At 44.4% G+C, this 72,089-nt stretch overlaps 1 protein-coding gene across 2 annotated transcripts; it reads right to left on the bottom strand.

The window, feature by feature from the left end:
- Positions 1-14,994: 14,994 nt before the first annotated feature.
- CCNF (cyclin F) lies at positions 14,995-57,980 on the bottom strand. Of its 2 annotated transcripts, none has more exons than XM_077449229.1 (17): positions 57,817-57,980; positions 44,428-44,582; positions 42,958-43,064; positions 42,475-42,542; positions 39,687-39,904; positions 36,762-36,815; positions 36,203-36,307; positions 35,988-36,065; positions 33,500-33,651; positions 31,625-31,789; positions 31,393-31,516; positions 25,050-25,230; positions 20,877-20,964; positions 20,600-20,699; positions 19,209-19,342; positions 18,921-19,093; positions 14,995-15,425 (listed from the first exon to the last, which is right to left on the bottom strand). In XM_077449229.1, exons 1-17 carry the CDS (start codon positions 57,827-57,829, stop codon positions 15,070-15,072), a joined length of 2,271 nt encoding a protein of 756 aa, XP_077305355.1. In that variant the 5' UTR covers positions 57,830-57,980; the 3' UTR covers positions 14,995-15,069. The 2 variants fall into 2 exon arrangements, with proteins under 2 accessions (XP_077305355.1, XP_077305356.1); XM_077449230.1 differs by having other exon boundaries at positions 19,209-19,339.
- Positions 57,981-72,089: the final 14,109 nt, after the last annotated feature.

Below are 72,089 nucleotides of genomic sequence, written 5' to 3'. Positions count from 1 at the left end.
CGTGTAGGTTTAGGAGATATTTCTTGGACCTACAGGTAAGCCTTAATCTAGGCTTACCCGTAGGTCAAAGTGTGTTGTAAGGGTTTACAACCACTTTAAGCCCTTGTACACACGATCGGAGATTCCGACGGAATGTGTGCGATCGGAGCGTTTTGTCGGATATTCCGTGTGTGGTCTGCATCGGACTGTTTCCGTCGGACCAACTTTTCCAACTTGCCGGAAATTTTTTCCGACAAAATGCTCCAATCGGACATACTCCGATCATGTGTAGAGAATTCCGATCGGACAAAGTGCCACGCATGCTCAGATCAAATTCCTACATCAAAGCTATTGGCTACTAGCCTGAATGTAGTCCCATCGTAACTAAATTATGTCATCACGTTCTGAAAGATCGGATTTTCCGACAACTTTGGGTTCGACGGATTTGGTTGTCGGAATCTCCGACCGTGTGTACAAGGGCTAAGGGTTAATGTACAGGGGTGGTGGTGTAAAAGGCTGCCTTTGCAGTCAAAGACCTTGCAGCTCAAGCACAGAGGAAGGCCAGGTTTGACAAGTGTTGTTTACAATGAAAAGCATCTCAAAAGGGCCTGTTGTATTCAAAGAAATTCAGTGCAAAGAAGGGCGAAAGTAGCTTCGGAAATGACATTGAAGGAAATGAGAAACTGCTGACTTGCATTTGTCAACCACAGGAAAACAATACCCATCTATGAATACAGAACATAGAATAATGTGTCATTGTACAATGTACAGTATATGCTACAAACATTATAGTGATCTAAAGTGCATCTATGGACAAAATGTAAAATCATATAATCATCTCCACAAGTATTTCAATTATTTCCAGCCTACTCCTATTCATCTAAAAGATCTTATAGTATAGTAAGTATATAAACTTACTCTGCGAAGATCCCCCCACTCATCTACTTCTTGGAATCCTGTACGATGTATTCCCTGTGCACTGTGAGTAGGCACTGCTGTGTCACACATTTCACAGAGCCTGCCTTCAGTGTCTTGTGATCTACAGAGGAGGAGGAGTTATAGGAGGCGGAGTCAGTACAGGAATCACTGCTTGCAGCAAGGTACCATGGGATCAGTGTTGCCAACCTACCAGATTGAAATTTACAAACACAAAACCCACAATTTACTGGCAGAGCCAAGTTTTTACTGGCATTTCCAAAAGTTTAAAAATTACAGGTTTCAATGCAAATTTCAGTATTCAGGCAACAGACAAGTACCATGTGCAATAAGCAATGTGATTTAAGTTAGTTATTAAGTAGAAAAACATATTTTTTATTTTCAGGATGCTGTCCTGATATAGACATCAAGTACCCCCTGTAGTTTGAAGTTCATAGAAAATCAGTGAGAAAATTGTCTGAGATTTCAGCTCAGTGCAGTCAAGAAGTTTGCTGGTGGGATCAGCAGGATTTTTTTTTTGTAAGCTGCACCATATTCAATCTAATTGTTGCATTTAGATATCCATTATAGGAGAAGGAAGTGATTGGTCCACAGATGACCCCCCCCCCCTTTATCAGCAATCAGATTGCAGTCCTCAGACATCCCCAATGACAGATCTGCCTGTCTATGTCTCCCTCTGCTATGGGGTATACATAAAATCTTCAGGATCCTATGTGCTCTCTGTATAGAAGACACAGCCAGATTATTATTATTATTATTATACAGGTTTTATATAGCGCCAACAGTTTGCTCAGCGCTTTACAACATGAGGGCAGACATTACATTTACATTACAATTTAGTACAAGAGGAATCAGAGGGCCCTGCTCGTTAGAGCTTACAATCTAAAAAGGCTCTGCTGGTATGTATAGTACCTGATCAGTCCATACAGGGGGGTCCCTGTCCTCTGATCAGTCCTTCCAGGGGCGTAACTATAGGGGGTGCAGCAGTCGCGACCGCAACTGGGCCCTGTGATGCAGGGGGCCCATGCAGCCCCCTCTACATATGGCCGGCAGCAGCATAGGCAGCTAGCACACACTATTACATACCCCCTCCATATCCCCCTGGGGACAGGGACCCCTTCTCACGTGGGGACAGGGACCCCCACCTCCCCTGGGGACAGGGACCCCTTCTCACCTGGGGGCAGTAACTTCATCTGCCCTGGAGAAAAGGACCTCATCTCTTCTGGGGACAGCAACCCAATCCTGCCTAGGGACAGTCCCCCAATGGGGCACCTAAAAATGTAAAAAAATGAATAAATAAAAACTACTGATACCAGTGGGGGAACTACAGGGCTCACAAAGGTCATACCTGTGACCACACCCTGGAGTTCCACCGCCGGACTCGGAGGGAAGGGCCCTGGCTGGGGTTCAGGGGGGCCCTTCGTGGTTTCTTGCATCGGGCCCTGAAGGTTCTAGTTACGCCACTGAGTCCTTCCTATAGGAGAGCCTTCTCCTAGTCTGCCCGACCACCCCCCATCCCTATCCGGGCATGAATGATAAAGATCCCCCGGGCCCCCGCACTACCATAATCGGTGAGCCCTGTATACACCCCCCGCACAGTGTGATTGGCCGATATACAGACAGACACACAGGGTGGTGTGTGGTCTCAGTCTGTCTGGGTTCCTACCTGTTCTGATGATGCAGATCAGATGTGTGGAGGCAGCGGTCTGGATACAGGTCCCTCGGGTGGACGGAGACATGAGAGCTGAGCACAGCCCTCCGGTAAAGCACCGGGAACAGAGCAAACTCCCGTCCTCCTACTGAGTACTGCCACACTTTTGGCTGCCCGCATCTTCTTGTCAAGCGTGGCAGGCTGAGGAAGGTGGTGGTAGACAGAGTCAGGAGACTCAGCGGCTCAAGATGATCGGATCTTCTCGCGGATTTCCGGAATTACGAATGCGCAATTCTGAGCCGATCGCAGCCATTTCACTGGCACTTTTCCCTTACTACGGGCTTTCACGGGTACCGGAAAAATGCCTTGTTTTTACGGGCTGCCCGTAAATCTACAGGCGGTTGGCAACACTGCATGGGATATGTAGTCCTTAGACATTTTAAGTAAACAGCAGAGGGGAAGCTGCAATGTATGAGAGCAAAGATTCCAGGAAGTTTTGGAAAAAGATGGCCAGCAGACAGGCAGAACTCACAACATGAAAAGAGATTTTTTTTAGCCACTTAAAGAGGAAGTAAACCTCTTTGATTCTCTGCAAAGGTAAAGCATAATGGACTACTATGCATCACATAGTAGTCCATTATATGTCACTTACCTGACACAGGAGCCAGCGAAGTCACCGCTGTCCCCTTGTGTACGGAGCCTCCATCTTCTTGGTGGGTCTTGCTGCTCCGGCGCTGTCATTCGACGGACCTGTGATGACGTCACTCCCGCGCATGCGCACGGGAGCTGCCACTCGTGGCATATTGCAGTTAACAGCGCCGTGCTCAGTGCACTTGGGCATCGCTGTCTACGGCGCATGCGCCGTAGACAGCGGTGCCTGTCTATTGGCAAATATCTCCTAAACCATGTAGGTTTAGGAGATATTTCTTGGACCTACAGGTAAGCCTTAATCTAGGCTTACCTGTAGGTCAAAGTGGTTTGTAAGGGTTTACAACCACTTTAAGACCCGGACCATTTTGCAGGCCAAAGACCAGAGGCCTTTTTGCGATTCGGCACTGCGTCACTTTAACTGACAATTGCATGGTCATGCGATGTGGCTCCCAAACAAAATTGACGTCCTTTTTTTCCCACAAATAGAGCTTTCTTTTGGTGGAACTTGATCACCCCTGCGGTTTTTATTTTTATAAACAAAAAAAAGCGACAATGAAAAAAATGCATTATTTTTTACATTTTGCTATAATAAATATCCCCCAAAAATATATAAAAAAACATTTTTTTTCCTCAATTTAGGCCGTTGCGTATTCTACATATTTTTGGTAAAAAAAAAAAATCACAATAAGCAGTTTCTCATTTCTTTCAATGGTGCGGTGGAGATTTAATTTCCGAAGCTGCAATTTGACCTTCTTTGCACTGTATTTCTTTGAATACAACAGGTCCTATTGAGATGCTTTTCATTGGTTTGCGCAAAAGTTATAGCGTTTACAAAATAGGGGATAGTTTTATGGCATTTTTTATTAATAATTTTTTTTTTTACTAGTAATGGCGGCGATCAGCGATTTTTATTGTGACTGCGACATTATGGCGGACACATCGGACATTTTTGACACATTTTTTGGGACCATTTTCACTTATACAGCACTCAGTGCTATACAAAATGCACTGATTCCTGTGTAAATGGTACTGGCAGTGAAGGGGTTAACCACTAGGGGGCAGTGTAGGGGTTAAGTGAGCCCTCTCTAATCACAGGGAGCAGAGATCAGTGACACTGTCACTAGGCAGAACGGGGAGATACTTGTTTACATTAGCATCTCCCCGTTCTTCCTCCCCATGGCCGTAGCCCTGCGGCGATCGAGTCAGCAGGACCGACTCACGGAGGTCCCGCCAGCAGCGCGCACGCTTGCTTCCTGTTGCTGAAAGTGAATGCAGATCTCCCTGATATGGTATTGTAAGTGTACTGTCTGCCCTCATGTTGTAAAGCGCTGCGCAAACTGTTGGCGCTATATAAATCCTATATAATAATATGGCACAGATAGCCAACAAAACCCTGAATTTGACCATTCCCCACTCTGTGTGGCTATACAAACACTTCAGGCTGGGTTCACACTTGTGCGATGCGAGAACCAGCGCGATTCCTGTGCGGGTTCCTGTATCGCACCTGAATCGCCGGCAGTTCACACTGACATCTGCAAACCGCTAAGGGTGTCCATGAAAAGTTAATGACACTCCCAGATCAGTTTGCATATCGCAGTCAAATGCAGGAACGGGATCACATAGGTGTGAACACCCATGTGATTCGAATTCCAGTGCGGACCAAAAAAAAGGGTCCTGCAACATTTGGTGCGAACGCGATGCAATTTCAGTCATACATGTTTGTATGGCTGAATTCGCATTGCACAGACATCGCATGGGATCTACAGAGTAGCGATGTCTGTGATCACACAAGTGTAAACCCAGCCTAAAAGAGGTAATAATGCAAATTTTTTTCCTCTTAGGCCTAAATATTGTGATCAAGGGGATCAGATTTGAAGGACTTTGTTTGGGTATACTAAAGGATAGTAGGGTTGCCACCTGTCCGGTTTTGACCCGGACAGTACGAATTCAGAATGCTGTGCCTGGGTTTCCCTCTGTTTGAGACTCGAACACCAGTGCCACTGACATGGGGCCCCAGCACACAGGGGGACCAAGACAGCAGGGGAATCAGAGCGGGAGGGGGGGGGGGGTAATTACAGAAGAGTCAAAACATAAGGGAGAGAGTGAGGGGACAGGCAGCTGCTGGTGTGATAGTTTTTAATAAATTAAAAGGTTTAACCACTTTAAGACCGGGCCTCTTTTTTAGATGTGGTGTTTACAAGTTAAAAACATTTTTTTTGGCTAGAAAATTACTTAGAACCTCCAAACAGTATACATTTTTTTCCTAACATACTAGACAATAAAATGGCGGGCGTTGCAATACTTTCTGTCACACTGTATTTGCGCAGTGGTATTACAAGCGCACTTTTTTTTTCATGTTTTGCGTTACAGAGGAATTCTAGGGCTAGAATTATTGCTTTCGCTCTACCGGTCACGGAGATACCTCACATGTGTGGTTTGAACACTGTTTTCATATGCGTTCACATACAGCGGGACGGGCGCATTTAAACTTTTTTTTCTTTTTTACCTTTTACTTTTTCTTTTTACACTGTTTAAAAAAAAATAGAAAAAGCATGACGGGTCCTCTTAAATATGAGATCTGGGGGTCAAAAAGACCTCAGATCTCATATTTACACTAAAATGCAATAAAAAAATAAAAAAATTGTAATTTCAAAAAATAAATTGGCCCTTTAAGAACTATGGGCGGAAGTGACGTTGGAGACAGGTTGCAGTGTCATGGAGATGGGTGGCCATCTTCCCCTCACTCGTCTCCATGTCAGCCCAGGGGACAGACGCGATCGCCTCCGCTGCTGACAGCTCTGGTTAGTGGAGGAGGGCCTCGGATCGTGGCGGGAGGAGGGATAAAATTGATCTTGCGGTGAATCTGCAGCAGTGACCACTTTTATCTTGTAGCCGAGCGAACACGGGGATACCGGGGTTATGGCAGCTAGCTGCTGCCATAACAACTATATCCGTCCGCAAAGTAGGGACGTACATCGGCATGCGGCGGTCGGCAAGTTGTTAAAAACAATCCGCTCACTCTCCATGTCAGAGCTGTAGGCATGTCAGTCTGTGAAGTACACTACACCATTCTCCCGATCCACGCTGCTGTTTCACTGAATCTTTGGAGGAAGCCGAGGATACAGAGCTGTCAGGGAAACTGCAGAGCCTGGGACGCTGTGACCAATCAGAGCGTTGTGGAGGTACCCCTTGTCGGCTGCCATGGGAGTATTGGGGGGTGGAGGATCTGTGCTAATAGGGGAAGAAGATTTGTAATAGGAGGGGATGGGGATAATGGCACCCCAGTCACAAAGTGAAACTTCTTTTGGGCGACAGGCATCCCATGATTCTGTTTGTGTGATTTTTCCGCGATTTGTCGGGTGCTCGCCATGCTCCACTAAAGTGTTTGGCTTTGGCTTGAAGAAAAGGTGATAACCCTACAGGATAGCCATTTCTTATAAATGATTGTGACAAGAATGTTTTGCTTTACTTCTGAGAAGCATATAGACTTATAGAGGGTACTTTCCAGGACTTTGCAATGATTTGCTTACTGGTAACAAAGATACATGTGATCAGTCTGTTTATTTTTTTTAGTGAGGATACTTCCTTTTTTAAAGATGATATAACAAGAAAAATGAAGATTTATCATCTTATAGGAAATGGCTACTAATGTTATTGTACCAAGGCAGAGCTGTGAATTATACCTTTTGCCTTGAATTATACTTTAACCGCTTCAGCCCTGCGTTTTTGCGATTCGGCACTGCAACGCTTTAACTGACAATTGCGCGGTCGTGCGACGTTGTACCAAAACAAAATTGGCATCCTTTTTTTTCCCCACAAATAGAGCGTTCTTTTGGTGGTATTTGATCACCTCTGGGTTTTTCTTTTTTGTGCTATAAACAAAAAAACGTCAATTTTGAAAAAAACACATTATTTTTTACTTTTTGCTATAATAGATATGCCTAAAAAATATATAAAAACTATTTTTTTTTCCTCAGTTTAGGCCAATTTGTATTCTCCTATATACTTTTGGTAAAAAAAAACGCAATAAGCGTATATTGAGTGGTTTGCACAAAAATTATAGCGTCTAGAAAATAGGGGATAGTTTTAATAAAAAATTTTTTTTTTTATTAGTAATGGCGGCAATCTGCGATTTTTATCGGGACTGCATTATGGCGGACACATCGGACACTTTTGACACTATTTTGGGAACATTGTCATTTATACAGCCATCAATGTTATAAAAATGCACTGATTACTGTCTAAATGACACTGGCAGTGAAGAGGTTAACCACTAGGGGGCGATGAAGGGGTTAAGTATGTCCTATGGGAGTGATTCTAACTGTGGGGGGGGGGGGGGTGGGCTTCAAGTCACATGACAGTAATCACTGCTCCTGATGACAGGGAGCAGTCATCTCTGTCATGACACAAGCCAGAATGGGGAAATGCCTTGTTGCCTTGTTTACATAGGCACTTCCCCATTCTGAGGCTCCGTGACGCGATCGCTGGGAGACCAGTGGTCACCGGCGGCACGTGCGCACCTGCTATTCCCGGCTCTTAAAGGGGACGTACAGGTATGCCCATTTGCTCACTGCTGCCATTGTGGCGACATATATAGGCATACAGCATTTCAGTGGCGTTGCTTGGCAAGTGCAGGGGATGCGGGCCACACCCGGGTGACACTCGCCAGAGGGGTGACACACGTGGGTAGTGGCACCACCAACACCAACTGCTGCATTGTGTACCGCGCCGTGGCTGTGTCCCTCAGTGGAGCGGAACTAAGCCGGCACCCCCACCGCTGTGTGTGTATGATTACTGCTGTTCTGAGGTCTGTAGGGGGGGGTGTCTGTACTGCTGGGGGTGTCTGCACTGGGGTCTGCACCGAGGGGGGTCTTCACTGGGGATGTCTGCACAGAGAGGTGTCTGCACTGGGGGCAGGTGTCTGCACTGGGGGTCTGCACGGAGGGGGGTATCTGCACTGGGGGGTGTCTGTACTGCTGGGGGGGTCTGCACAGAGGGGGGTGTCTGCACTGCTGGGGGGTCTGCACTGCGGGGGGGGTCTGCACTGCGGGGGGGGTCTTCACGAAGGGGGGTGTCTGCACAGAGGGCGGTGTCTGTACTGAGGGGGGGTCTGCACTGGGGGGTGTCTGTACTGTTGGGAGTCTACACTGGGGGTCTGCACTGAGGGGGGTGTCTGTACTGTTGGGGGTCTACACTGGGGGTCTGCACTGAGGGGGGGTGTCTGTACTGTTCGGGGTCTGCACTGAGGGGGGTCTGCACTGAGGGGGTGTCTGTACTGAGGGGGGTCTGCACTGATGTGGGGTATCTGTATTGTTGGGAGATCTGCACTGGGGGGTCTGCAGTGAGGGGGGGTGTCTGTTCTGTGAGGGGTCTGCACTGAGGGGGGGTGACTGTACTGAGGGGGGTCTGCACTGAGGGGGGGTGTCTGTAATGCTGGGGGGTCTGTACTGAGGTGGGGGTGTCTGTACTGAGGTGGGTGTCTCTGTACCGGTGGGGGGGTCTGCACCGAGGTGGGGGTGTCTGTACTGAAGGGGTGTCTGTACTGAGGGGGGAGGTTTATACTGAGGGAGGGGGGGTCTGTATTGAGGGAGGGGGATCTATACTGCGGGAGGGGGGTCTGTACTGAGGGGGGACTATAGTTGGTGGGGGGGTGACACTAACCCTAGTGACACCACTGCAGCGGTTGGCAAGTGGTTAACCACCTTCTTACTGGGCACTTTTACCCCCTTCCTGCCCAGTCTAATTTCCAGCTTTCAACACTGACATTTGCGCCATCATGCAATACTGTACCCACATGAAATTTTCATTATTTTTTTTCACACAAATAGAGCTTTCTTTTGGTGGTATTTAATCACCACTGGGTTTTTAATTTTTTTGCTAAACAAACAAAAAAAGACCACAAATGTAAAAAAATTACTTTTTTTCATATTTTGTTTAAAAATTTTGCAAACAGGTAATTTTTCTCCTTCACTGATGAGCACCGATGTGTGGCATGGAGAGGTGGCACTGATGGGCACTGATAGATGGCACTGGAGGGCACTGATTAGCAGCACTGGTTGGCACTTAGGGGTTATAGTGCGGACGTCAAGTGGTTAAAACAGGGGTGCAGGTTCTGTTGCCTAGGCACTCTTGTTCTGCCATCTAAAAGCTGTATACCTGCTCTGTGAGATCATCTAAGGCAGTGGTTCCCAACCTCAATCCTTAAGTACCCTGAAAAAGTTTTGATTTCAGGGTTTCCTTGATCTCTCACATATGCTTTAAATTGGGGTTGCACCAATACCGATACTAAGCATTTGCATGAGTACTTGTAATTGTGCAAATGCTCCGATACCTTCGGCCTGGGTTCACACAGGAGTGGTGCGGGAAACCGCATGCGATTTTTAACAGGAATCGCACTGCATTTCTGTTCAAATTGCATGCAATTTTTTGCATTGCAATTTGAGCCCATTCATTTTGTATGGGCTCAGATCACACCACAAAGTTATCAGTACTCGGTATCGAGTACTTGTGTGCAAGTATTGGTACTCGTACTCACTTGTAAAAAAACGGTAACGGTGCAACCCTACTTTAAAATCAATGTCAATGGTTTGGTATTTACGACAGCTGTTTTAACTAAGGAAATTCCCAAAACATGACCTGTACTCCACTTTAAAGCGGAGTTCCACCCAGTAATGGAACTGCCGCAGATCAGATTTCTCTCCCCTCCAGGTGCCACATTTAGGGATACCTGTCAAATCCAGGTATCTGCTCCCACTTCCGGGTAATGATTGGCGCAACCTTCTGCAGCGAACTACGCAGTGTCCACATATATGTGGGCGTGACCCATGTGGTTGCTTTAATTTTTTTTCTTTATTACTTTTTTTTTTTTTTTTTTTTTTACGCTTTCCCTTTAAAAATGTATTTTTCTGGTGACTTTTATTCCTATTACGAGGAATGTAAACACCCCTTGTGATAGAACTAAGCAGTAACAGGTCCTCTTTATGGAGAGATCTGGGGTCTGGGAACAAGAGCAGATCCGTTCCTCTGTAAATTTGACTGTGGATGGGCGGCAAGTGGTTGATACACTGACCTTTTCCTCTTCCAGCTTCTGGTAGCATGGCTCTCCTAGAAAGGACCCAGGCGAAGTGCACTGGGTATCACACCAGGGTTGCCAACCACCAGTAAATTTACTGACAGTTTGTAAACGTCTGTCATTTTTTTTTTTTTTTTACAACTGCCAGTAAATATCAGAGGCTGATAATTTCATGCTGTGTTGACTTTTTAAGTGTAAATCAAGCAAATGACTTTGTTATAGGTATTGCCAGTGTTTCCATACCAAGTTTATACTGTTCAAATGTTCACTGTGCTAGTTTTCAATAGGAGTTCTGTAATTTCTCAGGTTGCCAGTAAATGATGCTGTGGGAGGTTGGCAACCCTGTATCACACTGTTTGGGACCTGGCCCTACAGAGGCTGCATCTACTTAGGTGGCTCCTGCTCCCTTCGCAGCCACCTGCTTCCAGGCACTTTAATGCTATGGGATGGCAGGTCAGAAACCAGTAGATCGCGGCCACCATCCCAGAGCATGGGCATGCGCTTCCCTGGTTTGAGGTTGCAAGCCACAGGTTGCGCTTCCCTGGTTTGAGGTTGCAAGCCACAGGTTGAGCACCCCTGGCCTAGAGGGAGAACCACGGCCACCTCCATAGATAAAGTGGACAAGAGACGTAGCCCATCCAGGGATGGAAAGTATGTTATTTGCAGGATGATTAGGAAAATGAATGCAGCCACAGCACCAAGAACTACTAACCTATGATACGTGTTTTGGATACACTTTAAACTCAGTTAAAAACAAACAAACAAAAAAATACCCACAACACAACTGTGCTTGGCCACATCTCACAGTAAGGCCATGTAATCAGACTCTTAGAACGCTTGCTGCTTTATATTTGTATTGGATATATTTCAGTGCACATGATGTTTGCTCAGCTAGCCTCAGTGTTTTCTCTGATGGTAAATCAGAGGGGGGTGATGTTATTGGATAAATACTGAGACAAACAAGATCATTTGTTTTTGTGAAACGGGAACAGATAAATGTTAAGATTTTAACTCGATCTTCAGGAAAGATGAAGGCCGTTTATCTGAATTCCCGACCCGTGTTTTGACGCACAGATGTCAGCTGGAGATACGGAAGATTTTTTTAAAATATTCTCTTATTTTTGTTTTATGTTTTTGGGCTTTTTTGGGTTTGAGTCATCATCAAGACTGGATTCCAAGGAGTAGGTTGACATTTTTGTCATTTAAAATCCAAATGTTATTTCATAACCTAAGGCTCCATGCACACTGAAGCTGATAAACTGCAGTTTATTGGAGTTTGGGCGTTTTTTGTAAAAGCCCATAAACTCCACTCTATGTTAGCCTATGTGTCCATGCACACATGGACGTTTTTCAGCTTTAATGAGCAGTGGAGTTTATGGGCTTTTTTCTGAACGCCAGAAATTCGCGTTCAAAGTGCCGTTTTTCAGCGCCAAAAAACGACAAACGCTGATAAACACTCATAAACGCTTGTAAACGCTCATAAACGCTCGTTCATTAGTGTTCGGCATTCTATTTTTCAATGCATTGTGGGATTTTTGGAGTGTCCTCTGTGTATTTTTATAAAAAACGCCCATTAACGCTAACGCTGTAAAACGCTCATAAACGCTAGTATAAAACGCTGTTAAAAGCAGGTTTTTCAACCAGCGTTTTCTGCCAGCAATCTGGCGTCCAGAAATAGCTTTTTTGAGCTTCAGTGTGCATGGAGCCTTAAAGTTGGTAAGACATCTCGCTCTTCTGTAAGTTGTTAAAAAAAAACAGGTTTTGCAACGAGGATCACAGCTTTGGTTCGTAAACGGCTTGTGACAGACAATGCAGAATTGTACAAGTGAACTCTGGTTTTATTTAAAACCCAACTGTACTTTATTTTTATTCAAAGAGACCCTGTTGGCAGACGATTCACTTCAACTAAAATCTGCCCATAAGATTATATGTTTATTCTACATTTTATGCAGGTTATTTACCTGTAAAAGCCTCACTGGTGTAGACTTCTAAAAGCCATGAGACTGCTGCTAGACACCACCATATTGGGTACGATATCAGCATACTCCCTCCAGCCATCTGTAGGTCGCTTACCATGCCACAGTTCCTCCTACCTCCCATAGTGACCCAATCAGTGCCCTGTGAAAGCCCTCAGCCTCCAGTGTCCCCCCCAGTCGTCCATAGTGCCCCCAGCCCCCTTTAGAAACTTCATCCCCTACAAGGCCACCAAGTTAGTCCCCAAACCCACTCCACAACCCCTATCCCTCCACAGCGCCACCCAGCTTTTTAATACAGGTTTTGCATTCCCATACTTCGATTGCGTGCATTTAAATTTCATTTTTTACTGTTCGATCAGGGAAGGCTTTGAAAGAATTTACTGGGCCCTGGTCTCAAAAAGGTGAAAACCACTACTCTATAGTATTACCCTTTACTCCACCCCTACAAGCTAGATAAAAGGTTATGTAGGCAGGTGAAGGAAATAGTGAAGGAGCTGGGTCAACACAGAAAATAATGAGTCACTCCCAAAGAATTAAAAAGCTATGATGTGCAAGGAAAGAATTGATTCTTCCTAAAGTAGTGAAATTTAGCTGCGGGTAAGAATCAGAATTTTTTTTGTTGCCAAAAAAAAAAGAAAAATTGGATTTTTGTATTCTACATAAAATCCCTTTCTCCGAGTTCACTGAAGGAATCCATCTGTCATAAAGTATGATTGTGTTCTTCAATGAATAAATGCACCCGGCGGCAGAATAGTGACGCCCTGTGGCAGAATAGTGACGCCCTGCGCCTGGTGGCAGGGCAGTGTTCCCACGGATTCTGCCTTATGGAGAGTTTAACTATTTAATCATGTAGTATAATGGTTTTAAAAATGGAGAGCACTAGATCTCGCCATTCTGTTTTTATACATATGATGATCGTTGCACACTTGGAGAGCTTGTCAACCACTTAGAGGAAGTGTATGGAATTGAGGACTTCCGGTGTCAGCTTTACACCAGTCCCTTGTGATATCTCCAGAGGATAACTATTTATTTGACCCGTTGGTGAAACAGACGGTCAAATTGTGAGGTGAGCAGCCTAATACACAGGTGGAGGAGAGCACGAGCAGTTTATTTGGACCATCTTACACGAATGGTGGATTGTTTTGTCATCTGTTTTACCAATCTTTTTTTCATGGACTGAAATATTTAGTTCATGTCTTGATTGTATTGCACTCCTGGAATACATACGTCTGTCAAAAGCAGTTGGCATTACTAAGGCACTTATCAGATTGCTGCATATAACCCCCTACAAGTGGCCACCAAAATGTGGACTCCATGGCGTGCGTCACTGATAGCTGGGCTGCAGATCAGGAGGCTGGATGATATTGGATGTCGTTGAGATTGGACTCCAGACTCATGTTTTGCTAAATGAATGAGCCTCCAAGTGCTTTGTCGTGAGCGATTCTCCTCTGAAGCATTTTCACCATTTGCTGCTGAAGCTTCACTTTAGCCTATCGCCACAGGTGTTGAGATTAAAGTAGAAGTTCAGCAAAAAAAAAAAAACAAAAAAAAAAAACACTGTAAATCTACTGGCAGCCCCATTCCTAAGACTAACCTATCTAACCCTGTAAAGCAAAAATCGCTATACATGCCTTTCCAGCACCAGCTATGGTCTGGTCCCACGCTGTGCCGCCAGCGCCTGCATCCTCCGCCTGTCTCCTGCAAACAGCATTCGTCGCTCTAAGACCAGATCAGTTCGGCTGCAGAAAAGGTACGTACAGAGATTTTTTTTTCTTTACAGGGTTCAATAGCTAAATCCTCGTACACAGTGCGATTGTTGGCCAATCAAGCGTCTGATTTTTGTCAAAAGGGCGTGTGCCAGGATCTTGTCTTGCATACTAACGGTACACAGTTGTCGTGCAACAAACAAGAACATAGTGATATACGAGAAATTTCAGCTCTTGAGCACCACCCTTTGGGTCACTTCTGTTAATTTCATGTTTGGTGACCCCTGATTCCAAGTATGCTTGTTTGTACTTTCAACTTTAGTGTACTGACCCATATGAGAATCTGACGTCAAACCGTTGTCCCCCAAAAAATTTACTAGCCTGCCACCCAACATTTGTTGGCTGAAAGATGGACAATTGTCAAAAGGGGCGTACGAATGGTAAGATTTTAGGAAAACAGTCTGTCAACAATCCCCTGCCAACAATCGTACCGTACGAGGATTTAATCTTAGAATGTGGCTGCCAGTAGATTTAGAGTTCGTTTTTGGCTGAACTTCCACTTTAAGTGCTAGAGGAAGCGTGAAATGCGCCGGCCCGTTTATAAAACGCTTAAACCTATTCCTTCTTTTCCCACTGTTTGTGTGTTCTGTGTTTACAAGAAACAATAAAAGGTGGATCAAGGTGTGTAACCGTCCAAGGCATTTCTTCCATATCACCGTGTGCAATTGACAAGCTGGTTTGGCAGCCTTGTGTAGAGGTGGAGTAGTGTGTGAAATTGCATAGTGGTGTACAGCTACCTGAAGCAGTGTTTCCCCACACAAAGCGCTTACAGGTCATTCCTGACTTATTCATTTAGGAAAACATAAGGCCGGAGTTCTACCTTAAATATAAAAAAGAAACTACAGACAATTCTGGATTACTATATATCCCTACTGTAACCCAACTCAAGATATAACATTGGCCTGCAATTGTTCCTTACTCTAACACCCTGACCAGATGGTACAAATAAGACCGACAGGCAAGTTTCTTTTAAATGACAAAAATATATATATTTACATATATAACTTTCTCTGTACATTAACAAGGATAGGGGTTCCTTTACAAAGGATCTGCAACATTTTCGTCACTGTGCTGTGCTTGGTTTTTCCTCTTCACTTGCCTTCGGGAAGCTTTGAAATGAGTTGGACTAGGCTGGGGGAAAGGGATAGGGGTCAGCTTGTTGTGGGGCAGTCCTGGGGTCGGGGTGAAAGGAAGACCATTAGGAGAAGTAGTGGGACTGCTGACTGAGGAGTAGCCGGAACTGTTGTCTGTGCCGATTATCAAGGAATGAAATGAGAGTTCTGGTTTTGCAGGTAGCAGCGGAAGGTTTGTTGCATCTTCATCACTGGAGTCCTGGCAATGATGTTCTTCCGGGAGGATCAGGGAGAGGTCTAGGATGCCGCTGGGACAAGTGACTGTAATAACACAGATAAAACAGATTTGTAAAAAAATTGGCAGATATTTTGGCATTTAAAATTTTTTTTAAAATGACATGTCATCTAACTCAGGAAATGGCCGATTCCATCAGGGCCTAATACAGGTGTTTTACTTTACATAAGAGTTGATTTACTAAAACTGAGTGCAAAATCTGGTGCAGCTCTGCATAAAAAAAAAAAAAAAAAAAAATCTGATTCTAGGTTTTTATTTTTGTTAAATCTTAAAGCGGCAGTAAACCGCCAAAAAAAAATAAAAAAAAATAAAAAAAAACAAAAACCCTGCAAGATAATAGCATAATGTGCTAGTAAGCATCGCATAATAGCACATTATAAAAAAGACTTCCCTTGGAACGAAGCCCTCCAGTGGCGCGCTGTCACCACTGAAATGGCTTCCATCTTCATCTCGTCTTCCTTTCAGGTTTGCGGTCTGCGGCCAGTTGATTGGCCGAACCATGGATGATGCCACTCCCGAGCATGAGTGGCACAGCTTTCTTAATGAACAGCATGCCAGCTGCTACTATAGTAAATATCATTGCATGTTGAGATATTTACTGTACCTTCAGGGAAGCCTTATTTTAGGCTTTCCTCTAGGTACAAGTAAACAATAGGGCTTTACTACCACTTTAAAGAGGAAGTAAACCCTGATGAGTTTACTTCCTCTTTCATTCCCTGCAAAGGCAAAGCATAATGGGCTACTATGCATCACATAGTAGTCCATTATGTGTCACTTACCTGACACAGGAGCCAGCGATGTCACCGCTGTCCCCTGTAGTCCGGAGCCTCCATCTTCTCGGTGGGTCTTGCTGCTCCGCCGCTGTCATTCGGCGAAGCCGCGATGACATAACTCTTGCGCATGCGAGACGCCAATCGCGGCATATAGCCGCTGACCGCGGCACGCTCAGTGCGCCTGCGTGTCGCTGTGTACAGCGCATGCGCCGTAGACAGCGGTGCCTGTCTTTCGGCAAATATCTCCTAAACTGTGTAGGTTTAGGAAATATTTCTTGGACCTACAGGTAACCCTTAATCTAGGCTTACCTGTAGGTCAAAGTTGGTTGTAAGGGTTTACAACCACTTTAACGGAACAAGCTGAAGTTAGAAGCCGATTGGCTACCATGCACAGCTGCACCAGATTTCGAAGTCTCCAGTTTTAGTAAATCAACCCCATAGTCCCTATAACACCCAACTATTGTGCTTGCTCTTCCTGCAGTATAATTTCAGAGGAAGGACATTTTATCCCTATTTGTCTACAGACAGGGATCATGTCCCAGGTGTTCCAGTCACCTTGAGAAATTCAGGAAATGTTTAAAAGACACCTCAATTTTGCTAAGCAAACATTAGAAGTGCATTTATAGTTTATTTCTATTTTATGTAGTCTACATCCTGACCAGTATAATTAAAACAAAATATAAAATGACTGCATTAACATGCAAAAAGTGGGAGGGGGGGGGGGGGGGAGAATCGTTTAAAAGTAGAACATCATATTAACAACCGGTATTGCCAGCTCATCCTGAGACACACCTTCATTTTACTACAAAAAAATTGGTGGCGGAGATAAATGAGATGCCATGTTCAGCTCTTATGCAGCCTTGGACTGTTGACTCAATCTGTTTAGCATTCACTGCTTTCAACATCACGGCTTGACTAGAAGCCTGAACAACCAAGAGGCAGAAACAACTACTATAAAAAATGGGAGGCATGCTGATGTGAAACAGCTTACAGAAGAAACTAGGCTTTGTAAAAAAAAAAAAAAAAATGCGCATTTTTTTGCAGGTAAAAAAAATACGCATTTACCATTTCTTTTATTAGGAGTCTGTAAAGCAGGGGTCTCAAACTTGCGGCCCTCCAGCTGTTGCAAAACTACAAGTCCCATGAGGCATTGCAAAGCTGACCATTACAAGCATGACTCCCACAGGTAGAGGCATGATGGGACTTGTAGTTTGGCAACAGCTGGAGGGCCACCAATTTGAGACCCCTGCTGTAAAGCATTGCACCCACCATCAGCAGATCATGGGTGCAACCTCAGGCTCCTGCAGACTGTCAATGTAGCCCTCTTTTGCTCATACCTCCTACAGGCAGGCAGTTACTTAATGACATCAATAAACTACCTAGAACGCTCATCAGCGTCCTGGTAGTTCATTAAGAACTACAAGCCGTCAGACGCAATGGCTGACGGTAGTTGTAGCGCCTCCATTCACTGAACTCTGTGAATGAATGGTGTGACAGTTTGGTCAGAGCCCCTCGAGGCTGTCTTTTAAAAATTGTGACAGCTGCTTTCTGTTTTTACTTAGCCTTTTTGGTTTCCCCTTCTTAGTTTACCTGAAGGTAGCGGTGACGTAGCCCTGGCTGCACCAAGGCCCCCGGGAAGGTAATGCCACCACTGCCAGCAAGAAAATCTTGTATCTAAACTACGAGATCTTGCAGTATTGTTATATTTGGCACGAGCGACATGAAGCACATGATATGTGACATACAGAATAACAATAAATTTGCTGCCGAATATATATATATATATATATATATATATATATATATATATATATATATATATATATATATATATATATTCCTCTGGGATTTCATAGGAAGGTTTTTTATTTCAACAGATGCATGTAATGTCATATGGTGTATGTGTGCGATGAGGCACACAACGTCTTGGGCTTCATCTCATGCATGGGCAGTTTTGAAAGAATATTGGTGTAAAGTTTCAAAATGGCAGTGCTGGTGCTCAGGCAGCACAGAAGCAGAACAAAAATGCCTTAGAATGAAGAAAAGTCACATGGACATAAGCAAGCTTATTTAACCCCAATTACTTATTATTGGTGGTTTTATAGAGGGGGTCCTCTTTGAGCACACAATTATTTCTTTCCAACTGCAAAAAAACAAATTGGTGGTAGCTGGCCAAGTGTATCGTGTGATGTGTGTTCAAGTAAGTTAAAGGGCAATTTATGTGCGTTTGGGAAATATGCCCATGTTTCATGTTACACCCTAAATTTGTGTGTAGCATGAAACATGATCCTAACAGTGGACTAAGCCTTTAAACCTACTTTTAGGCATTATGCAGTGCAAAAAGACAACTAAGGCGGGCCATACAATTTTCCTTTAGATTTACCAAAATGATTTAATACAAAGTCAAACCTAAACACTTTCAATATGTATGCAATCAGTCAGGCCCTTCCACTACATAGTTGAAGGAAAATCTAAATGAAATTGAACAAGAAAATTGTATAATGTAGCCTTAGACTAATCGTAATTAGATGTCGCCAGTGTAGGTGATAAATATGGTGATCATCAGTATTACAGCTGATCCAACACCGAAAAGATCGAGAGGACAATACACAATGGATCAAAATGTGGGTAATGCAGTATAAAGAGATTTCAGAATTTGATACTCTCTCAAGACTGCAGGAGTCATTAGGACACCGGCCACACAAACCCTGCAGATAAATTTGTCTAAGTAACAAAGAAGGAACTTACCATCACCTTCTCGTTCTCCCTCGCTTTCCCGATCCCCTTCATAGCCAGAACAAGAAGAATCCAGACTCCAGTCTAAGAAGTCTCCAAGTAGTGTTTCCTCCTGATTGGATAGTTCTGCAGTGGGTGTGGTCACAAAGCTGTCCCGGTCTTCTTGCAGGCTATCCTCTCTACGTCTGTAAAAAGTAAAAGTCTAGTTAGCAAATACATATTCTAGGCATTTCTAGCCAGTATTTACCCACCCCATTAATAAATATGTGCATTGAGAATCCGTTCACCTTCAGTCCTTACCTTTTTGTCTTGTTTCCGGCAGGGGAACACAGAAAGGGATGGATATCAGGGAGGTTCAGTGTTGTTGTGGAGTTTTCCGAATCCTGGATGGAAATCCCGAGCAAAGCACACAACTGGCTGTAGTCCATCACCTGCTGACAACAGCAAATTACACTGTTAATTTAGCCAATATTCGCTGCCAAAAAGCAACCTGCAAGACCAGAGGGTTGATTCTGATCATTGTGTACTGTAAAGCTAATATGTGACAACAGGTCCCAGAAGACTATGGGACCATGCACAAGGCGCATCGCCGCTTGCCCATGTGCAGTGGGCACCAAGCTGTGAAGCTGCAAGCTGTCAGAGGTGGGTACCCAGAGGTAACATGCTGGCGCTGGAGAGAGATGACAAGAGGGGAGGATGGCTGGGGTGAGCCCATTGCTGGATCAGGGGACAGGTAAGCGGCTGTTTATTGAAAGTCAGTAGCTACAGTTTTTGTAGCTTCTGACTTTTAAATTTTTACACAGGAGACTGGAGCTCCTGTTTAAAGTGGATCTTTACCCTCAGGAGAGAGGAAGTGAAGTCGCTGTAGATCTGAGGGGAAGCTCTGCTGATTTTATCATCCAATCATGTACAAGCAAAAATGCTGTTTTTTATTTTCCTTCCATGTCCCCCTCGGATTTACAGCGGCTGCACCCCCAAATGCACTTGTAGTACAAAGTGGATTTGCCTTTAGTAAATGAACCCCTTTGTGTCCAAGAATCCCGGAGGACAGTAAAACGGTCAATTAGCACAAAGTCCTACCTTTCCTTTTGTATAATCCTGACAGTGCCTACATTACAGTATGTAACAGTTTATGAATTGAATGTTTACACTGAGCTCAGGCAGGAGATAGGATGGCCTTACAGCCTCAATTCTACTCAGTGTTTCTAGGGTAGTATGACAAACTGAAAATCTGATTGCTAAAGGCCCCTTACACATGGAAGCCTGCACTAAAACGGAATCCGCTTGCTCAGCGGGGGATTTCTCCGCTGATCAGGCAGATGACAGGTCAATGTCCGCTCCACTATGCAGAGCAGACACAGTCCTGCTCTCCTCTATGGGGCAATCGAATGGAAACGGTCCCACCTGTCCATTTCCATCATCTGATCCGCCAGACGGATGGGGAATAGGACCACCATCCGTCTGTTTTTGGCAGACAAGATTGGATCAGATGGCGGCGGATGTCAGCGAACATGTCTCCGCTGACATCCGCCGCACCATAGCAGAGCGTGGAGCGTCCGATCAGGTGAACCTGAAAAACTGAAAGGTGGACCCGATTGGAAAGACCTTGTAAAAGGGGCTACAAGCAGCAGAAACTGTTCAAGGGCTTTTGATCATTACACCTGTAATTTCTTATTAATCCTTGGTCTCACCTTTTCAGTGCTGATGTGACCATAGAGGTCATTCTGAAACCTCTGCTTCACCGCTGTGAGGGACACTTGCCTGTAGTCTTTAGGTGCATCATCATGGAAGCTATTGGAAATGAGAAACATTTCATTATCACTTGTAATCAGTCTCCGACATCACAAAACTATAGACAATTCTAGCAAACCAGAGATTAGTCACTAGACAGATCTGTTTACATGGGAAGGCAGCCAATGAGTGACTCATGTCTTAGTTATCTCAGCGTAGTTGATGTGCCACACTCACCATTTCTTGTGCAGGAGAAGAACGCAAGGGGTGAGATGTTCCAGCGTGAAGCCTGTGCTCTCTACCAGCTGGGCAGGCCATGGAAGTGCTGCAGGAGAGACAAAAGGGAGAACACTATTAGCAAAAACTAAGCCATGTCCTATCTTTAAAAAAAAATACTTTTTAATGCGTTTTAATCTGTAAAGATTAAATGTATTTCTTCATACATCAAGCAGACAGCATGTTGCACCCAATGTTATAGTCTATTTTTACCAATACAACTACATGAGCAGAGCTTTTACAAAAGACCAGCCCTGCCGATACAGTGTCTCACGTTGGCATTCTTGGTAAAAATGTTGTTATCCATTATCATAATTTATCTGACGAACACATCTCTTAAAGGCATATCCACTTGAGCTCTGGAAGGTTTTACCCCCTTCATGGACAGGCCATTTTCTGCTATTCGGGATTGCGCTATTAACCATTTGCCAACCAGCCGCCGTCATTATAATGCGGCAGGGCGGCTCGTTCCCGAAAATCGCCGTAAATGTACATCAACACCTTTAAGGGCAATAGCAGGAGCGCAGGCTGAACAGCAGGAGACCTGTGGGCATGAGAGCCATAATAGGGGTTCTGTGTATGTAAACAGACAGATCCCCGTTCTGACAGGGGAGGAGAGACAGATTTGCTGTTCCTAGTGATTAGGAACAGCGATATGTCTCCTCCAGTCAGTCCCAATCCCCCACAGGATTAAAAACACATGAGGGAACACAACCCCTTTATCGCCCCCTAGTGTTAACCCCTTCCTGGCCAGTGACATTTATACAGTAATAAGTGCATGTTTATAGCACCAATCGCTGTATAAATGTCAATGGCCCCAAAAGTGTCGATCTGTCCGCCGCAATGTCGCAGTCCTGCTTAAAATCGCAGATCACCATTACTAGTAAAATAAAAATAATCAAAAATGCCATAAATCTATCCCCTATTTTGTAGACGCTATAACTTGTGCAAACCAATCATAGTTACATAGTTAGTAAGGTTGAATAAAGAAACCAGTCCATCCCGTTCAACCTGAGTGAGTGTCTACAATTGTCCCTGTCCTTGTACATTGTGTCTCATTAAGATGCTCATCTATATTATCTATATAAAAAGGTACCCATATAGTGCGGTCAATTTACACAGCGCTCCACACATACATTGCACATTCACATTGGTCCCTACCCTCAAGGAACCCACAATCCAAGGTCCCCAACTCACATTCATCTACTAGGACCAATTTTGGACAGAAGCCAATTAACCTACCAGCATGTCTTTGGAGTGTGGGAGGAAACCGGAGTACCCAGAGGAAACCTGCGCAGGCACAGGGAGAACATGCAAACTACAGGCAGGTAGTGTCGTGGTTGGGATTCGAACCAGCGACCCCTTTTACTGCTACCTAATTTGTTTTTACCAAAAATATGTATAAGAATATATATGGGCCTAAACTGATGAAGATGATGAACTGATTTTACTTTTTTGGGATATTATAGCAAAAAGTAAAAAAATTGTTTTTTCTTCAAAATTTGTCATTCTTTTTTGTTTATAGAGCAAAAAATAAACCACAGAGGTGATCAAATACCAAAAGAAAGCTCTATTTGTGGGGAAAAAAAAAGGGGATGTCAATTTTGTTTGGGTACAGTGTTGCACGATCGCGCAATTGTCAGTTAAAGCAACGCAGTGCCGTATCGCAAAAAAAAAAAAAAAAAAATGCCCTGGTCATTAAGAGGGAAAATCTTCCAGTCTGTAAGTGCTTAACTAGTAACTGAGCAGTCATGCAACACTGTACCGAAACAGAATTTATATGAAATTTTGCATGAAAGTTACAGCGTCTACAAACAATAGGCTATATCAGTGATGGCGAACCTTGGCACCCCAGATGTTTTAGAACTACATTTCCCATGATGCTCATGCACTCTGCAGTGTAGATGAGTATCCTGGGAATTGTAGTTCCAAAACATCTGGAGTGCCAAGGTTCGCCATCACTGGGCTATATCATGGATTTTTTTTTTCTTTTAAAGTAGTAATGAAGGTGTTCGGCGATTTATAGTGGGACTGCGATAGTCAGTTTCCCCCAGCATCAGTTAATGTCAGATTGACCGCCCCAAGAACTGACACCACCAGTGACACCAATACAGTTTTAGGACTCATCCCCCACTCTTCTTGAAGAATTGGCACTTTTAAGGAGCAGGGGGCCTAGGGGGTACCCGATTTTGACAGGTACCCGCTCCCACTTAGGCGATCAGAAACGGAAGTTCTTCTCCCCCCCTGCAGTCTACTGGGACACTAACAGGTCCCAGAAGATGACTGCATCCACCATGTGCAATTCTACTCGCGCGTGCACAGTTGGCACCCGGCTGTGAAGCCATAAGCTGTCACAGCCGAGTGCCCATAGTTGAGATGCGGGCGCAGTTCAATGAAGACTGCGAGTGAAACCGACTGGGGTGAGCACTCTGCTGGATCGTGACACAGGTAAATGGCTGTTTTTTTTAAAGTCAGCAGCTAGTTTCTGTAGCTGCTGACTTATTTTTTTACCACAGGAGACTGGAACTCCTCTGTGTCTACAATGTTTACTGTTTTTACTGAGCAATGTGCCGGTTTTTACGGGAAAAACCAAACGGCATGTCACTGTTGTCTGTGGAGTGCTCTATGTTGGTTACTAACAAACACAGAGCTCTCTTCTGTCATTCGCTCAGTCTAATCAGCGGGTTTCGGCCATAAGCCGATTGGCTTATGCTGTGGCGAACATGCTGGCGAGCCTCCTACCCATACGTGTGATCCAGTGCAGCGGGGCCGCTCTGCCACAGTAAAGCGGCCTGGAAAGCAAATATAAAATTCCATTAAGGCCGGGTTCACACCGCTGCGATGCGGGAACGCCGCAAATCCGCGGCGTTTTCCCGCATCGCACACCTCCCGCCGGCAGTTCACACTGCCCTATGCGGACGGCTGGGAGTGTCAATGATATGTTAATGACACCCCCAGATCCATCCGCATATCGCAGTGCGATCTGCCGACTCGCACAGGAATCGGATCGCATGGTGTGAACCCCCATGCGATCCGATTCTGTTGCGGACCAAAAAAAGGGTCCCGTGCGAGTTTGCTGCGGGAGCGATGCAAATTCAGCCATACTATCTGTATGGCTGAACTCGCATCGCTACGGAGATCGAATGTGATTTGCGGTGCGAATCACATCCGGATCTCCCCCCGCAGCAGTGTGAACCCAGCCTTAAACAAATTCAGAAAATACAGCTAACACTAGGTGAAGACGTTGCGGGATCCCTGGGACAGGTAAGTGTCCTTATATTAAAAGTCAGTACAGTATTTGTAGCTGCTGACTTTTTTCTGAAGGAGCTCGGAGTCCCTCTTTAAAAAGGGGGAGAAAAATCCATTGTATCCATTTAAATTGTGTATTTAGTTCAGCTTTAAAATATTTAACATTCAGTCATATTAACAATTTTAATTTTGGCAGCAAATTTTGATTTAGTTTTAGTCTTAGGACTAAAATTACATTTTAGTTTTAGTCCCATTTTAGTATTCTGCAAGTGTTTTAGTCGACTAAATCTCCAAAACATTTTGGTCGACTAAAATGTCCTACGTTTTAGTTGACTAAAATCTCCAGTACATTTACTCTACAAAAAACTAATTTTAGTTGTCTAACATCTAATGGGTGTAATTAAATTGTAATGCATTAGTTAACATTTCTCTCCAATTTGCTGGAGTGAAGAATCTATTATTTATGGTATTGAGGTATGAACATGCACCAGTGTTCATTTTTAAATCAAATTTAAATTTAGTTTTAGTCTTTTGACTAAAATGCCATTTGTATTTTAGTCATCTCAATTGTTTTAGTTGACTAAAATAGTATTCATTTAGTCGACTAAAATGTTTTAGACATTTTAGTCGCCAAAATTAACACTGCATAAGAATATATATATATATATATATATATATATATATATATATATATATATATATATATATATATATATATATATATATATATATATATAAAAACTTTACAAAGCACTTTCAGTTTAAGCTTCCTAACTGAAACCCTAAGCAATTTGCATTATTTGGCTAGGCTCCATTACAAGCTGTAGGCTGTTAGCAATGTAAAAGCAGCATGGACACAGAGATCCAGTGACAGTGCAGACCCACCGTGTTTGTGCAGGATCCTGGCTAGCAGCAGGGCACCAGCAGCAAGCTGAGCTGGAGAGTAAACAGAGAGCTCTGTGTAGAGCAGGGAGAGCTCAGAGATGAAGCTGCAGAGATGCATTGTACTCCTGTCCACCGATACAATATGAAATAGAACATCCTTGTAGTCAATCACAGTGGGCACCTTAAAATACAAAAAAAGCAGATTTAGATTAATGGTTTGTTTTTTTAATCTGTAATATTTAGGCCGGGTTCACATTAGTGCGCTGTGGGACACTGCATGTGATTCACACCGCACTGCTGTGCAAATCACATGTGATGTGAATTCAGCCATACAGATTATATGACCAAAAAAAAAAAAAAAAAAAAACAGATTGATGTCCGAATTGACAGTTCGCACTGCGATATGCGAATCGATCTGGGGGTGTCATTAACTTTGTATTGCCACTCTCAGCGGTTTGCATAAGGCAGTGTAGTTCGCCTGCAAGTCGGGTGCAATGTGGGAACCAGCAGTGGATTCGCAGGGCTTCCCGCATTACACCAATGTAAACTGAGCCTTATGGATGTTATCCATATCATGTCACCGAAGAATTAAAAAAAAAAAAAAAAAAAAAAAAAATACAAAAAAACATTCTTCCAAGTGTTAGTAAACCCAGGACCCCGGCATTCACTTTATCTGGTCTCCCACAGTACACGGGAATGCTAATTATTTTAGTAAATATAAACTACTAAAGACCTTTTCTCATCAGCAGTATATAGCAGTCTCGTGACTTCTATCAGTGTCTGGTTAAAGCTTTTAGAGGGAGTTTTAATTCTCATCTGACTGTCCTATGAGGCTGAATGACACTTGACCCTCTGTAGAGACAGTGCTGAATGGCCCTGTGCTGATCACATGCCAAAAAAAACAAAAAACAAACACCTCTAGCAACACACACCAAACAGAGCATGTGCAGAGTGCCTCCCAGGGCTCTGTGCTATCAGCAGATGGATTGGGGACAGTAAAGGGGGGGAGGAACAGAGAAGACAGGATCAAACAGCCTTTATACATGATGCACAGGATTAACCCCGTAGGTTCCACAGTGAGTATAACAAGCATGCTTTACTGCACATACAGACCGATTTTACTGTTGTGGGTTTAGTAACACTCTAAAAGGCGATTTAATCGCAATATACAAATATTTAAATAGTGAGAAGACTGTTTAATACAAAGTCTCTTAAGAAGACACAGTTGCGCAATGAAACTGAGAAGCAGTTCAATCTTAAAATTGGGTAAGGGGTTCTTTACGGTCAGAGTGAAGTTAAAAAAAAAAAAAAAAAAAAAAAAAAATCAACTTTATTCAATTTATGTAATAATTTCTTGGACAATGATCACGCCAGGAACTGTATGAGATCACCATCAATGGCTTTGTTCCTTCAAAAACAGAAGTCATCCTCCCCACCTCTCATACAAGGGCCTTCTTATCAGCATAGAGCAGGGCAAAGATACTGATAATGATAATCCATAGTCTCTACCTTCTGTACACAAGACATTGTAATGATTTAGAGCATAATAAAAGCAGACAAGGGTCAGAATGTGCAATAAAAGGAGCAAACATTCATCGGTCAGCAGTAAAACTAATTTTAAACATTTCCTTTTATTTAACATATACTGGATAAAGCAATGGGAAGCAAACTAAAGTCACACTGGCCAATCAGAAATCACTCTTCACTAGAACGACTCTAAAATACTAAAATCTTCTGATGGAACACTGCCGCAATCAGCATTTCTCTGAACTGCCTGCAAAAGTATCTAAAGTATGGCCTGAGGTGGTGGAGAAATAGACTGGACCCTATAAGCCAGCCTTTCTCAACATAGAGGGACCCTTGAAATAACTTTCCAGTCTCAGGGAACCCCGGCTAAAAATGACTCTCTATAACTCATGATGCATTAGTGTGATGGCCAGTGGGGACAATACTCCTTACACTTGTGGTCATTGGGAAAAATCCCCCCCTTACAGATAGATAAAAAGATCAATGGTGAGAGTGGGAACGTATCTGACTGGAAGAAATTGCTAATTGCACAAGGAACCCCTAACAACCTCTGGAGGAACCCTAGGCTTCCATGGGACTCCAATATATGCAATCATAGATTTCATTAGATTAGATTTCATTTCAAAAAATTAAGTCAGCAGCTACAAATACTGCAGCCGCTGACTTTTAATAATCGGACACTTACCTGTCCCAGGTTCCAGCGATGTGGGGGAACAAAGCCCCCCCTCGTGCCCCGCTCGCGGTGCCGTCATTCTTACTGTGGGCACCCGGCTGTGGCTTCACGCAGGGCGCCGTGATACGCCGCACACTCATCTGGGACACGTGACAGGTCCCAGATAACTGTGCGGCGCGAGGGGGAGTGATGTCACCAGCCCGGGCAAGGAAGAAGGCAGACTACGAGGGACCCCCTAGCAACGGGTATTTAGAGGTGAGTAAAAAAAAATTATTTTTCCCCAATTGTTTTTTTAAGAATTTTAAACTATTTTTAAATTTTTTGGTGGCAGCACCACTTTAAGGGAAAATGGATTCTTCCATTCATTGCAAGGTAACAGGTTCACTTGTAGCCTCTGACACTCTACTACTAATACTAGCCTTTTCCACACTCCCTTAGCAGTCCAATCACCCACCATCGCCAAACGCAGTACCGATACTTCTAGGAAGACATAACACTCCTTACTTCCATGATGCAGCTCTGTGTGCCCAAGTGCCAGGTCCAACCATGAGCATTTTAGGATTTGGGGAACTTAAGCCAACCATATATGAATTGAGATTAGATCCATGTATGGGCAGGCTGATTGTACCCAAGTCGATTTATCAATCAACTTGGGCACAACCAGCCTGTTCGATTTTTTTTTACATTCGATTAAAAGCCTGAACTTTTTAGGCTGATCTTCTCTTATGGGTCACAGGAGTGTAATTCGTTTTGCACTCCTGTGACTCGCTTTCAGCGGAGAGCGGTCTGAAGTCCTCTCTCCGTTGATGTCACCAAGCTCAGTTGAGGCAGAGCATCATCCCGACTTAGGAAGTCTGGATCTGCCAGCTGCCTGGACTGATGGCGCTCCAATGAGCGTGGAGGAGCAGAGAAGGAGAAATGCTGAATGACAGTCAGCAGCTCTCCGCTCAGGGAGGTAGGAGAACAGAGCCATTGGCAGTGTTCATGGCTTGGTTCTCAGTGCAGAGATGGCGGGGGACAGATGCCGTTTCGGTCTGATGCTGCATCCACCTAGGCAAGCATAAATAGGCAAAGAAAAAAAAAAAAAAATAGGCATAATTCGCTTTTAAATCATGTTCTGGCGGCCAGGAAGGCTTCCTGCTAAAGGGGAAATTGTATATTTCATATTTCTTTATTACTGTTTGCTCACAATACCGAATTAATAATGCCAAACCTGTCTAAGGGGCCATACAGGACTAAGTCTGGTTATTTTAGCTGACTCATACCAAAGGAATGCCACTGTAAACAGACCAAGTCCCAACATGTTACTAAACACACAAGTGTAAAATCAGTCGGTATATGCAGTAAAGCATGCTTGTTATACTCGCTGTGGAACCTAAGGGGTTAAACTTCTGCATTGTGTAAAAAGGCTGTTTGATCCTGTATGCACAGATCCTCCTCTTCTTCCACTGACTCCAGATAAGACAGAGCCTTTGGAGTCAGGCTGCACATGCTCAGTTTGGTGGGTATTGCTAGAGATTTTTTTTTCCCTTGGGAGAATGCATGTGAACAGCACAGGGCCAATCAGCACTGTCCAGACAGAGGCTCAGATCCTGGATCCTGGTAGCACAGCTCAGTGCAGTATGAAAACTCAGTCTCATAGGACAGTCAAAATGAAAATGAAAACACCCTCTACAAGCGTAAACCAGGCACTGATAGAAGTCACAAGACCGCTATACACTGCTGATGAGAAAAGGTATTTAACGGTTTATATTTACTAAAATTAGGGATGCACCGAAATTTCGGCCGCCGAAACATATCGGCCGAAAATGCCCTTTTCGGCAATTTGCCGAAAGAGAAAAACGTCCGATAATGGAGCCGAAAATGGGGCGGGGCCTGGGTAGGGTGCCGCCCATCATGAAAAGATATATCGTGCTATAGTGCAGGAGAGCCGCCTCCACCACCTGTTTGATCACATCACAGCTTTCAGTTCAAAAGCTGTGTGTTCCCGGCCGCGCGCCGTCACGTGCAGCCCCTCCCCCTTGTCCGGGCACTTTGATAGACAGATCACCCACAGGATTGGACGGATGATCTGTCTATCAAAGTGCCCTGACAAGGGGGAGGGGCTATACGTGACGGCACGCGGCCGGGAACACACAGCTATTGAACTGAAAGCTGTGATGTTCTCGGCGCTGTGATCAAACAGGCGACTCTCCTCTTCTCTTCACAGGTTAGCTGCTATGAGGGGGACACTGGCTGCATTGTATCATGTGTGCAATTTCTGACCATCTCCTGTACCACCTCCCCAGTCTCTGACCATCTCCTGTACCACGTCCCCAGTCTCTGACCATCTCCTGTACCACGCCCCCAGTCTCTGACCATCTCCTGTACCACGCCCCCAGTCTCTGACCATCTCCTGTACCACGTCCCCAGTCTCTGACCATCTCCTGTACCACGTCCCCAGTCTCTGACCATCTCCTGTACCACGTCCCCAGTCTCTGACCATCTCCTGTGCCACGTCCCCAGTCTCTGACCATCTCCTGTGCCACGTCCCCAGTCTCTGACCATCTCCTGTGCCACGTCCCCAGTCTCTGACCATCTCCTGTACCACGTCCCCAGTCTCTGACCATCTCCTGTACCACGTCCCCAGTCTCTGACCATCTCCTGTACCACGTCCCCAGTCTCTGACCATCTCCTGTATAAAAACATTTTTTTTAAATATGTTTCGATATCGGTGCTGTTTCGGTATCGGTTTTCGGCCTAGTGTATTTTTCATTTTCGGTATCGGTTTTGGCACCAAAAAACCCATTCGGTGCACCCCTAACTAAAATAATTGCATTTCTGTGTACTGTGGGAGACCAGATATAGTGAATGCAGGGTCCTGGGCTTAGTAACACTTTAAAAGGTCATACTGCTCCAAGGGGGAAGGGTTGACCATTTCATTACATTGAAGTCCTCTATATAACACACACAAAGCTTGTTTACAGTAACAGTCTCACATCAGAGCTTGCAATCGTCTGATCACCTGTGTGCCACGCAGAGCAGATGGGACCCAACATCTGTAATTAAGTATTCTTGTTATATTTTCTAATATTACCTGTAGCCATCATTACTTTTATTAAATGTTATAACTTAAAAGCATTGTGTGATCTTTCTTTGCTCATATCGAATAAAATCCCAAAAATGTAAACTATCATGTGACGAAATACCCACGCCCCCCACAAGGTGAACACAATAGCACCGAGGGAGACATTCCCCATCAACACCGACTGTGTTAATGGGGGAACCCATGGTGGAAGGAAAGAAAATCAAGTCATCTATGGGCTGCTTTAGCCTAGTGTAAGCTCTGAACAGGCCGACTATCTTATTTATTTATTTTTATATAGATTTTTTCTGAAATGTATTTTAATAAAATGCTTTTGGAGTAAAAATCTATCTAAAGATAGTTTTATATTTAAGATACATTAATAATTTAGTTTATTCAGCATGAAATGGAGCTTAGTTATGTAGCATGAGGCTGTATATTCTGCACTATTTACATTTTTGGTAAACTCGTTCAATGAATCCAAGCTGAGATAACATGCACTGCATTGATGCATTCACACAATTTCACAGTAAGCATGAGATAAAAGTTCAGGAATATTCCTTTATCCCATTGTTTTGCAAATCTATGTACACTACAAACTGTATAATTCAATCAGTTCTGATATCGCTGTTTTACTATCCTGACAGCTTATTATTCTAAATAGGAAACCTTTATTTTGTTTGTAAATATTAATGAATGAGTGCTTACATTTAAAGAGAACCTGTCATTTCAGATACATAATGGCAGCGCCTGTCAGCGGGCATCCACTCACCTGCTGCTGCCACGTCCCTCACCTTGTTGTGTCACTGCCACACCACCAGCTGTCCCATTAAGTGAACGGGACTGTCGGTGAGTCAACAGCGGTCAGAGGACCGCTGTGGGACAGGGATGACAGTGGCTCTTTAAAAATGATGATTTATATCAAGCTTTTTTTTACTAGTGATTTAAATAAAATCCACCATGGAGCTTACACAGGGCTTTTTTTTAGCTGGCTCAGTTTTGTGAATGGGGAGAGTAGTAGAAACAGAGAATAAAAAAAAATAAAAAAAAATAAATAAAAACAGCGAGAGAGCACCTACCCTAATCTTCCCTTCCAGTGCAGAGATGATCTCTCCCATCATTCGTACCAGGTCCTCATATTTATAAGTGTTATCAGTCAGCCATACAGCTTCTCGGATGGTGAGGATCTCTTTACTAATGAATCTGTGAAATAATTGGAATATTGTTAGTACGGTTTCAGATAAGTTAGCTTACAATAGTAGAAGTATCTGTCCTCTAATTGGTAAAGCAGATAAGACGTCAAACACTCACCGCGTGCAGATCACCATACAGGCGATGCCCACTAGCTGAAGGCGGGCTCGGGGTACGCTACGCAGCTTCAAGTACCGATCTACCAACCCTACAGTCATATGTAGACACAGGCTAGAGAAATCTTTCATGGTTGCCACTTCTACCAGCCAGTCTATAAGAATATACCTGGAGAAAATAGAGCAGGCAGTTAAAACCAGATAATATATATATATATATATATATATATATATATATATATATTATATATATATATATATTATATATATATATATATATATATATATATATATATATATATATATATATATATATATATATATATATATATATATATATATATATATATACGAACAACCACATCTTTAATGAAAATAAGAACAAACATTTGGCTCAAGTCCAAAAACCCTGAAACTACGAGACTGATACAGTAAATGCCTAAAAGGTAAAGTATGTGGCAGCATGTATAAAGGGAACGTAGTGAAGGGACGGGCACAATCTGCAGTGTTCCAAGGAACAAGTACATTTCTTTATACTGTACATGTGCTCTCTTTACTTATCCAATCGTGAAAAAGCCAAGGCAGCACACATCTAAATGGATGCTAAAAAAAAATTCTACAATTTCATTTACTTTGCAGATAACACATTTTTGAGATGCCTTATGAATCAAGTAAACATTTTCATATGATAGTAGAAGTAAAAAGGGGAACGATTATATTTAACAAACTTAAAGTGGTTCTAAAGCCTAGAGTTTTTTTTTTTTTTTTTTTACCTTACAGCATTCTATACATTAAAAAGGTAAAAAACCTTCTGTGCTGCAAGACCCTGTATTGTAAGCCGGGCACCAAGGGCACAATCCCAACTTGGACCATTGTATAGAAGAGGAAAGTGCCAGCTGATGGGGGAGTAAGGTATTTATTTTAGGTACTTATACAGCGCTGTCAATTTACGCAGAGCTTTACATATACATTGTACATTCACATCAGTCCCTACCCTCAATGGGCTTACACTCTAAGGTCCCTAACTCACTTTCATACATACAAGGGGCAATTTAGACAGGATCAAATTAACCTATCAGCATGTCTTTGGAGTATGGGAGAAAACCGGAGTACCCGGAGGAAACCCACGCAGGCACAGGGAGAACATGCAAACTCCAGGAAGGTAGTGTTGTCGTTGGGATTTGAACCAGCAACCCTTCTTATTGCTAGGCGAAAGTGCTATCCACTACACCACTGCCCCAATGTTCCCCTAGACAAGCAGTCACCAACCAGTGGTCTGTGGACCAATGATGTTCCACGAGAAAATTTTGGTGGTCCCCAGGGGTTCTGCCACAAATCAACATTGTGGCGGATGTATACCCAATGTTGTTCCCAATGTGCCCTGACCATCAATACTGTCAGCGGGCATTGATACCCTTCCCCCTCTTCTGTAGTTCTGGCTCCTGTGAACTCAGGGGGAGGTGCCAGGAGTAGTGCAGAAGGGGGGGGGGGACTTCCAATGGCAGTGCTGATCATAGACTGTGGGAGGAAGCACGGAGCTCAAACACATGGCTGGATAAGGAGGCGAGATCCAATGAGGAGTCTGTAAGGCGGCAGTGTGATAGAGCGCCGTAGCATTGTGTGTATAAGGCAGCAGTCTGGGATTCAAAATTGTGAATTTAGTGGTCTGTGAGGTCTGAAAGGCTGGCAACCACTGCCCTAGACAAAAAGGCCAGCATTTAATCCTTGCAGTGTGGGGGGAAATCCCACTGCAAGGGTAGTTATTAAAATGTACCCGGAGTTCAGCATTAAAAAGAAACCACTTCGTGTTGATAAAATAAGAGCCAACCATTACGCAAAGAGTTTTATGTCACAGTGTAGTAGAAGTTTCAGCATTTACCGCATAGTGTCATTCATCCCCTTCTGCTTGGTGAAGATGCTGGCCTTGCTGATGGGAACAGAGGACTGGAAGACTTGCGAGACCAGTTCAGAAGCCGCCCTGTACTCCTGTCCCAGCTGATTCTTGTGCCCGCAGGACTTAGCCAGGGAAATCTAAATATGAAGAGAATGGTGGGATTTAGTGCAGTAATTCAGAAAATATCCCATATTAAGCAAGCATGCCTCTGAAAATTCCTCGTGCTTCTAACAAATCACAAAATATTTTATTTAAAGAACCCTTATTTGAGGAAACAATGTTCACATCAAAGAATCATAAGGCTGAAATAATCAAAAACATAAATAAAAGCTGAACAAAACTAAAGCGGAATTTCTCCCAAAATGGGATGTTCCGCTGCAAGTCCTCCTGGTATGGCAGGCACCCACGGACTGCCTAGGCCCGGGGTCTCTAAACTCTATAAACAAAAAAAGGGACAGTTTACTGTCCTTTAGACTTTATGAGGGCCGGACTGGTGGCATCTGGAGTTGAAAATGTCCCCGCATCAGTGGTGGTAAACAATACCCTCTTTGGTGTCAGACAAATTGTGTCCTATCGTTGGTGTCATTGGGAGGAATTGTGCCCAATCAATGGTGTCATTGGGCCCCCCATTGTTGGTGTCATTGGAAGGAACTGTGCAGAAATCAAGTTATATTGGTCCATATCTTTGGGATCCCTGTGGAAGCTGGAAATCACCACACTAGGCTACTCAGCGATCTCTAATAAGTATCTGACTCCGAGTGTGCCCTGCTGCTTACTGAACACAGGAGGTCACTTGCTTGGCACAGGTGCCATTCAATTAACAACTTGCATTGTTCAATGAATGCAAGTGTTCTATGATTGGTAGAGATTATAATTTCACCACCCCCCCTTCTCCACCTTGTCCAATCCATGTTCCCTGAATGGTGCCCAGGACAAGTGAACGATCTCCTGTATTCACAATGCAGCTTTTCAGCATGGGGTCTGGAAGTAAACAGGGATAAGTATAGTTTCTGTGATTTCCAGCTTCAACAAGTATGGCACACAGTTTCATTGGGCCAGGTTGGACAAAAGTATGTAAAAAAAGACAGACACTCTTAAACATCATCTTTAAATCTATTTTAAAATATTAAGTTTGTGTAATGCAAACAAAAATTATAATTAAAGTCCATCTAATTGATAGCAAGGAGGTGGCTGGCTTTAAACCCACCAACCAAGAGTACCAATGGGAGGACGAGGTTAATAAAAGAAAGGAAAGATTTGTGTATACCAAAAGGGGAAATGCCAAAATGTTTAAAAAAAAATATGGGAATGTTGGATTAGCAGATAAGGTGATGAAGAATTAAGGATAATGGGACCATCGCTCTTGTGGATTCCAGGAAATTTTTATTTTTTCTCTCTGCGTTTTGGAATTATGTATAGTGAATAAAAAAAAAAAAAATTATGGTATATTATTTTTGTTAGAGGGATAAAAAAAAATTAACGGTAGTGCATTATATAAATAAAAAGGTATGTATGCTAAATGTTGGGGTGGTGGGTTAAAAGAGTAAGTGAAGGATGTAGAAAAATGTGTATTTGTTAAAATTACACTTGATTTGTACTTGATAAAAAAAAAAAAAAAAAAAAAGTCCAAGCTTAACTTGTTCAGATCCGCGCTATAGCTGAATGACGGAGGACCTGCTTTGTCGGGAGTACGTCTATTGATGCCTTCCCGTGCCCGGTGGCCTGCTCGCCCCCTGCAGGGTGCACACGGCGTGCTCTGTGATCAGCGAGTCTATGAGACTTGCCGGACCACAGATCGGATTGATCCCGATCCCTTACCACGTGATCAGCTTTCAGCCAATGACAGCTGATCATGTGATGTAAACAGAGCTGGTAATCGGCAATTTTGTTCGCCTCACGCTGACAGCACGAGGAGAAATAAAAAAAAAGCCGATCACCGGTGGCTGTGAGTGGGGCATTGGTCCCGATCATGAAGAGCTGCCCCCAGCTCATCTGTGCCCACCTGTGCCCCTTAGCAGTACACAAGTGCTGCCTACCAGTGCCCACCAAGTGCAGCCTATCAGTGCCACCTCATCAGTGCCACCTCATCAGTGCATATCAATGAACGTGAAAAATTACCTGTTTGCAAAATTTTATAACAAAACTATGAAACCTGATTTTATTTTTTAAAATTTTCCATCTTTTTTTGTTTAGCAAAAAATAAAAACCCCAGCTGTGAATAAATACCACCAAAAGAAAGCTGCATTTGTGTGAAAAAAAAAAAAAAAAGACAAAAATGTATCTGGGTACAGTGTTGTACGACCACGCAATTGTCATTCAAAGTGCGTCAGCGCTGAAAGCTAAAAATTGGTCTGGGTAGGAGGGGGGTTTAAGTGCCCAGTAAGCAAGTGGTTAACATATTTTTATTGTGATACCATAATGCTAAGCCTGTCTACAGTATATTCCTTCCCCACATTGTTAGGTCTTCTCTTACCTGTGCATCCCAGCAACCCCGGACTGCAAAATCCCGCAACTGCCTGAGACTTTGTAGGTACCTTCCTGGGTCAGATGTCTAGAAGTTGAAATAAGATATAAACAAAAATATAAGAAATGGAAAATATATACATTTTTGTGTAATAAAGAAAATCTTAGCTGTTGCAATTTTTCAGATTTCAACTATGTTCTCCCATCAAGAAATATTCTACTCACCGCAGTTTTGTGCCGGGATTCCCATAGGAGGTAGGAACTGTGCAGACAGCCCCGAGCAGCTGATGCCTCCAGCATTCCTAGACCTTCTTTCTTCCGGGCCTCATCCTATCACGAGAAAATTAATGATTGTTTATGCGTGCAATACATTGTGTATGTGGTCTGTCTAGGGATTGCGGCACATAGGTGCTTCACCAAGGACTAGATTTGGAGTTTGCACTGCTCTAGGGATGACGACAACCCCTTATGCCTCATGCACCCTGGAATTTTTAAATCTGCTCCCTTTAGATTGTACTGCAATACCACAAATTCACCAGTAGGTGTTCCTGCAGGCAAAACCTAGAACTGCCAATCATTTATTTACCTACGACTTTTCCATTTTTAACACATTGCATATTTTTTTGTCAAAATTTGCACTGTTATTTGTCACAATATTCCACGCAAAGATTTACTGGCACAAAAAAATGTAGGCAGTAAAGCCCCTTTCCTTCCTGAATAGTAAACTACTTGAACAAAATCAATTATAGGACAAGTCTGGTGACTTGTTAGGACAGCTTCTTACCTCAAACAGGCTTAGGACCTTTGCAAGACAATACTGGATAGATCCCTGGAGACCCTTAAAAACATAAAGAAACATGTATTATTCATTACATATTATTGGGAATGCAGGTAAAAATACACTTGAAAATCTGCACACAAATGGTCATAAAAATAAGCCATATAATGAAAAACTACTCAAAATCATTACCTAGAGAAAAAAAAAAAAAAAAAAAAAAACACAAAAAACAAATCCAAAACCAATATTGAATATAATTGTAGCTTACCAATTCTTAGCTGCATTCATTTTCACTTTTCTGTCTTTTTTTTAAATGTATTTATTACTTAATTTCACCTGGTGATCCTTCAAATAACACTTCCTATATCTTCATGTCTATGCTCATTAGACCATTTATGGGGTCAGCCATAGTTATCACATAGGCTGGAATTTATATGTCTACCTTTCGTAATCTCCATTACACGATTACCTTATCTGTCCCCACCAGTGCCACCTATAAGTGCCCGCCAGTGCCACCTATCAGTGCCTGGTGGATTGATAGGATTAGTGGTTTACACAAGAAAGATAAAGAGGTTTGGTTCTTTCAGTTCTCAGGTAGTGACAAGGAAACAGAATTTCTGGCAAGATCAATAAGTATTTTCTGTATTTCCTGAAAATGTTCTTAGCCTGAAAAATTAAAACTAAACGCAGCTACCACATCCAACGATTGGTAGGCTGCAATATATTACATTTTTTCTGGGTTTAGATACACTTTAACCACTTGCTTACTGGGCACTTAAACCCCCCTCAGTCCCAGACCAATTTTCAGCTTTCAGCGCTGATGCACTTTGAATGACAATTGCGCGGGCATACAACACTGTACCCAAATGAAATTTTTATCATTTTTTTCCCACAAATAGAGCTTTCTTTTGGTGGTATTTAGTTACAGCTCGGAGTTTTATTTTTTGCTAAACAAACAAAAAAAGATGCAAAAAAAAAATAAAAATCAGGTTTTAATAGTTTGTTATAAAATTTTGCAAACGGGTCATTTTTCTCCTTCATTGAAGTGCGCTGATTAGGCGGCACTGATGGCTGCATTGGTGGGCACTGATGGGCTGCATTGGTGGGCACTGATGGGCTGCATTGGTGGGCACTGATAGGCATAGTTAAGGCGGCACTAATAGGCACAGATAAGGCGGCACCGATGGGCACAGATAAGGCGGCACTGATGGGCACAGATAAGATGGCATGGATGGGTGGCACGGATAAGTGGCACGGATGGGCACTGATAGGTACCACTGATAGATGGGACTGATGGGCACTGATAGGTGGCACTGATAGGTGGCACTGCTGGGCACTGATGGGCGGCACTGGGGTGCAGCACCTTTGAGGCACATTGTGGGCACTGTGGGTGGCACTGCTGGATGGCACTGTGGGTGGCACTGATGGGGGGCACTTACTTTTATTCAGGATGGCACTGCGGTGGGCAGGTGGGCACTGGCAGGGGGCAGGTGGTCAGCTGTATTGCTGGCCGTGATCGGGACTGATGTCCCGATCACGGCCGCCGGTGATCGGCTTTTTTTTTCTCTCCTCGCGCTGTCAGCGCGAGGAGGAATAATAGCCGATTACCGGCTCCGTTCTATCACATGATCAGCTGTCATTGGCTGACAGCTGATCACGTGATAAGGGGTCGGGATCGACCCCTTACACGGATCGGTGATCAGGCGAGTCTCACGGACTCGCCGATCACAGAGCGCGCCGCGCGCGCAGGCCGCTCGTACCCGGGACGACGTCAATAGACGTAGTCCCAGAAAAGTAGACCCGCGCTAATGCCGTCATTTGGCAATAGCGCGGATCCCAAGTGGTTAAAAGAAGTAAGGATTTTTTTTTTGCCCATCCATATTTACCTAGGTGGATGCAGCATTGGTTCGATACTGCATTTGTCCCCCGGAGCCTCTATAGTGAGAACCAATCGATCCAACATCGCCGATGGCTCGATTCTTACAGCTCCCCAAGCAGAGAGCTGCTGACTGTCAATCGACATCGCTCTCCTCTGCTCCTCCACACTCACTGGAGCGCCAAGCTGTGGAGGGGATCGGTCGTCTCAGGCTCTCTGCGACAGGTGTGAGTCCAGGCAACTCCAGACTCCCATTGTCGCGATAACACAGTGGACCGATTCCAGTGACGTCAGCAGAGAGTGGACACATCAGCTCTCTCTCTGCTCACAGGAGTGCAAAACGAATTGCGCTCCTTTGACCCACAGGGGAAGCCCAGCCAAATGAGCTTCGGCTGGACTTGTCTTTTAAACATTTTACTCCCAAAGCCATTTTTTCATGTTTTGCTCAAGTTTAAAATCATTTTGGGCCTGAAGATTACTAAAACCCCCAAAAATATGATCCCTGGAATTTATAAAGACTGGGGCAGGCAGATTTTGCAAAAGGGTCTCTCATGCATTCTAAAAGTGGTGCAGAATGCGCCAAATTCATATTCCTGTATAAAATTTTGAATTTGGCCCCCTGCTGTGCCACTTTTCGAATGCACAAGAGACACTTTTGCAAAATCTGTCCGAGACAGTTTCTCTCTGTATGGCGAAAGAGTTGGCCTTGATTATAGGGATTGGACGATTATCGGTAAGGCCGATGTCAGCAATTTCTGAAAAAAAATCGGTATCGGTCGCAAGCTAGACCAATATTGCTTCAAGGCGTTTTACCGGGGTGATGCCTGCAGCTGCACACATCACCTCGGTACCGTTCTTTAGAGCGGGCGGTTGGCTTTATATATTGTAACAACCAATACGGTTCAGCAGCCGCTTGGCTGTTATTACGGTATCATATCGGCACCGAAAAAACAATATTGGTCGATCCCTGCTGGATTATCTCCACATTTACATCATAGAACAAAGTAAAGATGTCAGTCATCAAAAAGGAAAGCCAACGTTCAGATATCACTTACCCCTGTAACACTTTCTCCCTCCTTGGCTTCCCCTTGGCACTCCTCCTTTAGGCTGTCAAAGACGACAGCTTTACAGCAGCTTCCGGAGGCTGACCAAGGTGGCCGAATAAACAGCCAAACAAAAGGGTACGCAGAAGAATTCAGCTTTTCAGTTAAGCCAAAGAAGCGAGAGGCCTTCAACCCATTCACCTCAGCTCGGCCATCATCCGACATAGACACTAGAAAAATAATAATAATATATATATATATATATATATATATATATATATATATATATATATATATATATATATATATATATATATATATATATATATGCATTTTTTTACAACTTTCACTTTTGAAAACTATAAACATTACAAACAGAGAGGGTAAACCTTCCTAACGGGGGCACAGACAGCAATAAAAACCTGATGTGCGCTAATCCCTCTCCACTCTATTCAAAGATCCAAAAAAATAAAGTTTTGGCTTCAGTTATACTTTAGCATTAATCACTTCAGCCCCAGAAGAATTTACCCCCTTCCTGACCACCCCATTTTTTGCAATATGGCACTGCGTCGACAAACAAAAAAAATATTTTTTTCCCCCCTCAGTTTAGGCTGATATGTAATTCTACATATTTTTGGTTAAAAAAAATAAAAAAATAAACCCACACATACACAACACTTTTTGTGTGTTTTTTTTTGTTTGTTTTTTTAACCAAAAATATGTAGAATTACATATTGGCCTAAACTGAGTGCCTATATTAATTGGTTTGGACAAAAGTTATAGCGCCTACAAAATAGAGGCTAGATTTATGGCATTTTTATTATTATTTTTTATTTTTTTACTAGTAATGGTGGCGATCTGCAATTTTTATTGTGACTGCGACATTGCGGTGGACAGATCGGACACTTTTGACCCTTTTTTGGCGCCAGTGACATTTATGCAGCGATCAGAGCTAAAAATGGCCACTGATTACTGTATAAAGGTCATTGGCAGGGAAGGGGTTAACAATGGGGGGGGGGGGGGGGGGAAATCAAGGGGTTAACTGTGTTACCTAGGTGTTTTCTAACTGTGGGGGACTGACCAGGGAAGGAGGCTGATCAGTGGTGCCCGGCGGCCATTGTGCCAGCCGAGCACGCGCATCGGCTCTGGGGACACACTGTGGGCGCGCGCCTGCTAAAGCGCCTTAAAGAGCAGACATAAAGCTACGATGGTTTGCGCAGGGTGGCCAACCTGCCTCAGTACAACTCCGGAAGGTTAAACTTTACTTCAAACACTAGAACTCAATTTTAAATATCTGCTTTTGCATGTATAGATAGGTGTGAAGGAGAAACGCTCACAAATTTTTGGCCAAATAGTGTATATAAATCAGTGTTTTTTTTTTAACCGGGTGCCGCAAGCAACATCCCAGTAAACTCCCATGCACAGAGAGGAGAAAGAGAGAGAGAACACCCCACACCTCCTGGCTGCTATGTGTACTTTTTTTCAGACAAAAGTGTGTGGGCCGCTCGCCTGAGTCCTGCCAGCGCCATCGGTTCCTAAGGACACGTCGGGCGGCACACGCATCTATAGTACACATAGCAGCAGGGAGGAGGAGAGGGCTGTGAGGTGGTGCAGGGTGTGCTCGGACTCCTCTTTGTTCAAGGGAGTTTACTGGGATGTTGCCGCTGTGCTCCTGAGTACTCTTTGCGGCACCCTGGTAAAAAAAAAAAAAGATTTATATACACTATTTGGCCAATAGTGTATCTCAGTGTGCAGGGTGTGATGCCTCCTATTTCCTCCTTACACTGTTCCTTTAAAGGGAAGTAAACCCTTCCAAACAACTTGGACCTATAGGTAAGCCTAGATTAAGGCTTACCTGTAGGTCCAAGCAATATCTCCTAAACCTATATGGTTTAGGAGATATTTGCCCGAAAATGGGCACCGCTGTCTACGGCGCATGCGCTGTAGACAGCGGCGCGCAGGCGCACTAAATGCGGCAAATCCAAGAATGGATTTGCCAAATTTGTCGACTCCCGTGCGCATGCGCGGGAGTGACGTCATCGCGGCTTCGCCGTATGACAGCAACGGAGCTGCGAGGCGCGACTCCCGTGCGCATGCGCGGGAGTGACGTCATCGCGGTTGCGCCGCTGTCATTGGTCGGAGCTGCGAGACGCCACCAGCAAGATGGACGCGGCGGACTACAGGGATCAGCGGCGACTTCGCTGGCTCCTGTGTCAGGTAAGTGACACATAATGAGCTACTATGCGATGCATAGTAGTCCATTATGCTTTACCTTTGCAGGGAAAAAAAGAGGAAGTAAACCCATCAGGGTTTACTTCCTCTTTAGGAGGGGGAATTTGTGCTGGGGGTTGGGTTGTACTAGGAGGGAGGTTTTTGGGAGTGGGGTTTTTGTGCTAGGAGGAAGCGAGATTAGAGGGGGGGTTCTGCTTGGAGGAGAAATTTGGGGGCATGTGCTAGGAGGGCATTTGTGCTAGAAGGAGAAGGCATTGGAGGAGGGGATGTTGAGGCCGGGTTTGTACTAGGAGGAGGAATTTGGGGTCATGGGAGGGGATTTGGGGAGAGAAGCGTGTATATTTGTGCCCATTAAAAAAAAAAAAAAAAACATGTGCGGAATCGTGCAATTAAGCACATGCGGGCGCTTAGGAAGCACCCAACAAGAACAAGCCCTCAGGCTGGTGTGCCCCAGGATTGCGCACATTTCTAAAAGATGCCTTGACAAAAAAAAAAAAAAAAAAAAAAAAAAGGGGGGGGGGGGATTAAAAAACACGGATAGAAATATTAACACAAAAGAGTCACTTACAGCCCTCATTATACAAGTAGGCGATTCCCAGCTTCACACAAGCTTCAAAGTTCCCACATTCTGCCGCCCTGAAGAAATCAGAAGAAAAAGAGGTCATTATTATTATGTACAGCAGTGCTTCTCAAACCCACCCCCAGAAGTCACTGGTGTCCATATTGGAAGATTCCCCCCTCTTTTCTTCTGCTGACAACTCTATATTTTGCAGTTCACGTTCTGTCTGTGACAATGGTCACCAGAGAAAGTCAAGAGGGTAAATCTCCCTAATGGGGACAAAGGCAGCAACATAAACCCAACAGGGTTTTTAAACCCTGCACATCATCACAAAACATTCATACACTTGAAGTCCCGAAAATATATAAAAGCAGCGGATGGACTCATCACATCACACTCCATTTATAACTAAAACATCACCCTGGATGGAACTTTTACTACCAAAAGAGAAATAATGCATTTTTTAGAGAAGTGCTAATTGTCTACATTTACCTTTCAAAGAGTTGCAGGTTTTCTGGAGAAGGCCACACGTCTTGAAAACAGGCTCGAGCCCAAACACTGCTGTGAGTGTCCACCAGGGACCTCAGGTGAGGATGAACCTAGAAACACAAAAACATCACATTAACCAAGCGGTATATCCCTTCCACCCGCCCAGGTACATTAAATAAGTGACACACAGTGGCTTAGTGGATAGCACTTCTTCCTTGCAGCGCTGAGGTTCTCAGTCTAAATAGCCAACCAGGACACTATCTGCATTGAGTAGAGGCATAACCAGAACCTTCAGGGCTACAGTGCAAAAAGCCACGAAGGGACCCCCTGGCCTGACTTTCCATCAGTCTAAGGGGCCTTCCCTCACACTGCTGTGACTTATGCGAAACATAGGGGTTAATTTACGAAAACTGAAGTGTGCAAATCTAGAGCAGTTGCGCATGGTAGCCAACCAGATTCTAACTTCAGATTGTTCATTTAAGCTTTGACTTAAAAAAGCTGGAAGCCGATTGGTTTCTATGCAGAGCTGCACCAGATTTGCTCTCTCCACTTTCAGTAAATCAACCCCATAAAGTTGCACAACAACGGGTGCTGTCTTAAAGGGGAGGGCCACCCTGAAAAACAAAAAAAATGTTAAAAATTACAAAAAATCTAAAAAAAAAAAAAAATGAAAAAAAATTTTTTTTTTTACTTACCCGAAATGCCTGTTGCTAGGCACTTTCTCCTAATCTTCCTCTTCCTCCTCCGTGGAGATCTTCTGTCTTCTCTCTTCGTCGCGGCGTCTTCTGGGTAATGAGTCGCGCTGTGTTCTGGGAACTGTGTGTTCCAGAACACAGCGCGTCCCATTCAGAAAGCGCTGCGGGACTCGCGCATGCGCAGTAGCTGCGGGACTCGCGCATGCGCAGTAGGAAACGGGCAGTGAAGCCATAAGGCTCCGCTGCCTGTTTCCCTTACAAGGGATGGCGGCGCCGGGACCCGAGAGCCGAGTCGGCCTCGGGCGGCCGACAACGCGGGCGCCCTGGACAGGTGAGTGTGTTTATTAAGTCAGCAGCTGCAGTGTTTGCAGCTGCTGACTTTTTTTTTTTTTTTTTATTTTTTTTTTTATAACCGGCCCTCCGCTTTAATCAATGCAACTCAAGTCCCAACGACCAAAAAAAAAATAAAAAATAAAAGAAGTCCCTGCACTACATTTCTGAGACTTTGGTGCGATTGCATAACTTTCTATGCTAGTGGCAGAACTACCAGGGTTGCAATGGTCCCACTTGCAACCGGACCCTGGATTTCCACCACCGGCATAGGGTGTGCATGTTTTGTGTAGCTTTTCCCCCCCTTTTAGCTCTCGTCTGAATTGGCCCTAATATGTATGTGAGGTTAGATTGTAAGCTCCTTGGGGGCAGGGACTGATGTGAATATACAGTAGGTAAAGTGCTGCGCTATAGAACTACCTGTATTAATGAAAGTTCATAGTCTTACATTTCGCATTGAGAGGATATCCGTTGCAGGCAGGCACTCCAGGATATACAAGAGGACATCTTCTGGAAGGTTGAGCAGCGTTAGAAGACGCGGACGTCGTTTCACCCTCCGCTTGGGTGGGGCCGTAAAGCATTTTGAGCAGCGACAGTGCAGGACTGTATGGAGAAAGACAGTATTAGAAGGCTAAGCTAAAAAAATAAAAAAATCATATTAAAAGGATAACTAAACCCGAACCAACAGTAACAAAAATAACCCCCTTCCATGTAATATGATAACGATCGGTTCCGCTCTGAGTGAATAAGTCGTGCCCATGGGCAGAACAGTAGCCATAGGACAGGCTGGTCACACACACATGCACCAATGCATAGCCAACAATCCTGTGCTAGAGTGACAACACTGCTACTGCAGAGGCAAAGGCTCTGTCAAGGTCACCGAGATTATTATGGACCGGCTAATGTCACCATGCAATCAACAATCTGCTTGCATATATTCATCATCCCTTCACTCCCTGTCAATCAGTTTTCCACTGGAAATGAAGGGAACCGCCTGGTATTTCTGGGTATAAATAGATCATTTTCTTATGGTGGTATTTGATCACCTCTGCAGTTTTAATTTTTTGTGCTATAAAAGAAAAAAAAAGAGCGACAATTTTGAAGAAAAAAAAAATATATATATTTTTTTACTTTCTACTATAAAACATATCCAAAGAAAAAGAAAAATCTAATTTCTTCATCAATTTAGGCCCAGTGTCTCAAAGTGGTGGCACTCCAGCTGTTGCGAAACTACAAGTCCCATGGGGCATTGCAAAGCTGACAGCTACATGCATGACTCCCACAGGCAGAGGCATGATGGTACTTGTAGCTTTGCAACAGCTGGAGGGCCACCAGCTTGAGACCCCTGATTTAGGCCAATATGTATTCTACTACATATTTTGTTTAAAAAATAAAAAAAAAATGCCAAAAATGCCGCATACACATGAACGGACAATCTGACGGACTTTGCAACGAACGGACTTGGTCACACACGATCACGCCAAAAGTCAGACAGATTCGAACATGATGATAGAATAAGGACGTTCATAGCCAGTAGCTGCCCCAGCGTCGGTTTTAGTCCGTCGGACTAGCACACCGACGAGCGGATTGTCCGCTAAAAGCTGAGTCTGGCAGACAAATTTGAAGCCAGTCTTATTTCTAGGTCCGCCGGAGCCCACACATGATCGAATTGTCCGACGGACTCTGGTCCGCTGGAAAGTCTGATCGTGTGTATGCGGCATAAGTGTATATTTATTGGTTTGCACAAAAGCATTGGGTCTACAAACTATGATTTATTTCTTTTACTAGCAATGGTAACTATCAGCGATTTTTAGCGGGGCCATGACATTGCGGCGGACAATTCAGACACCCGACACCCTTTTGGGGACCAGTGACACGATTACAGTAATCAGTGCTGAAAATATGCATGCGCGCCACCCAGTGGCTATTGCACGAAATGACGTACAGGTACGCAATTTTTTTTTTTGCGCAATAGAGCCAACCTGCTGCAGTAAATATGCGGTAGGCAAGTGGTTAATGTAATGCAGAGCAATGCTTGCAGTAGCCCGTGTGCCAATGGAAAAGAAAAGGCAGCAGTATAAAGTTATATTTTTGCATGGCTGTTTGGTATGCCTGGGTGTGATAAGAGTCCATCTATCCTTTAAATTCAGTTCTTCCATCATTTGCTACAATGTCACAATCTTAATTAGAATCCCACGCACACTCCTAATGCCGCATCTGGCAGATTTATAAGTAATGGCTTTGCGTTAGCTCGGCAATGTTCCTTGAAAAGTTTGAATTAAAAATAATAACCACGGCTTTAAGTCATTGTCACACTCCGTCACCGATCGCTGCATATTATCTGCGGGAGCTTTATTCGATTTTAAGGTTTAAAAAAAAAAAAAAAAAAAAGCAGAGTTGTATAAATCAAGGCATGCGTCAATACACACGCCGGCACCAAATCCGTCATTGCGGTGTAATGGGACTGTATTCCGGCAGCTTTATGAGCTCCAACTGACTGCAGTATCAATGACTCAAACATCGATGTTTTCTTACACTTCTTTGACGCGTACAAAATGTACTCCCAACTTCGGCATTTAGTCCCCCAGGCACAATAATGTGTCCAATATCTAGTTGGTCTCTCTAGTGGTCACAGGTGTCAGCAGTCATTTAAAATCCTGTGCTGTGCCAAGAGACCGACTGTCAACACAGTGCTGACAGCATCGATCTCAGAGGGCCCCTGGTGGAATGGCACAGGCTTTTGACTATGAGATGCCTCAGATTTCAAAGTTTATATCTCACCAGAGGAACAGTTAATGGAATGCGATTTTTTTTTAAACACAAAGGCTGCACAAATACCATTTGACATAAAAATTGCAACAACCGCTTTTTCTTTAGACCCCTTTCACACTGGGGCGTTTTTCAGGCGCTTTAGCGTTAAAAAAAAAGCACATGTAAAGCTCTTGAAAGAAGCATCATCTGCAATCCCAATGTGAAAGCCCGAGTGCTTTCAAAACTGAGATCCCTTTCACACTGGGGCGTTTTTCAGGTGCTTTAGCTTTAAAAATAAATAAATAAATAAATAAAAAAAAAGCACCTGAAAGAAGCCGCAACTGCAATCCCAATGTAAAAGCCCGAGTGCTTTCACACTGAGGCGCTGAGCTGGCAGGGCATCAAAAAAAGTCCTGCAAGCAGCTTCTTTGCAGGAATACACCACTCCTAAAGTGCCACTTCCCATTGAAATCAATGGAAAGCGCCTACAAAACACCTGAAAAGCGCCTGCAAAGCGCTTTTGGCAGCAGTGCTTTTAACCCTTTATTTGGCCACTAGCAGGGGTTAAAAGCGCCCCAATAACACTCGAAAAACACTGGTAAAGCGCTGCTAGTTTAAGCTGCGCTTTACGAGCGTTTTTCGGGCACTGACATTGTGAAAGGGCTCTTAAAGCACTTGGGCTTTCACATTGGGATTGGAGATGAGGCTTCTTTCAAGAGCTTTACAGGCGCTTTTTTTTAACGCTAAAGCGCCTGAAAAACGCCCCAGTGTGAAAGGGGTCTAAGTGCTTCTGCTAGAAAAATAAAAAAGTAGATGTGTGTATATAGATAGAGAAATGTTTGGGGATTTTGAGTGATTTTATAGCATAGATAGATTTTATATCTTCTCTGGCTATAAAACTAAACTCCAGGCACAAAAATGTGTGTCTATTATATATATATATATATATATATACACACACACACACACACACACACACACACATCTTTGCAAACCCAGATATTGCCTTGTAAAATGTAGCAGTGACGTCACTGTGCTGTACACACACACATTGTGAAAGGGCTCTCTGCTATATTTTTAAAAATGCAAACCTTTACAGCCACTTTAAAGGGCTCAATCACACGCGTTTTGATCTCTGAAGAGTGATTTACATTTGGACTGCCCTTCAGAGAGGAGGGGTTGTATCGCCTCCTCACTGCTCGTTTCAACCCCTTGAATGCTGCAACTGTGTGCGGCACACGAACAGCCGACCCCCGCCACTTTGTGTGATGGAGGCTAAAGAGAAGGGAAAGTTTATGGTGCCACCTGCCAACTCAACATGCAGCGATGCACTGGCTGTTTTGTTTTAGGAGGGTGGTAAAACCATGGCTCAACTCCCTGTTTTTACCTTCCACATGTATGAACGCAATCAAAGTGAAGGGATTGTTTCCTGATAGCTCAGCCAACCTTGTATTGCTCCAACATTTGTGGTCAACAGATATGTGCAGAGCAGATCCAGGTGACCGCACACACCTGAACCAGAGCAATGCCAACACTAGAGATTCATATCCTATGCAGAGCATCGCAATCATACAAATAGAATGGTACAAGCTCTATACAAGCCACTCCGATTGTACATTATTCATGAAAGCAGCTGGTCCTCCTCCCTCCATTGTCCCCACCATATGCTGTCAGTTATACATCTCTACATTTAAAAGGAAACGCATTCTTGCGGGTCATGTGAGTCTGCTGATGGCATGCTGCCAGCGGATATCTAACACCCGTCTGACCTACCAGTTACAAATGAAATGTGCAATGTGTGGGCTCACCAATATGAGAGATGGGGAGCTTCCCCTTCCAGATTTCATAAATCGAGACGGAACTTCCCCATGCCAACACTCTTCAACTGACGATTACAGCATGGCGAGCTTGTGCTGCCCGAGCAGAGAGGTGGGCTGTCTGCGACACCAATAGCCCCGATCATATCAAATACATGATGTACTTCTACTGTATATTATTTTACTGTCTGCCAGGCTCACACAAGGGATTATAAACAGCAGCACCTGGGCGATTTGAACCGTGGGCAGAATTGTGGCAAAATGCAGGACGTCTCTGCAATGCCATCATTTCTCAACGGCATTCTGCCACGATTATCGCATGGAAAAGTCATAGGAGACGCGTCGCTCAAAAAGTTCCGAAACGTCTTTTTTGCGACACTCGATTTTGAGCGCGTCAAATCACAGCAAAAAACAGCACTGCGTTTGGAGTGCCTGCTGTACTTGTATGAGAAAGTATCATGTTCTCTTTGTATTGCTTCCTTTATGTGAAATCCCTGGTGTTCCTGCCAGTCCCCTTGCTTTGCTATTAAAAACTGACCACACTAAGCAGGAGAGCACAGTGTGTTCAGTTCCCTAGCTATGCTGGGAACTCTCTCCTCCAATGATCAGACTTGTCCTGACACGCCCTTGCTGCACAGCCCCCCCCCCCCCCCCCATGCAGCTGAGAACAGAGGGAATGTGATCACTTATAATAAAAAAAAAAATAAAAAAAAGGGGGGGGGGGGGGGGAAGTATTTATATATTATTTTTTTATATCTATACACAAATCTCTTGTATTTCATTTCTATTTTAAACTGAATGGGTTGTTTTACAAGGCGATTGTTTACAATAACTTTAAATAGTAGTTCCACTTTAGGCAGCCCATAGATTGATTGAGTTCAGCAGGGACTAGCTGAGATTTGGTTTGTTTATGGGCAGGCTGGTTGTACCATAGTCGAGCCATTGATCGACTTAAGTACAACCAGCCTGTCTGTTTTTTTACCTGCAATTACTGCTGGCAGCTCTAGCCCCTAGCACTAATCATTGCGTTCTGCTGGCCGGGAAGGCTTCCTGCAAAACCACAGTAGTGCAGTGGTAGGGATTTGGAAGGAAAGCAAATTGCTTCTTTTCCCCATCAACACAGTCAGTCCACTTGTGGTGGAAGGAAAGAAAATTGAAAAATCCATGGCTTGCCTTACCCAGTTTATCACTTCTACAGGCTCCCTGCACACTGGAAGATTGGCCCACACAGCCTCCTCTCTAAAGTGCTCCGGTGGTCCCAGCCACTGTGATGTCATCAATTAGCCACGAGCTCCGCACTGTAGGTGGGGATATCATTGGACTGCCCATAAGTGGAAGCATCAGGGAGAATATTGGAGTGGCAGCTGCCAAGGGAATGGGGAAACTGCAATATGCTAGTACCCAAGGCATCATTGCAGTGATGGTGGGTCGGGATGGTGGTTGGAGGGGGGAGGGCCTAACTCCAAGCACATTTTTTTTATTATTCCTTTTAACGCTGCGTTCACACATATGCTATGCAACCAGGAACCAGCGCAATTCCTGTGTGGGTGCCCACATCGCATGTCACCCGCTGCGGTTGTCAGATCGGTTCACATATCACAGTGTGAACCATCAAATGGTACAGGAATCAGATTGCATAAGTGTAACACCCATGTGATCCCATTCCAGTGCGGACCAAAAAAAAAAAATTTTGGTGCAAATGCGATTTTAGCAATAGTTTGGCTAAATTTGCATCGCACATGTGATCTTCACAGCAATGCGGTGCAAATCGCATGCGATGTCTGTGTTCACACCTGTGTGAACCCAGAAAAATACCCAAGGCATATAGAAGCAAATAACCCTTGGAGTGATGGGGGAAGTCTAAGACCCCCATACACACTATTAGATTTTCTGCAGATTTTTGTCTTCAGATTTACCAAAACCATGTAGCGCAAGCGCCTGATTGCATACTCACTAAGGGAAACAGGCAGTGGAGCCTTGCGGTTTCACTGCCCGTTTCCTACGGCGCATGCGCGAGTCGCGCTTCCCTTTGTGAATGGAACACGCTGTGTTAGGAAACACACAGTTCCCAGTACGCCCCATTACCCAGAAGACAACGCGAGGAGGGGAGAAGACCGAAGATCACCGTGGAGTAGGAAGAGGCAGATTAGGAAGACTACTTAGCAACAGGGATTTCTGGTAAGCTAAAAAAAAAAAAAAAAAAAATGTTTTTTTCACGTTTTTTCTTCTTTAATGAATGTTAATGCTGTTTTTTTTTTTTGTTTTTTTTTTTCAGGGTGGCCCTCCACTTTAAGGTTTGACCTCATAGTATGTGGTTTTGGTAATTCTAAAGACAAAAATCTGCAGAAAATCGATTAGTGTGTATGGGACCCAACTCCAAGCAAATTTCCTTTGTTATCCCTTTAAAGCGGTTTGCTTGCCTGTAATGTCTAAGGCCGGCATCTGATAAGAAATGACTCACTGCTGTGATGACTCAGTTCTCTAAACTGCATAGCTGACAATTTTTTTTAAATGCTTTTTTTTTTTTTTTTTTTCAAAGAGAAACAAAAAAAAAAAAAAAACACTCCACCTGCTGGTTAAAGATGATACGATTTAAAAAAAAAAAAAATAAAAAAAATGGTCCTTATAAAGAAAACGTGCAGAAACCAGTACAAATTCCATGAGTGCACTAGCAGGGGGATTTTCTCACCTATTACTCCAAACTATCACAAGCATTTAAAATAAAACAATGAATGGAAAAAGCAGCAAAAAAAATAAAAAATAAAACCCTTTACCTCACTGTTCAAATGAATCACTGATATCACTTGGGCTCACCATGGCACCCCTGGATACTGAGGATCCAGCATAGCATTCTCCTGCAATTTGTCTCTCTGTGAAAGCGATCTGAGCGGTTCATGTGCTGATGGACCGCATTCAGAAGCGGCGGGAGGGGACACACTGGAATCGCATCACATGGGTGTTCACACCCGTGTGATCTGATTCCTGTACCATTTCACAGTTCGCACTGCGTCATTAAAGCGGGGTTCCACCCTAAAGTGGAACCTCCACTGATCGGATCCCTCCCCCCCTCCGGTGTCACAATTGGCACCTTTCAGGGGGGAGGGGGGTGGAGATACCTGTCAAAGACAGGTATTTACACCCACTTCCGGGCATAGACTCCCGTGGGAGTCTACGCCATTTCCTGTCCTGCCGCGCTGTCTGCTGGGACACACACAGGTCCCAGTGACAGCGCGGAGAATTGCTATTGCGCTGCGCGACTCGCGCATGTGCAGTAGGGAACCGGGAAGTGAAGCCGATTCACTTCACTTCCTGATTCCCTCACCTAGAATGGTGGCGGCAGCAGCCGAGGGCCGAGCGATCGATCGGCCTAGGCTGCCGGCATCGCTGGAACCCGGGACAGGTGAGTGTCCATTTATTAAAAGTCAGCAGCTGTAGTATTTATAGCTGCTGGCTTTTAATATTTTTTTTTTTGGTGGAATCCCTCTTTAACTTTACATAGACACCCGAAATGGTTGTCAGCGCGACCCGCCTGCGATTCAGATGTGATGCGGGAACCTGAAATGGGTTTCCCGCATCTCATCCGGGTGAACCCAGCCTAAAAGAGATCAAAAAAATTAAATGGAAAGTGTAAAAAAAAAAAAAAAAAAAAAAAAAAAAAAGAAAAAAAGGGGGGGGGGGTGGGAATGAAAGCACCCTGTCCCTCCGCTCTCAGAAGTGAACGCATACACAAGTCGTGCATGCATATGTAAACGGTGTTCATACCACACATGTGAAGTATTGCCATGAACATAAGTCGTCTCTCACACGGAGTCTGCAGTAGCGTCACTCATTTTAGCCGCGTTTAGCACTGTTTAAGCCACGCTTTAAACCCCCAAAAAAAAGGGGTTACAAGCACCTGTGTTGCTGTGCTTCCGAATCGGTTTTCAGGAGCTTTGAAAGCGCTGCCCATTTTAAATGGGCAGGGCGTTTTGGGAGCGCCAAATACAGCGCTGCCAAACCGCCCCAAAAGATGCTGCTTGCAAGACTTTCCCTAACAACCTGCAAGCGCACCACCCAAGTGTAAAAAGTCACACTGAAATTAATAGATGGCAGTTTTCAGCGCTATTTCTAGCGGTAAAATGCCTGAAAACCGCCTCAGTGTGAAAGGGGTCTTAGAGCGAGAGCAAAGATTCTCGCACTAGACTTCCTCTGTAACTCTAAACAGGTACACTTTCAAGTACTGTAGTTTGTCGCCATTCCACAAGTGTGCGCAATTTTTAAGCTCAATAAACTGGGGTATATATTATGTTTGTTTTGTTTTTAATTGTGTTGAATTTAATTGTGTTGAAAAAAAAAAACACTGCGCAAATACATTTCGACATTAAAATATAATAAATTATATAATTTATTACACACACACACATATATGTATGTATGAATGTGTGTGTAATAAAAAAATATAATATATATTATATATATATATATATATATATATATATATATATATATATATATATATATATACATATACACACACACACACACACTTTTTTTTATTCCTTTAACATTTAAAGCGGTTCTCCACCCTAAAGTGGAAGTTCCACTAATCTGATCCCTCCCCCTCCGGTGCCACAATCGGCACCTTTCAGGGGGGGGGGGGGGGGGGGGAGGGGGTGCAGTTACCTGCACCCACTTCCGGGACAGACCGCCGCAGGCGCCCCCCCCCCCCCCTGTTGCGTTCTGAGAAACACACAGTTCCCAGGACACAGCGGGGACCAGAAGAGACGCGCAGCGCGACTCGCGCAGTAGGGAACCGGGCAGTGAAGCCGCAACGCTTCACTTCCCGATTCCCTGACAGAGGATGGCGGCGGGGGCAGCAGAGAGACGAGCGATCGCTCGTCATCTGCCGCCGACATCGCTGGACCCTGGGACAGGTAAGTGTCAATTTATTAAAAAAGTCAGCAGCTGCAATATTAGTAGCTGCTGGCTTTTAATATTTTTTTTTTTTTTGGTGCAGAACCACTTTAATACATGACAAAAGCATCCCGGAGCACTATTGGTTAGCTAAAGAAACATCAACGCATATGAAGCTAGCTTTATTATATAAAGTTTGGGAGTTCTAAGTAATTTTTGAGCAAAAAAAAAAAAAAATGATTTAAACGCCTGGTCTTCAAGTGTTTAAAAGATCAAACTTTCTGGTCTTTATGAGTTAGGTTTCTTATATTACATTAAATAGCATTCACATGTATGGCGCGCACAAACGGGTGCAAAATGACGCCGTCGTGCTCACGGCACCATTCATTGTTAACAGCAACCCAAAACGCAGCAAGACTCAGATTTTTTCGTTTGAAGCTCAAGGAGACGCACGAGCCTCTTCGCCACATTTTGTTGTGTGGGGCAAACCACTAAAATGAATGGGCTGCCCTAGGCGTAAAGTGCAAAAAAAAAAGAGCATGCAAACGTGCGAAACCCGATGGCGTAAACGGGGGATAAATCCAGACTGCTGTCAAAGAAACATTTAGGAGCCACAGCTTTGTTTTTTATTTCAGTTTTAGTAAATGATGTAAAAATGTAATCAGTGGGATTCCTATATTATGATCTATAGTGAATACGGCCCACGTGACCCCATACATACCATTGATGAATGAGCACACCCTTCCAGGAAGAGATTTACTCATGATCCCCGAGCCCTCCCCGCACACCCAGACCAGCTACTGGCTGCCAGTAAGTTTACTTTCAAACCTCCCCCGCCCAACACTCGCAGAGCATTCACAATCAATTAACTCCCCCCAATCCACAAAAACCAACAATTGTACTCCACGTACTCTTGCCTATTTACATCTGAATCCAGAGACAATGACCAAAATACCAGCAGACTCCATATGAAACTCCCAGCCCAAAACTCAGCCTAATCAGTTACTAAATGTAGTGTAAAAAGATCGCACCTTTTTATACAATGATCACACACACTGCACAATTATCTGGGCTTTTTACATAAATACATCACTCACCCTATTGTAATTTTTTTTTATGCAATCAACACAAATCTAGTCACTTTTAATACAAAGATTTCTCACATCACACAATCAAGAACACACAACTGTACTTTATACAGAAAGATTACAGTTTATTGTGTTATCTCATACACATTACACAATTTATTGTACTTGTGTTTTCAAAAACGATTGCACTTTTCATATTAAGAAATTATATATATATATATATATACACACACACACACACACACACAATGATCTCACACAAGCTTTTGTCCTTGTTTTATATAAAGATCACACAACTGTACTTCATACATGAAAGTTTTCACATATCACACAATTGTTTTTGTTTTATAGAAAAATCTCACACACTATACAATTCATTGCACAAGATCACATACTTTTTCCATAAGGATCTCACACAACTGTGTAATATGTGGGATCTTTAAAAGTACAACAGAAATTGTGTAGCGTGTGATATTTGTGCATAAAGTATAAAAAGTACAATGAATTGAGTGGTGTGTGATCTATGAAAGCAACTAAATACAAATTACAACAAATGGTGATATTTGTCAGATCTCTGTAAAGTAATACACAATAATCCCTCGTTCACATTGGAGCAATTTTGTCTAGCAATTTTGCCAGGTCAAATCGCAAGAAAAGTCGCACCCTATTGCCGACAGTCGCATTGTTCAAATTGGTTCGACTTTGAGCCTCGCAGTGTTGTACCAATTTGAACAAGTAGTTTGTTTGGCGATTTCGGGTGCAACTTGCATAGACATCTGTGCATGAAGCCGCACAGATGTTTTCCCAGGTTGCACTGATGCGCGACTTTGAAATCGTGCAATTTCAGATGAAGGCGCACGATTTCAAAGACGCAGTCAAAGTCAACAAGGGCTAAATGATATGTACGAGATCTCTGTATATAAAAGGTTGTTTGTATGAGATCTCTGTATATAAAAGTACACTAAATGGCGACATATATGAGATCTTTGTATATAAAAGTACAATAAATGGTGACATGTATGAGATCTTTGAATATAAAAGTACGGTACAATAAAAAGTTTGTTTGTATGAGATCTCTGTATATAAAAGTACACTAAATGGTGACATGTATGAGATCGTTGTATAGAAAAGTACAATAAAAAGGTTGTTTGTATGAGATCTTTGTATATAAGAGTACACTAAATGGCGACATATATGAGATCTTTGTATATAAAAGTACAATAAATGGTGACATGTATGAGATCTTTGAATATAAAAGTACAATAAAAAGGTTGATTGTATGAGATTTCTGTATATAAAAGTACAATAAATGGTGACATGTATGAGATCTTTACATATAAAATGCAATACAGAGCTTTGTATATAAAAGTACAATAAAAATTGTGAGACATGTGTGGGATCTTTTTATAAAACAATTTGTGTTATTTTATTTATATACAAACCACACAATTTTCTTCACTTTTCATACTAAGATCACACACACACACACACAAAACACACACACACACACACACAAACACGTCAATTTTTTTCCTATAGAAAGATCTCACAGTTTATTGTACTTTTTATATACAACTCACACATTTAATATCACACACACACACACAATCAGTACAACACAACAATTACACAGAGCTGGAAGACAGAATTCTCAGATTGTTACACTACTATGTAAAAAGAAACAATGTATCGCTTCTATAGGAGGAGAAGTGAAGTGATTGGACATGCTGGGACCTGAGTACTTTAGTAATGGAGGGTCTTCCAGTAGAAGGAAGAAGTAGGGGGGCTTCTGGGAGAAGTGCCCAGTAAGTAATGCGATCCCCTCCAGGCATGCAGCCAATCAGATGTGACAAATCTGGAGAGAAGCTGCCCCTCCTCCTCCTCAACTCTCCACCAACTTTGGAGGGAGATTTAAACTGCTTAAAGCAGGAAGTGGCTGGTTATTGGGGCAGAGGGCTGAGCACAGCAGGGGGGGCACAGACAGGCCACACTGTGGAATTCCAACACTTCATTATAGGAGTTTGTATAGATCCATCACCCCCCCAGCCTCCAATATACATTGTCATACTAAAGGGAGGGAAAAGTTTACCAACAGCCATCAACCTGTCGCTATAAAGGAGGGAACTACAAGTACCAGGAATCCCTGATATAGTGTAGAGACATGCTGGGACTTGTAGTTCATCATGGCTCATTAATACAAGATTTTCAATCCTCAGATCTGCACCCCCCCCAAATCATATAATGATCCTTTTATATCTTTAGTCTGAAAATGGGAGGGAACAGTTTACCAATAGGCATCAACTTGAAGGATTTACAAGTATCAGGAAGCCCTGACAGAGGATAAAGAGTCATGCTGGCACTTGTAGTTCATCACAGCTCATCAACATATATCATTTACAATACTGAGATCTGCCCCCTCCCCCATATAAATGATCCTTTTACATCTTTATTCTGAAAAAGGAGGGAAGTCCACCAACAGACATCAACCAGTCACTACAAGGGGAACTAGAAGTACCAAGAAGAAGCCCTGGCACAGGATACAGAGAGACATGACAGGACTTGTACTTCCCGAGCTGTGATGTATGGGAGGAATACAAGATCATCCACGGTTATCAGAGCAGGATATACACCCAGCTGGCCATACACTATGCAATCTCACCGCACAATATTTTAGATTTACCAAAACTAGGAAGACAACCCCCCCCCCCCCCCCCATCAAATCAGCCAGGCTGTTGGAAGACCCAAACAAGATTGTAAAATCAGATTTTATAGTATTATTATTGGAGGGGCAGTTAAAAAGTGAGATAAGGAACCCCCAGCATAAAAGAGAACCTGTCATCCGAGATCTCTTACTAAACTCTCCCTGCTGGACATCAGAACTCCAATTATAAATGGTAGAGGAGTTCCTATAGCTGGGGAAACTTCTAACCCCAGCAGACCCTACACTATGCAATCTGATTGTACAATCTCTGGTGCCTGAATGTGTAATAAATGGATTGGCAAGATTTGTCCTGAATCTATGGGAGATCGTACAGTGCATCATCAATCTTCAGTATATTAATACAATCAGATCGTACAGTGTATCATCAATCCATAATATACAGATACAATCAGATCGTACAGTATATCACCAATCTATAATAGCTGATACAAACAGATCGTACAGTGCACGATCGGGTTTAGCAGAGGAGATCCTGGGGATAAATAAGAGGAGCTGTTTGCGCCCAGTTTGTAGTTGAGTGTCAGCCTATCCCAGGGAATCCCCATATACAGACGACAGCCACTTACCGCCTCCCTTCATCCTGGTAGGTGGGTGGGTGAGGTAGATGGATGGAGAACAGGGTGCAGCGCGGCCGCCTGGTCCAGCAGTCAGATTCCGGTGTAATGATCTCCCAGCCGGGCCGCGCTTCCACCACCGCTCAGGCCACACCCCCTCCCCATTGCCATTCACTATACTACTATGAAAGCTTCGCCACGCCCCCTATCCTGCAACTTAGACTATCGCTGCACGCCAAGAAAGGGCGGAAGCGTTTCTATGGAAACCCAGCAGAAATCCCGAAAGCTTTACATTTGAGACTATCACCTCGGCGCGCGTTCACAACTAAACACACATATCGGTGAGACAAGGGAGTGGATGCTCGCTGTACCGGCTGGTGCGCTAGCACCGCTATATCACGTAATTCGGCGCATTACTGCGCGGCGTGCCCTTAGTAACCATGGCGGCGAGGCGGTCCACGCCGAGCAAGCCACGCCTTGTCCCAGAGGGCAGCGCGTATTTTTTTGAACTTCAGGCAGACTTGCTGGTATTGGCCCGTGGGAGATGGGTGGGCCGGACCTGTTGCGTGCTGGCGTCACGTGGTGCGCCCAATCAGAGGGAAGCCGGAAGCGGCTGAGGTTATCTGAGGACTGAGTTGTACTCCAGCACGCGCTAGAGTGAGCCCGCGAGGAAATTCGAAACACGCTGGGGTTCTGATTGGGCGGGGGGCGGGGCTCGGCTCTTTAAACTGGGAGGAGGGGCCTGAGGCTGGTTCTGCGACTTCTCGGTTACCATGGTAATGGAGAGGGGAGGCGTGGAGACATGTGCAGTCCAGGGAGTGTATAGGAAAAGACAGACCCCTTCCTCCAACACAGGGGACCCTATAGACCAGGGGTGTCCAAACTACGGCCCTCCAGCTGTTGCAGAACTACACATCCCATGAGGCATTGTAAAACTCTGACATTCAAAGACATGACTAGGCATGATGGGAATTGTAGTTCCTGAACAACTGGAGGGCCGTAGTTTGGACACCCCTGCTATAGACCATATATATATATATATATATATATATATAGAGATAGATAGATAGAACCATTAGGGCCCATTCACACCATATTGATTGGGTTGTGCTATGATAACCCATAGTACATTTACTGCTACAGGGCGGTCACACTGCGCAAAATCACACACATGTTAACCCCTTCCCAGCCAGTGTCATTAGTACAGTGACAGTGCATATTTTTTAGCCCTGATCACTGTATTAGGCTGCATTCACTCTACAGCGTACAGAGCAGATCTGCCCACGATGTGAAAACGCTCATGTGTGAATGAGAAAATATGGAACTCGCATTTAAGATGCCATTCATTGGAATGACCCCTCAAAATCGCAGTGCAGCTCTGCCATGCGATTAAATGTGCTGCAATCGCGGCAACCCGCATGTCACCCAAAACAAGTTCAGGAGCTACTTTGGGGCACAATGCGTCCCGCGACGTGGGTTGTCGCAAATGAACAGCATCTCAAATGCAAGTTCCCATGTTTTGTCATTCACACATCAACGCTGTCACTTTGCGGGCAGATCAGCCTCCGATTCACTGTTGAGTGAATGCAGCCTAATGTCCCGTACACAAGAGCGGAATTTCCGTTGGAAAAAGTCAGATATGCATTTCTGCCAGTAAAAGATTGAGAGCAGGTTCTCTATTCTTCAGTCGGAAAAAGTTCCTATCGGAAATTCCGTTTGTCTGTATGCAATTCCAACGCGCAAAAGACCACGCATGCTCGGAAACAATTTGACGCATGCTCAGAAGCATTGAACTTAATTTTCTCGGCTTGTCGTAGAGTTATATGTCACCGCGTTCTCGACGGTCGAACTTGCAAGCCAAACTTTGGCGGAATTCAGACGGAAAAAAACATCCAAGATTTTTCCGATGGAAATTCCGCTTCTGTGTACAGGGCAGTAGGGGTTGATTTACGAAAGGCAAATCCACTTTGCACTGCAAGTGCACTTGTTGCATTCGCTGTAAATCTAAGGGGTAGATCTGAAATGAGTGGAAGCTCTGCTGATTTTATTATCCAATCATGTACCAGCAAACATTCTGTTTTTTATTTTCCTTGCATGTCCCCCTCAGATCTACAGCGACTTTACTTCCAAGTGCGCTTGTAGTGCAAAGTGGATTTGCCTTTAGTAAATAAACACCTAATGCTGCATACACACAATCAGACTTTCTGGCAGACTAGGTCCGGTGGACCGGAATCCGTCAGACAATTCGATTGTGTGTGGGCACCAGCAGACTTTTTTTCTCCTAAAAGTCCAACAGGACTAGAAATAAAACATATTTCAAATCTGTCCGACGGACTCGGATTCTAGCGTGCAAACCATTCGTCTGTATGCTGGTCCGATGGACCAAATACGACGCAAGGGCAACTATTGGCTACTGGCTATTGAACTTCCTTGTTTAGTCCCGTTTACGTCATCACGTACAAAACAAACGGACTTTCGAACAGACTTAGTCCGGTCTTTTGTGGCCAAGTCCATGCGTTCATAAAGTCCATTGGACCTCCGCCGAAAGTCCACCTAGTCCGTCGAAAAGTCCGGTCTTGTGTACGCGCCATTAGTGTCACTGGTTCCCAAAAAAGTGTCAGGTGTCCAATTTGCCCCCCCGCAATATCGCAGTCCCTCTATAAGTTATGGATCGCCACCATTACTAGTAAAAAAGAAAAAAATCTATAAATCTATCCCCTTGTTTGTAGACGCTATAACGTTTGTGCAAACCAATCAATATACGCTTATTGGGATTTTTTTACCAAAAATATGTAGCAGGATACATATTTGCCTAAACTGATAAAGTAATTCGATTTGTTTTACATTTTTTTTTATTGTTTGCGTTTTAGAGCAGAAAGTAAAAAATACTGTTTGTGTAGCGGATGACATTTGGGATCAAATGTCACACACCTGTAAATTTAGTTTTTGGCCTCAGAACAGTAAAGGTTCTGAGGGTTAATTGTGTAGGTAGGCCTTAAAGCGGAGGTCCACCCTAAAGTGGACCTTCCGCTCATCGGAACCCTCCCCCCCTCCGGTGCCACAATTGGCACCTTTCAGGGGGGAGGGGGGTGCAGATACCTGTACAGTACAGGTATCTGCACCCACTTCCGGGATAGCTCTCTGCGGAAAGGGGCGTAGATTACGCCCCTTTCCGCAAGTGCCCGCCCCTTTCCGCAAGTGCCCTGCTGCCTGCTGGGAAACACACAGATCCCAGAGGCAGCGGGGACCGTCCTTATTGCGCAGCGCGACTCGCGCATGCGCAGTAGGGAACCGGGAAATGAAGCCGAAAGGCTCCATTTCCTGATTCCCATACCCAAGATTGCGGCGGCAGCACCCGAGAGATGATCTAGAGATCGGCTTCGGGTGCCGACATCGCGGGCGCGCTGGACAGGTAAGTGTCACTATTTTAAAAGTCAGCAGCTGCAGTATTTGTAGCTGCTGGCTTTTAAAAAAAAAAAAACGCGGAGTCCAGGCGGACTCCCGCTTTAACACCAGTCTGGCCAGACCATGTTTGGAAGTTCTGCCTGGTCATGTGAACGGTGAGGTGCACATGACAGGCCAGAACCAAGTCTGGTTGGATGTTTGGGTATCGGCCCTCGTGAAGCCAATCAATGGGAGTGCCGGGGCCCGCTGAGGAGTCTGGGAAGGCCTACTTAAACGGGTGTGGGTCACGTGTTTGGGGTCCGGAGTTGTTCGAGAGACCCGTGTGGTCTGGTCTGGTTCCAGGACCAGGGTAGCCCCGTGAGGGGTCCTGGTCACGGGGTGTTGGACACCCCATAGCATGTTCCTGTCAGTGGCCCCTGATAGACCTGCCTGGACTGTGGTAGGGATCCGTCCGTTCCCGAGTCTTGGAACCTGCTGCTCCGAGGAGCAGTAATGGAGGGAGGATTCAAAGTGTCCGGGTGTGCTCTCGGCTTGGAGGGACACCACAGCTCGTGGAAGTGACCGAGGAGGACTCTTCGGAGGAGGGCCGGCAAGTGGCATCCTGAGAAGTGCCTGGTTACTGAGTTGAGAAGGACATTGACAAATTCTCAATTTTACAGTACCATAAAGGAGACGGGAAACGTTCCAGGTACTGAGGAAAAAGGTTCCTGGTTGCCCTTGGTTATTTGTTCAAGTTTGAGTCAACGTGCTGACTGCCATGATCTCTGGCTAGAGATCTGTTCAGCCTTGAAGTACCCAGCTGCGAGCGGCTACTCTCTGGGTGGAAATAGAGACTTTGTTAGACCTGCAGTTCAAGGTACCTGAGTTCTTCACCCTTGCCCTCTGTTCCCTAAGAGACTGTGTCGATTGAAAGTTGCTCCTGCACTGGACTGTACCGGAATACACCTAAACGCATCAAACGTACTGAAACACACTTGTCCTTATTTAAGGTTAAGAAAAAAGAGGGACGGAATTGCACTGCACTGCATCAAAAACGCACTGGAACGCATCCAGACTGCGTTTCTATGGTGTGAACAGGCCTAAAGTGTTGTGTGACAGGCTTAGTAGTTATAATAATGTAGCGCCCCCAGTAGGCTTCTAGTGTTTGGTAAATTTAGTTTTTAGCTTCCTTGTAATCAGGGGGGCAGTTGTTAGTGTTTGCTCTGGGTTCTGTTGGTGCAGGCTCAGCTACTTTCTCCTGCATCCCACTGAACTATGGAATATAGTGGGCATAGGAGCTTTGACCCTGGTTTGCATATTTATATATTTTCTGCCAATCCCTGCTCAGGAGAGTGAGTTGCTAGCAGGGGGCTGAGAGGGGGATAAATAAGCTGGGGCCTGGAACAGCTTCCTCTTGCCCCTGGGGGAGTAAGTCCCAGATTGAAGGCCGAAGCATCCTTGGGAGATTACCCGCAGCTTCAAATAATTATTTTTGGTGTTCCAGCTACTACTTGGGCTGGGGGACCTTTGGTCTTGCCTCTTGACAGCATGTAGAAAGCTCATCTAAGGGATCCAGGATGCAGGCAACAAGTACAGAAGCTGACAGGTACTGCTGGTGACAACACAATATACAGGACACACTCGCCCTCACCCTATTCCAGTTCTTTTAGCAAAATAAGCTGCAAAAAAAAATGTACAGCTTTTTTATCTGACTTAAAGGGGTTGAAACCCTCATGGTTTTTCACCTTAATACATTCTATGCATTAAGGTAAAAAACCTTCTGTGGTGCTGCAGCCCCCTTGAGCCCCCATTTTACTTACCTGACCCCAATCCTTCTCCAGCCGGGAACGAGCACACCAGCTCTACCTGGTGTCTTGTGTCCTGATTGGCTCCCACTGCTGTCAATCAAATCCAATGACGCAGCGCTGGGGGGCGAGGCCGAGTCCTGCATTCAGTGTGAATGGACAAAGATGCGGGACTCGGGAGCGCACTCGTGTCCACCAAGCAGAGCGCTTCTTCAACGTGGACACTCGATGCGGGGAGGAGCCACCAGCGCCGCCGAGGGACCCCAGAAGAGGAAGATCTGGACCACTCTGTGCCAAACAAACTGCACAGTGGAGGTAAGTATGACATTTTTTTTTTTTAAACAAGGGTTTGCAACCCCTTTAAGTGACTGTGAGCTACCATGTGCCTGGCTGCTGTGTGCCTATCAAGGAATATAAACCTGGGACCAAACAACCAGACCGGTCCTGAGAGTGCGCTACAATAATATATATAGAGGTCCAAAAAACAGCGACAACTGGGGAGAACAGATGCGTGTAGTTCCAGTAGAGGGATAGTCCCTCCGCCCTGGTTCACATTGCCGGCAATGGAACCGTCCGAATTGGTGCAACGCCAACTTTGCGGCGCCGCACCGATTCCCAAAAGTAGTTTCTGTACTACTTTTTGTGATTTCGGGGTGCGATTTCCATTGACATCTGTGCAGAAACCCGCACAGATGTCTCTGAAATTGGCACCAAAGTCGGGACTGACATGCGGGAATGAAATTGTGCAAGTTCAACTGAACTCACACGATTTCATTCCCGCAGTCAGTGTGAACCTAGGTGCCAAATGACGGAAAATTGGGAGCTATAGACGAGGCAGAGACAGTGACGTCACCTGCCACTCTTCTCTGCCTTGTCCAAAGACAGGATCTTAAAATGGCTGAAAATTGTGGTTGCAATAGTTTGAAAAAAAATGGGAGCCAGAGGACGTGGCTAGTTTATATCTGAAATGGTAGGCAGGGTGGCAAGCTATGCTTTGTGTGAAAGATGACCAAATTATTAAACTTCTTGAAGGCATCATCATGGTATCACACTTAGTTTGACCTGGTCTTCTTATCTTCTCTCTCCACATGCCCAGATTCTGTGCATCAGAATGCTGGAAAGTATTAACTGCTCCCATTATTCCATTCTGACTCTACAGGGTCCACTACCATCTACTACTACTGCTATTTACTATCTACTTTTCTACGATTGACTGTGATTCCTCCCTCTCCATCCTCTCTACTGACATAGATTTGTTTGCTTGCCAAGCCAAATGTACGGTTCTATGAACAGCTCTGCAGAGCCTTAGCCCTGAGGTTGGGCAGCTGTTCTATAAAGTCTACCCATACTCAGTCAAATACACAGGACCTGGATTAAGAGAAAGGATTAGAATTCCTGGCTCTGACATTGTTATAAAGTTTTAATGAAGTTGTGATACACTCTTATTCTTCAGGCTCTGGAACCAGAACACTTGCAGCCATTTCAGTTTATGTAATCTTAGGAGCAACAAGTTTCAGGTCTTATAAAATATTCATCAGGGGGTCATGTAGCCTCTAGTTCCATGCAACAGATCCAATTGTATTATAAGTATTGTTAGACAGTAAACTGAAATAGGAGCTAGCATAGTCAATGCTAAGACCTTATGGTCCAAAACATCAGGCAACCATGAATGGAAAGGGCAAATATACATTTATATAGCAAAATTGTGGGGTCTGATGCATTGTGATGTGTTTAGGCTTAAAGCACTGAATGAACTTAGAACGGCTGTATAACATAATGCCATTAAGAATAACAATCAGGGTGCCCTCACACTGGGCATGGTTGAACTGAACTGTGCATGAGTTTGATTGTTCCCATTGTTATTGGGCACACCTACACCATCACCTCTGCCACCAGACCCTAGTGATCCCTGCTTCTGTGCTAAGGGATACAGTGCTTTGAAAAAGTATTCATACCCCTTTTCACATTTGGTCATGTTACAACCAAAAATGTAAATGTATTTTATTGGCATTTTATGTGATAGACCAACACAAAGTGGCACATAATTGTGAAGTGGAAGGAAAATTATAAATGGCTTTCAAAATGTTTTACAAATACATATGTGAAAAGTGTGGGGTGCATTTGTATTCAGCTCCCCTGAGTCAACACTTTGTAGAACCGCCTTTCTCTGCATTTATAGCTGCAAGTCTTTTTGGGTATGTCTCTACCAGCTTTGCACATCTAGAGAGTGACATTTTTTCCCATTCTTCTTTGCAAAAATCGCTCAAGCTCTGTCAGATTGGATGGAGAGTGTCTGTGAACAGCAATTTTCAAGTCTTGCCACAAATACTCACTTGGATTTAGGTTGGGACTTTGACTGGGCCATTCTAACACATGAATACGCTTTGATCTAAACCATTCCATTGTAGCTCTGGCTGTATGTTTAGGGTTGTTGTCCTGCTGGAAGGTGAACCTCCGCCTCGGTCTCAAGTCTTTTGCAGACTCTAATGCCGCGTACACACGAGCGGACTTTTCAACATCAAAAGTCAGACGGAATGATTCCGGCAGACCATTCGATCGTGTGTGGGCTGCAGCGGACTTTTGATTTGCAAAAGTCTGACAGACTTTAGAAATGGAACATGTTTCAAATTTTTCCGACAGAACTCCGCCGGACCCAGTTCCTACTGAGAAATCCGCTCGTGTGTATGCTAGTCCGACGGACAAAAACCGACGCGAGGGCAGCTATTGGCTACTGGCTATGAACTTCCTTATTCTAGTCCAGTCGTATGTCATCACGTTCGAATCCGTCGGACTTTGGTGTGATTGTGTGTGGCCAAGTCCATTCATTCGGAAAGTCCGTCAGAACTCTGTCAGAACTCCATCAGAACTCCGTTGAAAGTCTGTCGGACCTAGTCCCTCGAAAAGTCTGGTCGTGTGTACGCGGCATTACAGGTTTTCTTCTAAGATTGCCCTGTATTTGGCTCCCATCCATCTTCTCATCAACTTTGACCAGCTTCCCTGTCCTTGCTGAAGGAAAACATCCCCACCACATGATGCTGCCACCATGTTTCATGGTGGGGATGGTATGTTTAGGGTGATGTGCAGTGTTAGTATTCTGCCACACATAGCGTATTGCTTTTAGGCCAAAAAGTAAAATTTTGGTCTCATCTGACCAGAGCACCTTCTTCCACATGTTTGCTGTGTCCCCCACATGGCTTCTAGCAAACTGCAAAAAGGACTTCTTATGGCTTTCTTTCAACAATGGCTTTCTTCTTGCCACTCTTCCATAAAGGCCAGATTTGGAGTGCACAACTAATAGTTGTCCCGTGGACAGATTCTCCAGAGTTAGCATGGGCCTCTTGGCTACTTCTCTGATTAATGCTCTCCTTGCCCGGCCTGTCAGTTTAGATGGATGACCATGTCTTGGTAGGTCTGCAGTTGTGCCATACTCTTTTCATTTTTGGATGATGGATTGAACAGTGCTCCGTGAGATGTTCAATCCATCATCGGAAAATGGAAAGAGTATTGCACAACTGCAAACCTACCAAGACATGGTCGTTCACCTAAACTGACAGGCCAGTCAAGGTGAGCATTAAACACACGGCTAAGGCAACAAAGGAGTGGCTCAAAAAGAAGCACATTAAAGTCCTGGAGTGGCCTAGCCAGTCTCCAGACCTTAATCCCATAGAAAATATGGGGAGGGAACTGAAGGTTCGAGTTACCAAAGGTCAGCCTCGAAACCTTAATGACTTGGAGAGGGGTGTGACAAAATCCCTTCTGAGATGTGTGCAAATCTGGTGGCCAACTACAAGAAAAAGTCTTACCTCTGTGATTGCCAACAAGGTATTTGCCACCAGAAGGTTCCATTGAAGTGCCTGGTTTGGCCAGTCTCACTTTGTAGTCTAGGCACCCACAGTCACTACCCTTGGGTTTCTGACCTAAACATTATTTAGCATCTGTGGGGCATCCTCAAACAGAAGGAGGAGGAGCGCAAGGTCTCCAACATCCACCAGCTTTGTGATGTCATCATAGAGGAGTGGAAGAGAACTCTAGTGGCAACCTGTGAAGCTCTGGTGTACTCCATGCCCAACAGGGTTAAGGCAGTGCTGGAAAATAATGGTGGCTGCACAAAACATTGACACTTTGGGCCCAATTTGGACATTTTCACTTAGAGGTGTATTCATGTTTGTTGCCAGCAGTTTAGACATTAATGACTGTGTGTTGAGTTATTTTGAGGGGACAGCAAATCTACACTGTTATACAAGCTGTACACCCACTACTTTACATGGTAGCAACGTATAATTTCTTCAGTGTTGTAACATGAAAAGATATAATAAAATATTTACAAAAATGTGAGGGGTGTACTCACTTTTGTGAGATACTGTAAATTGGTACATTTGCTTCTATCTGATGAAAGTGCTGAACCGGTATTTTAGTGAATCAAAGCAAATCCCTGAAGTGAATTCCTCAGTTGAGCTTTGCATAACAAATGTTTTGTATATATTGCATTTTAGGGGGTTCTCTTGACAAATTCTCATCTCTCCTACAAGCTTGATGACTCACCAGCTCAAAGCTCCCTCCAGAGTGAGGATGGATAGCATCGTGCATACAAAATAAGGTCTGTCGCTCACAATGGACCAGGTCACCAGCAGAGGGACATGGAAGACACCAAGACGCCTTGGAGATTTAACGTTATGAATCATGTAGCTGTGCTGGCACTGCAGCACACTGCGTTCATGTAAGGACTGCAGGAATGCGCAAACCGGTAAATAATTGAAGGAATAGTGACAACATAAATGGTTATTGCAACAAGTAAACAATAAAAACCCTAAGAGAAAAATATATATGTGTATCTGAATGATGCTCCATATAAAAACTGGGGATGATGGAAATCAATATTTCATGATCATTACACAACCGCTATGGGGCCTATTTAAAAAGGATTCCAAGATTTTGAGTCTATATACCAGTCCTTTTCTCTCATTGAATGAAGGATCAAATAGCTAACTGTGTGCTGAATAACAGAAAAAAAAGAGGAGAGCTGCCAAATTCCTTTGGAGCTGTAGGATTAAAAATGTTGACCATAAAAGTGTACACAGCTATTTAAAGTGATGCTAAACAGAGAAGTGGTCATTTTCATAATTTATTCACATAAATCATATACACTATATTACCAAACATATTGGGACACCTACCTGTAGCGGCCACAACTTTTGCTGTGCGGCCTTGACTTATTGGGCTTACCAGATACCTTCTCTCGGCCTGCTCTTCCACATCTAGGGGTTCCCAGGGTTGATACCCAATGACTTGAACACTGACAGTGAAGTCCTCTTTAAAAGGTTTTATTTTGCAGTAATAACTTCAATAACACAGTCTTAGGGAACAGAGGGCACGGGTGAAGAACTCAGGCACCTTGAACTGCAGGTCTAGCACAGTCTCTATTTCCACCCAGAGATTAGCCACTCCCAGCTGGGTACTTCAAGGCTGAACAGATCTCTAGTCAGAGATCATGGCAATCAGCACGTTGACTCAAAACTTGAACAATCAACTAAGGGTGAACAGGAACCTTTTTCCTCAGTACCTGGAACGTTTCCCATCTCCTCAGTGGTACTGGAAAAGTGTGAATTTGTCAATGTCCTTCCCAACTCAGTAACCAAGCACTTCCCAGGATGCCACTTGCCGGCCCTCCTCCGTAGAGTCCTCCCCGGGTCACTTCCACGAGTTGTGGTGTCCCTCCAAGCCGAGAGCACACCCGGACACTTTGAATCCTCCCTCAGTTACTGCGCCTCAGACTAGCGGGTTCCGAGACTCAGGAACAGACGGATCCCTACCCCAGACCAGTTAGGGCTATCAGGGGCCATTAACAGGAACATGTTGCAGGATGTCAAACAACCCGTGACCCTCATGGGGCTACCCCAGTCCTGGAACCAGACCAGACCCCATGGGTCTCACGAACACCTCCCCGAACACGTGACCCACTCCCCCTTAAGTACCCCTTCCCAGACTCCTCAGCGGGCCCCGGCACTCCCACTGATTGGCTCTGAGAAGGCAGATACCTAAACATCCAACCAGACCTGGTTCTGGCCTGTCATGTGCACCTCACCGCTCACATGACCAGGCAGAACTTCCAAACACAGCCTGACCAGACTGGTGTTAAGGCCTACCTACACAATGAACCCTCAGAAAACGAAATTTACATGTGTGTGACATTTTATCCAAAATACACATCCCCCAGTTATTTAGACGATCCCCATCGCCTGGGTAACAACTAGGGTAAAAATCCTACACAAACACTAAGTAGTGCCTTAGTTCTTGTTTTTGGGTGATGGGAAAAGGAAAGAAGGGGAAAACGTGTTTAAACATTAACACTTATCACAATGACACATTCAATGCGGTATGCGTAACCACCCAACTAACTAATCTAAAACCCACCCGGACTCCTCCGGTGATCTTGATAGCCGATCTCGATGTATCCTGAAAAAGAAACATGCAAAAAGGCAATACTGTACACTATACACTCTGGGTTTTGAAGTCCGACATTCCGGTGTTGTCACAACGGAATTTCCTCCTTCACAAGCATGTGAAATATCTTTTCTAACACACTCTAATTACTGGTGAAAAGAAAAGTCTCTGCGCACTACCACTATTTTCTGCTGACTCACGCCACCTAGTGGTCAGAGCCCCTGTAACTGCAAGTCCTTCAACAAGTGAACACGTTGGGTGAAAAGCCTGAAGAACTTGACGTGCATTTTACTGTAGAACTACCTGTCTAATTACCCCAGTGTCTTTGTGGATTGCAGAAACCCTGAAAATATTTTTTAAAGATACGAGAAAACTCTTCTCCTTTTCTTTCTGCAAACTTCTCAGAAACTTGACTCCAGGAACAGCTCACCAATAGAACCTTGGGTCAGGTAGAGTCAGATCTTTCCCTTGAGCATAAACTGTAGTGATGAAGTAAATGGCTCTCTCTTTATCCGGTCGGCATATTATGATTTTGTCACTGTAGATGTGCCAACCGTAGCTCCAGTGTAGCAAACACCCTTAAAATCTGTCATAAAGCTCCGGTGAAAAGGCCTTTTTCCGAAAGGGCTTGGGTACCTGGAGATAGTTCCAAACATCATCTTCATACCAAGCCTCACGATTTTCCTCAATTACAGTCATGACATTCCTGGGGACATAGGGAAACTCCAACCCATACTCAGCAGCCACCATTTTATGTAGCAGTCTCTGTGACCTTGCGAGTTTTGGCAATCCATGAGCATTTCCCTCTCCAGGCGGTATGCAGGAGTTTGGGGTCCGCTGCACCAGCACGGCAGGGCCCCTTTTTAGTGTGGACAGTTTCACAGGCTTGGGTAGAGTCACACTCACCATGACGGGACCCGCCACGTTCAACACTCCATTCCCGGAGGTCAACTCCAACCAGTCCGTAACATTTGCACAAGTGGCGGCCACATCATCTGCCCACAATGACTCCTCCGACAACACCCCAAAAATGTCCCCATCTTCTAGATCCGGCAGTGTCTCTAGCTCTGAATCTCTGTATTCCTCTGGCGGTAAATAATTAGACAAGGATGTACTCATGGTCAGACTTTTTTCCTGCAACAACATTCTTCCGTCGATCGGATCCAGCTGGACTCGGCGGCGGCACTTTGCGCGGCTTCCTTGAGGACTTTGTCTGCTTTACTCATTCCAGTGGAGGCATGGTGACTTCCGAAAGAATGGTAGAAGTAGTGTCCATCTGCTCCAGAGTGGTCTCCGTAATGGACGTAGCAGCATCTCTCTCAGGAACATCAACAGCAACCGGTGTCACCTTGCTGGAAGGCCTCACCAACGGAGCAAAAACAGCCGGTTCATCGGTAATCATACCCGTGGCCCAGTCCATGCAGTAGGCCCTTGGTGACCCAATTGGCTGTTCCACCTTCGAAACGTATACTCCACACTTGCCACATCTAGAGAATGGCCGAGGGTTGGCGGCCAGACCGTCGCACTTTCCGCACAGCATACCCAGGCCGTCGACGTCTCCAGTAGTGTAGAGTATGAACCACCCCTGCGACAGCAAGAGAATACCTGTGTCCGTCAACACCGAACCGAGTGGCTCCTTTCCTACGGATCCCCTTCCCAGAGGCATCCTGGGTCCTGGAACAAGTTGCACTCCCGGTACACGATATAGTCCAATGAATTTTTCTTCTCTCCAATTATTTTTAACCCTTGTGTGTTGTGTTTTATTTAAATTTTTTTCACAGGTGAATGGGTAGGGGTACATTGTACCCCATACTCATTCACATAGGGTGGGGGGTTGGTATCCGGGGGGCCCCCTTATTAAAGGGGGCTCCCGGATTCCGATAAGCCCCCCGCCCGCAGACCCCGACATCCAACGGCCAGGGTTGTTGGGAAGAGGCCCTTGTCCTCAGCATGGGGACAAGGTGCTTTGGGGTGGGGGGGCCCCTTCCCCAAAGCACCCCCATGTTGAGGGCACGTGGCCTGGTACGGCTCAGGAGGGGGGGCACTCGCTCGTCCCCACCCCTTTCCTGACCGGCCGGGTTGCGTGCTCGGATAAGGGTCTTATATGGACCTTGGGGGGACCCCCACGCCGTTTTTTCAGCGTAGGGCTTCCCCTTTAAGTCTATACCAGGTGACGGGGCCAGCGACGCGTCAATCTCGCCGCCGAAGGCAGCGACATTGACTTCCTTCGCTAGCCCCGGCTACCTGGAACCACGTTCAAAATGAATGGACTTTCCTCCGTGTGTGGGCAAGTCCGTTCATTTCAAAAAGTCCGGTGTGTGGGCAGGTCTGCTCGTTCGGAAATTTGGCGGACTTTCCGGCCGTTTGTCCGCCAGACTAAGTCCGCCGGATAGTCTGATCGCGTGTACGCGGCATTACTGTCATTCAACAACCAACGAGGTAAAAAAATGGATATTTCCTGCAATAGCCTTTATACTTATCTCAAGTGACGTATGGGGTCAGAGGATGGAACTATTCATCCAATAAACAATTCACTGGTGAATAAACAGTAAATAAAACTCTTCTCCTGTCAATCCCTCAAAAGCCAGTTATTCCTTAGTGGAACAGCAAAGAGAAAGAGAATCCAGGTTGTCAATCAAAGAAACCTCTGCTCTT

This window comes from Lithobates pipiens, unplaced genomic scaffold, assembly GCF_037356315.1.
Source record: "Lithobates pipiens isolate NorthernLeopardFrog02 unplaced genomic scaffold, aLitPip1_a1.2 Scaffold_22, whole genome shotgun sequence".
NCBI classification, from domain to species: Eukaryota; Metazoa; Chordata; class Amphibia; order Anura; family Ranidae; genus Lithobates; species Lithobates pipiens.
The sequence above is the reverse complement of the archived record's forward strand: the minus strand, read 5'-3'. Positions and strand labels throughout refer to the sequence as shown.

Bases quoted from the DNA above. Each gene is read 5' to 3' on its own strand.
- CCNF (XM_077449229.1), bottom strand. The intron at 43,065-44,427 runs GTAAGACTATGA...TTGTGTTTCTAG, and splicing joins ATATCCTCTCAATGCGAAAT to GTTCATCCTCACCTGAGGTC. The intron at 36,308-36,761 runs GTAAGAAGCTGT...TTCTCGTGATAG, and splicing joins AGGTCCTAAGCCTGTTTGAG to GATGAGGCCCGGAAGAAAGA.